Genomic DNA, 72089 nt, shown 5'->3' on the forward strand with positions numbered 1-72089 from the left:
TGGTTAAACAGATTCAACAGGGTTCTAGATCAAGGTAGGCAGTGTGACCAGATTTCAAGAGCAAGGGGGGCAGTGAGTGAAGAATTTGATCAGATATTAAAAACGTGGAGTACTCTTTGAACTGACTTAGCAAGATTCTTGCTACAAATGGGTCATGCAGGCCTGACATGAATGGACACCAAGGTCAAGGCCTAGAGGGTATAGGGGAGCCTGACTGAAGTTTGATCAAGGGGAGAGTCTTTTATTTTTTTATTTTTATTTATTTTTTATTTTTTTAATTTACATTCAAGTTAGCATATAATGCAACAATTATTTCAGGGGTAGATTCCTTAATGTCCCTTACCCATTTAGCCCATCGCCCCTCCCACAACCCCTCCGGTAACCCTCTGTTTGTTCTCCATATTTAAGTGTCTCTTATGTTTTGTCCCCTTCCTTGTTTTTATATTATTTTTTTTTAATTTTTTTTTACATTTATTTATTTTTGAGAAACAGAGTGAGACAAAGCGTGAGTGGGGAAGGGGCAGAGAGAGAAAGAGACACAGAATCTGAAGCAGGCTCCAGGCTCTGAGCATGCGGTCAGCATAGAGCCTGATGCGGGGCTCAAACCCACGAACTGTGAGATCATGACCTGAGCCGAAGTCGGACGTTCAACTGACTGAGCCACCTAGGCGCTCCTATATTATTTTTGCTTCCCTTCCCTTATGTTCATCTGTTCTGTGTCTTAAAGTCCTTACATGAGTGAAGTCATAAGATATTTGTCTTTCTCTGACTGACTAATTTCACTTAGCCTAATATCCTCCAGTTCCATCCACGTAGTTGCAAATGTCAAGATTTCATTCTTTTTGATTGCCGAGTAATACTGCATTGTATATGTATACCACATCTTCTTTATCCATTCATCCATCAATGGACACTTCGGCTCTTTCCATACTTTGGCTATTGTTGACAGTGCTGCTACAAACATGGGGGTGCATGTGTTCCTTCGAAAGAGCACATCCGTATCCTGTGGATAAATGCCTAGTAGTGCAATTGCTGGGTCATAGTGTAGTTCCATTTTTAATTTTTTGAGGAACCTCCATACTGTTGTCTAGAGTGGCTGCACCAGGTTGCATTCCCACCAGCAGTGCAAAAGAGATCCTCTTTCTTCAAGGGGGGAGTCTTATCACTACCGTCTTCCCTTCTGGCTCCCCTTGCCTCCGTTCTCAGCCAGGACTCCCCAGGGATTTATTCATTGTTTCTTCTCAATTGTTTCTGGAGAAATATCTAGACATAAGTTCCCTGGTTATCCCCTCCCTGCTTCCTCAAGGTTTTTCAAGAGAGTCTGTACTTTTTGTCATCCATTTTCCTGTCACCTCCTCTCTTTTTGAATCACATATGCCTATTTGACTCAACTGAACCTGTGTTCCCAGGGACCCACATGCAGCTCTTTGTCACAAAATCTGATCATCACTTATCTTCCATTGCATTTGTGGTTGCAGACACCCCTTCCTGTCTCCAGGCTGCAGGTACTCTACTAACCTTGGTCGTGTTATTTTCCACACTACAGGATACGTGAGTAGAAATGGAATGTTTCAAAAATGAAACGATTCAGAGAGGTAGGCCAGACCATATGGGATCAGGTTCTCAGAATGAGTAAGCTTGGTGCTTTATCATTTGTTATGTTGACAAAGGAGAGGAAAGGAAACACCAGAATCTTCAGTCCATACTGCTAATTAATAGACAGTTTTCTCTCCTTTTTAACCTGTTAAAAGATTTTAGTCAATGTGTGATGCTGTCTTGAGAGCAGCCTTACACTAAGAGTGTCTGTCTTTTTGAAGATGGTTTCCAATTTTGTGTGGTTATTAAGAGTAAAAATTGGCCAACATTTCTTAAAAGGATTGTCTGAGTATTCTGGATGCCTGCATGGTGAAAGACATCATACCTTGAGCTATTTGAAGTTTATTTAATATAAAAGTGTTTTCAATTGTATCCTTTCTATTTGGATATAATCAGAAGTGTCAACTTTAGAAATATGTTGAAAGACAAATACTTTATTATTAACATTGTTTTATTTGAAAATCAAATTGTAAAAGAGAAGAGAAGAGAATACAAAAAGAAGACCCATATTAACTGAAAGATATCAGATGAATTTTGGTATTATGCCAAGTACTGGAGTCTATGAAGCTACGAAACAGACAGCAACAAGCCACACTAACATCGACTTCATTTCATTATTATTATAGCTCCTAGGTCCATCATAATCATGTTCTTCCTTCACAGCAGAGTCTTTGATGCACTCATTTTTTGGTGAAGGCTATTATTTTCATAATGGTGCAGTCCACATCAAATGATTTACTGCCACTTCTGAAGCTCATCCACAAACCATTGGTCTCTTGGAAGGGGCATGTAATTAACATGGGAAATATTAAAGATATTTGGTAACTGAATAGCTATAATGATGTCTTAAATTAAAACTTACTTTTTACAATTTGCTTTATTATAAATGGTTTTTACATAACTCTCAAGGAATTTAACATCCACCATAGCACAAGGTGAGAAATATCTACACACAGAAAGCTCTGAGCATTGACAAAAGATGTGGTTGATAATCTATTATACATTCTACTATTAAAGAGAAATGGTTCCCTAAGGTCACTTGAACTTTGTTAGGTTCTTATTTTATCTTTCAGCAAATGAAGATGCTACTTATCTTTTATCTGACCTTTTATAGCATGACCTTGGCTCTTCAAAGTCAGATGGAATCTGGAAATTTTAACTTGAGTTTCATTGCAACTTTTTTTCCCTTGGCCATTTCCCCCATGATAGGTGTCTAAATTTGGACTGTACACCTGCCTGCTTAATTCTTTCTCCAGATCAATACTTAGAAATAACATTCCCTCCTCCCCTGCAGCAAAACTGTGCATAGGAAAGCAAAGTATTCAGCTAGCTAGCTAGCTTTCAGGGTTATTCATGAGTGAGACAGGGATAGCCACGTTGTGGCAGGGAGATAAATAGAACAGAGTGAATCCCAATTTGCTCACAAAGGAAAGAACATTGGATGAGAGGGAGCTTTGATACAGAGTCAAAGGCATTCCGGGAGTTTGCTTTGTGGTAGAGGCTCAAAATAGATACTATAATGATTAAGCAATTTTAAGTTCTATAAATGCTATAACAATGTCAGGGTGCATTTTAAGTTGAAGATGTGTGTGGCGATGTTTATAACTGTTAAACACTCATACTGCTGAAGCATAGTAAGAACCATTTAGAATAAGAGAGCCCTTTTGTGCAGTAAAATAGTTCTGGGGAGCAGAATTAGATCAAGAAAAGGTTGTGTGGTGGGCATTTAGTCGTGAAAATACAAATCATTGCTGTGAATGATTGCTGTGAATCAGCTTTGAAACCTATTAGATGTGTCGTTTAACCAGGCAACATATGCCTATTATTTTTTTTAGCATGAAAAGCAATTGCCATATGTTCAATAGTTATTGAATTGTGACTAGCAGGTGTGTGGCACAATAATAATAATGATGACAATAATATCTTCAGCTTTGACCCTCTCTCTATAAGTTAGGGCAAAGAGGAAAAAAAAAAAACACCAACAAACCACCAATGATTATTCCCTGTATTTGAGTAAAGCAAAAGCCTGGGCTAGTAAAAGAGATCATTTTCAATAGCCAGAGTTATCATTTTTTTCCCTTCATTCACATAATTGTCTCAGAGTTCCATTTTGCTCCACCTACATTAACCAAATGAGATTTCAGTTCACTTTAATGGATCTGTTCCTACATATTGGTGACTGGTCCTGAAAAAGTTTCAAAATGCTTTCACATGTTATATTGCTTGACCCCCATAACAGCTGTTTTGAGTAGGTAGGATAGAAACAATGTTTCCTGTTTTCTGTTTAAAACACAGATCTCCTGGCACCGAGTTAAATCGGCTCAGTCCGTTAAGCAGCAGACTTTGGCTCAGGTCATGATCTCGCGGTCCGTGAGTTCAAGCCCCACGTCTGGCTCTGTGCTGACAGCTCAGAGCCTGGAGCCTGTTTCAGATTCTGTGTCTCCCTCTCTCTGACCCTCCCCCGTTCATGCTGTCTCTCTCTGTTTCAAAAATAAATAAACGTTAAAAAAAATTTAAAACACTGAGATCTCTTTAAACCACTGAGTGACTTTGCACTCCATCAAAAGACAGAATCTCTTGACTTTTTCTCTGATAAGGCTGGAACCTTAGTGATATTAAAATGAACATTCTTTTTTTTTCTGTAAAAATATTTTTTAATGTTTATTTATTTTGAGAGACCGAGTGAGAGAGAGTGAGCATGAGCAGAGGAGGGGTAGAGAGAGAAGAAGGCAGAGAATCCCAAGGACACTCCTTGCTGTCAGCACAGAGCCTGACTCAGGACTTGAACTTGTAAATCTTGAGATTGTGACCTGAGCTGAAACCAAGAGTCAGACACTCAGCCAACTGAGCCACCTAGGTACCTTGACCATTCTAATGTAGTGTTACATATGTGTCATTGTCAATTATTATTATGTCAGAAAACATAGTGTGACTGGAGGACAAGGGCAGGAAGAGAAAGACGCAGATTAACAAGGATTGTGCTACCAAAAGAACACACAAATCATGGCCATTAGAGTCTAGAACATTCCTGTCCTCCTTAGCTGGGTACCTCAATGCTGTGTGGATTACAGTGCTCGTTTGGAAGGAAGACTAGTGCTGTCCTATTCAGATAAAAGTCTTGTTGGTATGACACAGATGAGTTTGCATAATTAATATCATGTCCTCTTTCTGCTAACAAGGGAATGCATATACTTTCCCAGTGGAGGCAGCCATCAAAATTGATAACCAGATTTTTAATGATACAAAAAAGTTTCCCCTAGTTAGAACCTAACTGTAAATGGTTTAAAACACACACACACACACACACACACACACACACACACACACACACCCAGTTAAAGTAGAAGAGCAAAAATCCAAATAATGAAATTACAAAATTCTGTTCTGGTTCTCTCAGAAATTGTTGCTTCCCACATAGCAACCTTTGCAACTGTGCAACCACTGCAATGCAGTCAGCTAGACTTGGAGTTTTCCATGAATCTGAAGGTATATGATGGAAGACAGGAGACATAGGCAAAGCCTGGGTTAAGAGAAACCTGAAATGAGAAATTTGAGACCCAAAGCCCTCTTTCCTTCCTCTTTCCTTCCTCTTTCCTTCCTCTTTCCTTCCTCTTTCCTTGATGGACAAAAGCTTTTTCCAAATCATCTTTGTAAAAAAGTCCTAAACCCAGTATGAGTCTATTGGGAAGACATCACCTCATCTGGTACTTCTTCTTCTTCTGCTATTAATAGGGTCTTCATTTCAGGTGATAGATTTTACCTTCCAGACTTCTTGGAGAAGAGTCTGACAGTTCTTCCTGTCATTTGACCAAGGAAAACCTGGTACCTCTTGTTTTGTGAGGATGTGAGAGCCAGGATGACAGCAGTCTGTTATCAGGCTTGGCATTTCCAAAGCTGAGTACAGTCCACGTGATCACCATAATGTCATTCTGCAATTGTGTTTCAGTTCGTGATTAGGTTTAGAATGTAAACAACCTTAATATTGTGCTTTGGAGAGATAGAAGTCTTTGCAAAAGTTTAGTTTTTAAAATAGAGATTTAATGTTTATTTTTTTTTTAATTTTTTTTAACGTTTATTTACTTTTGAGACAGAGAGAGACAGAGCATGAACGGGGGAGGGTCAGAGAGAGGGAGACACAGAATCTGAAACAGGTTCCAGGCTCTGAGCTGTCAGCACAGAGCCCGACGCGGGGCTCAAACCCACGAGCTGTGAGATCATGACCTGAGCCGAAGTTGGATGCTCAACCAACTGAGCCACCCAGGCGCCCCAATGTTTATTTTTAAAAAAATATTTTTAATGTTTATTTTTGAGAGAGAGACAGACAGACTGTGAACAGGGTAGCAGCAGAGAGAGAGGGAGATACAGAATCCAAAGCAGGCTCCAGACTCTGAGCTATTAGCACAGAGCCTGATGCGGGTCTTGAACTGATGAACTGTGATCATGACTTGAGCCGAAGTCAGACACCTAACCCACTGAGCCTCCCAGGTGCCCTTAAATATAGATTTAAAAAGGCAAACATATGATCTAATTTACAACAGGTAGAAGGTACCTCTTTATTCTCATGGGAGACTTTTGGAACATTAACCATAAGCTGTCACCTGTATGTGTAGAGAGAAAATTTGTGGGAGGAGTAAGGAAATGTTTTTAATTTAATTGTATATACATTTATTTTTAAGCCGGGTAAAATCTACCAAGATTTCTTTCAAACTGAAAAATACTTGTAAAACTTTGGTTTGATAATTATTGCAAAGAAAGGGAAGATATGAAAATATGCATTCTAATAGTGTCGTGGGTGACATTCTGTGCAGCCTGATACTAGATTGTGGGAGAATAACATTCAGCCTTAGGTTTTGATATTTGTACTTTTTCTTGTAAACTGTTTGTTCAGAGGCAAGAAGTCATTGGTTTTGAACTTAACTTGATTTGGGCAACTAAATGATATACCTAAACACATGGGTTAGACCTCCCATGACTCTTTAATGACTTTTCCATTTAATTTTGTTTTGGAAATTGATTTGCCCTTTAAGAATAATATCAGCATTTAAAGTAATTTTACTTGCTTTTTGTCTGCACAGTAACTGATTTTTCTTCCCGTGAGAATGACTTCAAACATGCAACCTTTAAAAAATGTGGAAACTGCTGTATGTCAGCTAGAAATGGCAACTCTGATAACAAGAATGAGTGAATGTGGTCCTGAGCTGAGATAGGAAGAGTCCATCGAAAGTCAACTTTGTCATCTACTTTTGCAGGCACTGTTGGGGAATAGGGAACCATCTGTCGCCTTGCACATTCTGCTGAGCTCTATTGGCCGTAAAGTTGTCTATTATATCTGCAGGGCTGCTCCTTGGCTCCTTCCTTTGTACTACCTGCCTTCGTATCTCCTCCCACGTGGTCAGTATGAGCTCTGGCCATGGGACTTTGGGTGGAAGTGGGGTTGAAGGGTTTAAAAGTAGGACTCCAGAGTTCATTGGTCCCTCTCATCTTTTCATTGGTTCTTACCCTATTAATCTGCTCATAAGCACATTCATCCTACTCATTGTCCTTGGTCTGTCCAACCACAGTGATGGTACTGAAATACGTGCTCAGATTGATAACTTGAAGCATATAAGTGAGAGTTATGATTTCTTAGGAACTAAAAGTGGTGAACATTCTCATAGCTATAGCATTAATTATTTGGTAGATATTGGCAGCTGTCTGTCCCTGCCTCCAATTGTTCATCTGTAAAATAGAACCACAGTTCTTCAAAGTTTCTCTGAAAGTAGCAGTTAAGTTTTACTGGGAGAAGGAGAATTATTACAATCATCTAAAAATTGTTGTTTTTATCATTTAAAAACATTTTTTCAATGTTTATTTTTGAGACAGAGAGCATGAGCAGGGGAAGGGCAGAGAGAGAGGGAGGCACAGAATCTGAAGCAGGCTCCAGGCTCTGAGCTGTGAGCACAGTGCAACTACTGACACAACTCCGAGATGAAGAAGTCCTCCTTTACCTCCTTGCTCATGCATCAGGTCTCAGAAAGCCCTCTGTCTCCTTTCTGAAGGCGGCTGCAGCCTTCTCCAGAGTTCCTGAAAGTAGATGAGAGGAGTTTGAGGGGAGATGTTGCCCATCTGTAGGGATTGTGCAGACTCAGTCAAAAACAAAGGAAATTATTTATTAAAGGTTAGGCAGCAAAAGAGTGCCAAAGCCAGAGCCAGAAAACAAGTCTTTATTGATGTTTTTACTATTCATAGCTATTTGAGGAGGAAGGGTAGGGATGCAATTTGTTGGCTTCCATTGGTCCATTTGAGCAAAGAAAAGAGAAGCAGAGAATAAGGACTGATTAGGAGCCCAAATGCTACTTATGTCCCCATGTTAGAATGGAAGTTGAAAATGCTCCCATAATATGCTATAAATGCAGGTTTATTGGACAATTTATTTTGTATATTTTATGGATATAGTGTAATTTCTTGTGTGATGGTAATACAATTCTTGGTTCTTATTCTCTGTGAGAGCTAAAACGATCTGATGTTGATATTATCGAGATGGGTGCAAACTTCATAAAATATAGCAGTATCTATGCGTGCATAGGAGGGTAGCTTTTAAAATGTTAGTCCATTCCATTTTTCAGTTGTAAAGTGAAGTGATTTTTTAAAGTATAGTATAAGTGAATTTTTATGTTTCATTTATAGTTATTGAATTGTGTAGGTAATGCATTTTCTGTGGGTACACTTCCTAAACTTAGAAAAGCAGTTCTTCAATCACACACTAGTTTTTACCATCTTTTTTTATTATATAAAAATTTTAGGATGTCTACTTTTAGCTTGTTTGGTTGAGCTGTCGTTTAAATTCAGTCCCATCCCAGTGTTATGTGAATGGACCTAGCCTTTTAACACTTCTTTTCTTCTTCCTCATTGGAAACCAGCACAGAGAACACAGTCACTTAACAAGAAAGATGTTTCCTACTTAGTTTCCTTTTATCCAACTCAGAACTGCCTGGGGGAAAATATTCTTTCTTTTTGAATGTGGTAAGCCAAAAAATGGAAAATGTACACATGAACATTTGTGCCTCTGTCCTATTAACCTTGAGAAGAGGGGACAAGAATGTGTGAATAATATTGCTAGATATTTAAATATTAAGTTTGTTTAAGGTTTTCACCTAACAGGTAACTTAATTTATATATTTCAAAACTGTTTAAATTTTTTTTCTCCAAAATGTATTTGTCCTCCTGAAATCCTTTGTGAGATATACATTATTCTAGTTTCAGTTTTGGTTATTTCTATGTCTCTCATGAGTGGTTTAATTTATGATATACTTATATCACATAAAACCACATGATACAAGATAGGCCCTATTGTATAATTACTTGGTACTCTTTTGGAAAATTGAACCAAAAGCAGTAATTTACATCCTGAATTAGGAATGTTCAGATATCGCCAAATACTGGATTGTCAGAAAAATATTCATTGGAATATTTTAAAAAATTTTATATATTTTATAGGATATTTCATATTTTACAGAAATATATTCCATGTTTTATAAAAATATAAATTAGAAGCTGAAAAAGGCAAATTTTTCTGGCTTCAGATCACTTAGGAGAATGACTATTGTTTTTAATTCCTGGTTTAAGAAGTATATTTGACTTCCATAGGAGGATAAATACCAAATTTTCACTTTTAAACTAAGGCTTTAGGGAAGTTAGGGAATCAGGGTTTGTATTTGATAGGCAGCTATCAAAATACATATGTCACTGAGTGTGTATTGTAAAAAATAATTTGACCAATTGTATTGGACCAAGTGCTCTTGACTTTCTAAATGCTTTGGTTGAAGATATTGCCTGCAGTGGTTGTTTGCTTGTGGTCTCATTCTTTCAGGGTCAAGATGACAGTGTGCTAGGAATGGTTATCTGCTGTGTCAGGCAGCCAGCTCTACATGGCTCTGAGCAGTTATAAACCACCATCCCAGAAACACATGCACAGAGTTTTCAGATGGGCCTTAGAAATTGATGAGAGGAGATCTGGGATTAGAATCCAGGAGCTCCTGGGGCACCTGGTTTTATATCAGAGGTCAGTAAATAGGCATGAAGTCATCAGCTCAGGGAAATTCCCCAGGGAAATGACTAATGGAAATGGCAGTGCAACCATCTCAAATATATATTTTTACCAAAACGGATCAATCGTTAATTTGACCAGATAAGGCAAGCAAACCCAGTTGTGATTGGGTGTTCATTCATTCATTCTTCTCCTTTCAGTGGATCTCTGCCAAAACATAAGACCTGCATTCGCCCGTGAATCGACTATCTGACTGCCCCACACAAATGTATAATCAGGCCAGTCTGTGTAAATTCCTTGTGACCTTGTCATTATGCTTTTGTCTTCTTTCTCTTTTAAATTTATTCCTCTTTCCTTATTATCATGAAGCTATAGCTCTTTTAGTAACCTCACCTTCCACTAACACCTGCTAATCTTAAATGATCTCTTTCCATGCACTGTCCTTTATGTTACTGAATCCTCACACCAATTCTATGACATTTTATCATTGACATTTTATATATAAGGGAACCAAGGTTTAGAGGGATTATGTTAGTTGCTCAAGGTCACCCTGCTAATTACTAGTAAAGACAGGAATCAACTCAGCTCTGGGTGATCCTGTGGTCTCTGCACTTAGCTGTGATGTATGCGTCACACCTCTAAAATAGGTATTAGTTAATAGGTATTTGTGAGTCTTTAAAGAGGGCAAGGGAAACTCCTGTGAAGTGCGCTAAAAACTTGAGTTTTTAGTGTTATGTGGTGATTGTGGTGAAGCAGTTATCAACTCCTGTTACAGGAGCTTAAAGTGATGGGAGCAAATATGTATCTTTGATGATAAGGCTGTGATGGAGGTCTCATTAATGTTGGGTCAGTCTTAGATGTTTAACCTTATCCCACAGGCTTAAGCTGTTTGTGAAGTCTGCATCTGACACTCTAATCTCTTCCCAGCAGATACAGGTGTCCTTCTCTGCCCAACATCAAAGCAGGGCGAGGCTGATAGTCACTGGAGAACATTGTGCCTGTGTAGACTCACTGACTTCGCAGATATTAGCCTGTTCCCCTGTCAATGGTGCCCATACATGAGCTGCTGCCTTGGTACAACCACACAGGTACCCATTTCTAGATTTGGAGCTGCCCCAAACAGACTTGAAGTTCTCTGCCAGCATGATGTCCTGTGAACTGGGGGGTAAGAGTGGAGTGTACATTGACATAGATTCTGTTGAACCTACTTCATATTAGGACCTCATTCTTTAAACAATCCTTGGTTAAAGAAAGGCTTTGTTATCTGCTCCACACTCTCTATGGAAAGAAGAGTCTTGTCTATATTAATCTCCTGTTTCTGTCTTTCTGGGATTATTTCTGCTCTGCATTAGATTTGAACTTCAGGTGCATGGGAAGAATTTGCCTGAACATCTATGATTTTCAGCCAGTTTGAAACATAAATCTAAAAGCTAAAGGGTCATTAAAGGACAGACATCTTAAATTGTCATAGGGTGATACCCAAATACCATCAAGGTAGCGCTGAAATCTAAATACCTTTAAGGATGCATGGAACTTGTGAGTCTACTGGAAAACATATGATTCAAAGTGCAAGGAGTGACCTTACTGGACCTTATTCATAGTACCTTTTGGAATCTTCAAATTAGGGTAAGTGTCCAGGTATCACTAATTAGCAGTAATATGATCAAGAAAAATAACTGGACAGTTTCAGTACTTTGTCGCTACAAATTAGTAAGAAAACAGTGAGTGGCAAAGTAATTTAAGATCCCAGGAATTCTGTTGTTTTGAGCTGAGGAGGAGACAAAATTTTTTTTAAGTTGTAGAAAAAAGCAGGGTATTATGTTGTGGTTGCTGGTCTTTCCTTAGTTTGTAAGAACAAAAGAGGATGTTTTAGAAAGAAAACTGAAGCCTGCTTGCAGAGGCAAGATAAGAAGACAAAAGGGTTGGGAAGATCATGGTGAAGGAAAATATTAGAATTTAGTCGGTTGGTAAATTGAGTCTAATTATATTCAGGGACAGGGTAAAGTAATCAGGAGGTAAGGAGCCCAATTAAGAGATAGTCTTGATAACATAGATGGCTCAATAAAATACAACAATAGAAAGATAAAAATAGAATACTTTTATATAAATTCTGGAGGAGTTTAAAAATGAGTGTTTAAGATAAAAACTTAGAAGGAAAGGTACTAAAATTTGATGAGGTATGTTGGTTTTGAAGGAAAATGAAAAGCTCATTTTGTGCATGGAGTGGAGAAATATGAGCTCTTTCTCTGATTTAACACTATTTTATAAGCGCTGCTGGATTATAGAATCCTGACTGTTGAGGAAAGGTTTTGGGAAAAAGCAAAAATATTATAAAACCAATCCTATAGCTGTGGTTGGATTGTTCCTTTTATTTTACTTTGTTTCCTAAGGGCCATTTTTTGGAGTCATTGTAAAGAAAAGCTTGAGAAGTTAAAATGTTTTTCTGGTTAAAGTTCGTGATTTGTTTATTGGAAACCTTTGTTATGGATTGTCAGGTCTTTTCCTAAGAATTTTAGATGCACCTGCTGTGCAAGGGACTGCTTGAGTCTGTTCCTACAGAAACAGTGTTCGGCTCAGTGGTTAAATTCTACATCTCCTGTGCAATGCCCAATACTGACAGGAAGTTAAAATTAAAGTCAGGTCTCTGTGGTGGAATGATCCTTTGGGAATTAAGACTCAAAAAAGGAGTGCCTGTTTGACTTCCTTGTGTTTGTGCCTCCAGGCTCACATTTTTCTTAAAGAATGCCAAATACACATGCATTTTTTGGGGAAGTTCAATGGCATGGTAGATAGAGAGGGGCATGGACTCAATCCCAGCCCTGGTGCTTCGTTCCATGGAGGTTGAAAGAAAGCATTTCACAAAATGGGGTGCCCTGCCATTGTCCAGTATTCCCAGGAAATAACTCCCAGCAAGGGGCATATTGCTTTGAACTTGCCTCAGCGCTCCCTGATTTCAGGGCTTCTCCTTTCCTGTGAGCATGCTGCTCCACTGTATGACATTCTCCTAGGAGGGTAAGAATGGTGTCAAGAGTCAGCGCTGTACTGTCAGCGTTTTCTTTCTTCTTGAAACTTCCACTAAGAAGTTGTAATTCTCACTTAAAAACAAAACAGAACAAAACAAATGAAAAACTTACAATAAAAACAAAACTACCAAACAAAAACTCTTTTTAACTGTTAAGAACTTTCCCCTTTTCTACGCACATCCAATTCCTTAAAACAAAAACATAAATCAAAAACAAGGAATTAATTTGATTGTGCTCCTATTGGCTCTGGACCCATAATTAATTCTTTTTCCCCTGTGAAAAATGAGTTACTTTTCCCATGGGCAACTTTGGCAGAAAAGAGTCCATTCAAGAGGAGATGAAAGTGAATTCAATAGGATAATGCTATTTTCTTTTACCTGGTCCTGTTTTATGCATTGTTAACTGAGGACAGCATTGCCCGGTCAGTGCTACTCATTGATGACTAAGGCCAGCATTAAAGACTCATTGAGCATCAAGCAGATGTCCTTGCTTTCCCTGGACAGCAGATCAAGATTGAAGCATGTTTAAGAATGGCCCTGTGTACAGGACATAATGTGCAACATTGTGGGTGCTCATTCAGTAGCTCTGAGCGCTTATACTTGCAGAAATTCTTGAATGCAGTGGGAATGGGGAATGAACTTTTTAATTACATGCCTGTTGTTTTCTATCACCAAGAACTAAATTAATGGAAAATTAATTCACAAGGTTACTTACGCATTTCCCTATTTACGAGAGGACTCTTTCCCATAACCCTTTCATTTATGTCCTTTCAGCATTTTTTCCCCTCAGTACTAAAATACCCTCTTTCTCGTTTAAATGACATTGGCAACATTCAGTAGACTTCGCGCCCTGTGGAAGTCTGACAATTACTTCCTTATGGCTGCTTTGTTTCAAAACTAGGTCCAGAATAAATAAGAGTTTTTCATGTCTCAGTCATTTTTCCCGGTGACATCTGTTAGTTTTCAACATTGCCCAAAGCAATATTATTACTATCTTATATTACTGTGGCATATAGGAAAACACCAACTATTGTATGTTTTTGGGGGGAGACATGAAGTAAATGGCTGTGAGTATTCTCTTAATAAGCTATGTTCTATCTGCATCTGAAAAAATCAGCTATTAAGAAAGAAGATGGCAGAGGTGGGGAATGCATAGTGGATCAGCTCACTTTATTCTGTCTTCTACCCTTGTTCACTATAAGGGTAACAATGCAGAGACTGGAATACCATGTTAATCTTACAAAAAACAAGTTAATATGAAAGCATTTTGAAAACAATGCTGTAGAAACACTGGATGATAATAATAAAGTTAATACTTCTCATTGGTTGTGCATTTTCAAATGTGTGAGCGTGTTGAAGCAAGGCCATTCATTGCTCTGTAAACCAAAACCAGATCTTTGAGTTCTCTTACTTTCCTATACTCAGGTAAACGCATGTTTAGTTTTATGTAAACATCTCATACATAATTGTGAATTTTCAGAACTGATCAAGAAATAATAGGTTTTCAAATTATTATTTTGTTTTTTACTTTTCAGGACCAGAGCTTCAGGATTAAGATCTTACATCAGGCTTAGCAAAGAGGACAGCTGCAGTTAACCTCAATTACACACTGTAAATATTTAGATTAGAGGCAGAAAAGAAATTTTGGGAGCTTCAAGAATGCTATAGAAAGGCTTCTTTTAGGATAGACATTGAGGTGGGGTTTATGGATTTGCATTTCACTAATAGAGGGAAAAGATAAAATCAGGATTAGAAAAAGGAGAGAAACCAGAGGGGATTTCCATAGAAAGAGAAGCTGAGAAGAACCTCAAGAATGCTTACATTTCCTTGTGACATGGGTATGTGACCGTCCAGAGAAGACCAGCATAAAAACATATATACATACTGTCACCACTTGGCAGCAAAAGCATGTGGACAGGATGGTGTTAAATTTGTGAAGGTGTTGATCAGAAAAGTAATCTGGTGTGCCCAGGAGTTTTTGTGTTTTAAAATATGCCCAAAGTAGCACAGTGTTACTGAAGTAGTGTTTGTTTCTTTTTTTCTTTTCTTCCTTCCTTTCTTTTTTTCATTCTTTCTTTTGCTCTTTCGTTCTTTCTTTTAAATTTATTTATTTTTGAGGGAGGGAGGGAGAGAAAGCATGGGAAGGAGCAGAGAGAGAGGGAGACAGAGAATCCCAAGCAGGCTTCATGCTGTTAGTGCTGAGCCTGACGGGGGCTTCCTCTCATGAACCCTGAGATCTTGACCTGTATGGAAATCTAGAGTACACTGAGCCACCCAGGTGCCCCTATTGAAGCAGCTTTCAAGCAGGTTTAAAACAACAGGATGGTCTGCATATGTTAAGATGATCATTTCCATTTAAAATTGCATTCTTTAAGAGTTTTGTTCTTTTGCTAAGGCACAGGGATTTGCTTTGCATTGTACTGCCATTTAAAGGTGCTCTTTGATTTAACCATTAAAGTGTGATTTCCTTTTGAAGTTTCTGATAAATATACAAAGATTTTTCATTGCATTAGAAGGCTGAAAGGGACGTTGGATGGTCATATTGTATAATTAAATCATGCCTGTGTTTTTGGCATATTTATCATTTTATGAAAGAAACATACCATTTCTCATGATGTTTTGCAGTTCTATAAATCCAGGTGAGCAAATGAATCCTTAGAGTCTAGTTGGGGGATTTAACTGGCTTGATATTTGTCCAGCAAAGACATGTGACAAATAAGAGACCTAATCAATTGGCATGTTCTTTCTTTATGTTAATGCTGGAAGTTTAAAGTGATGGATGAAGTAGATTTTATCTACATGCCTTGACTTTTGAGAAGTCAGGAGATTAGAGACACAGTGTTTCATAGCAGAAATGTCTTGCTATTGATTTTTGTAAAGTGTCTCCCACATGTTAGCACAAAAGTGACCCACTGGGGGAACAAAGAGGGAAATCCATTGTGATGAATCAGATGTCACTCTGAGTCAGGGTTCCTTAAACTTTTGTATCTCCTTACATTGTTGCCCTTCTAAATCAATACCATGCAAACAATAACCAAAAACCAACACACATAAAAGTGACAGGAGATCCCAGAGTTATAGTTGTCATTTTCATGGTTGCCAGCACCTTTTTCCAGGACAACAAAGAGCTTAGCCGCTTGGGGGGTGAAATGGAATTGGAAACCCTGCTCTCCCCCACCCCTTATCTGGAGAGCCTAGTGCTTGGGGAGATCTCCTGTCTCTGGGAATCGAGTGTTGGAAGCACCCCTACACCCCTTCCCTGCTGTTTCTTGAGGTGATGAAATGTACAAAACCAACACTGTTGACAAAAGACATGTTTGAGTCTCTTTGCCTCAGCCTGGGCATCTGTGTTCTCATAATTGAGTCCATGCACATTTTCTTCTTAGAAGAAATATTACCTTTACCTAGATTGGGGAGACAGGCTTGCAGGAGAGGTAATACTCTTAAGAAAGAAATAATAGGTCCTCCTCTAATAGGGGCTACTTCATAATGCATTTCTTTTTTTTTAATTTTTATATTACTATTTTTTAATATGAAATTTATTATCAAATTGGTTTCCATACAACACTCAGTGCTCATCCCAACAGGTGCTTTCCTCAATGATAATGCATTTCTTTTTTGCTATCATGGACATTTTTAAGATCTAGACTGCCAACATGTACTTTCAAGCTTAAGAGCTGAGAAAACTTCCTGATGAATTACTGAGGCTGAAACACAGCAAAAGACAGGGCATCCTTGGTGTTGAGACCACAAAGCGAGGCGATGTCAGAATGTCAGTTGTGGGTTTTCCTCCTTTCCCCTCTTACCATGATCTTGTTGCTGGTGTATGGGCCCTTGCAGGAGTTTTAGACAAGAACCAGAGGTTGATATCCACTGATTTCTGAATTGTGTTAGCACAACTTCTAATCTTCCCTGAGACTTTGGGATGATGATTCCTGCTGCTGCTGTGTTACTGCTATCCTTTTTTTCTGTAGGTTTTAATCTGAGGGCAAGTAATTCGTGTCTCTACAATGAAATTCCCTTGAGGAATTAGGGATAAGCATGTATTTCTCAATAAGACTATCCCAGAAGAAGTTTCTGAGCTTCCAGGGGAAGCAGATGGCTGTTCAGCTATTGTTAGAGACCTAAATTTGTGTTCTAGGCATCTGTAATTCATGATAGTAGGGGGACACATTCAGATCTGCCATAGGTAGGAGGCTGACTTTCTGAGAACTCTGTCCTAAACAAAGCCATGCCAAAAACAAATCTTGGGAAAAAATGAATTGATCACAGAAACATCTAGAACCAGGCCTAATTAAAAACTAGTTTGTTCATACAACCTATTTTAAGATTTCTCAACAATCGGGACCTATTGCTTAAGACCACCATGTTTGTAGTTAAACAATCATGTAGTGAAACTGTCAGTTTGAGCGTCTGACTTCGGCTCAGGTCATGATCTCACAGCATGTGAGTTCGAGCCCCACATCGGGCTCTGTGCTGACAGCTCAGAGCCTGGAGCCTGCTTCGGATTCTGTGTCTCCCTCCCTCTCTGCCCCTCCCCTGCTCATGCTCTGTCTCTCTCTCCTTCAAAAATAAACAAACATTAAAAAAATTAAAAAAAATACTAGCTAGAGGCACCTGGGTAGCTTAGTTGGTTAAGCATCAGACTCTTGATCTCAGCTTGGGTCACGATCTCACAGTTATTGAGTTTGAGCCCCACGTTAGGCTATGCGTTGATGGCAAGCAGCCTGCTTGGGATTCTGTTTCTCCTTCTCTCTCTGCCTCTCCTCACTCGCTTTCACATGCTCCCCCCCCCCAAATAAATGAATAAGCTTAAAAAAAGAATAGTTACTATTTAGGCTTGTGAAAGTTACTTGAAATTGCTGAACCTTCATTTCTCCAACTAAAAATTGGAGGAAACAATGTCAGTTATCCAGTTGGTTGTAATAAGCATTCATTAAGTTAACCAATTTCTATTTGGAAGAGGGAACTGTTTCCAAAACTTTCTGTTCATCTGAGGAATAAGCAAAACATTCTGATTTAATGCTTTGATGTGTTTGAGCCTCTTTGATTTAGAATATTCAATATTTAATCTATAATAAATAGTGAATAAAAATTTGCCAGTTGAAAGGGTGAATGAATGGATGAATAGGAGGGTAGGTAATGATGTCAACAACCCTCTTAGTTATGGGTTGGATATATATTAGGACAGTGGGTCTGAGAAAATGGAAAAAGAATTCAAGAGGGAAGAGTTTTTTTACATTACAGATATTGCTTGTCAGGCTGATGATGATAAAGACAGATGTTTTACATTCAGTATTCTCGACCCCCATAATTCACTTCTCTCTGCATGCTCCCATTCTTTAAAGAAAGGCACTGCGTTAATGACGCTGGACAGTTCACATAGAAGCAGCTAGGGCTGGACAAGAGTGTAGTACTGACACTTGATTAAAAAATATATACACAAACTCATCAGTCAAACTGCATTACCATCTCTAATAAAAATAAAAGTGCATGCATGCTTCCTTAACCACAGGCTGAGACAACATATTTTACATTTCTGTTCCATACATTGACATTCTTGTAATTTTTAATGGTTTGGGGGATGGCAAGAGCAAAGGAAAGAACAGCCTAATACTATTCAAGAGACTCGATCAAATTCCATAAAGAAATGAAGACTTTGGTTTTGTGTTGATTGTGAGAAGAAGAATATCAAATAGAGTAACTCTAGAGAGCACACTGTATCTTTAATTATCTGCTTAGAAAAAAAAGGCAGAGGTAAAAGTTGATGATGGCCTTGTTATAGATGTAAGCAAACTAAATCTTCAAAAAAAAAAATAAGTTTGTGTACTTATTTTGAGAGCAAGAAGGAGAGAGAATCTTAAGCAGGCTCCATACTGTCAGCACAGAGCCCAATGCGGGGCTTGAACTCACTAACTGTGACATCATGCCCTGAGCTGAAACCAAGAGTCAGATGCTTAACAAAGTGAGCTACCCAGGTGGCTCACAAATTAAATATTTTTTAGAAAGCCATGTTAAACCTTAAAGATACCAGCAAAATATTTATTGATGAATTGTTTAGTATTATAAAAAGCAACTTATTTTTTGGCCATATTTATAATCTGTTATTGACTGGCTGGTATATATATCTCCTATCTACCTATCTATCAATCAACCTGTCTATCATCTATCTTTATCTTAGGGGTGGAATGGACCTTAAAAGCTATCTACAGACTATTTGAAATGTGTTTATTGTTCTCTATATTTTTTGTGTGAAATAGAACACCAGGCTTCTTTTGGTTATTCTTTCTCTCTTTCTACGTGTGTGTGTGTGTGTGTGTGTGTGTGTGTGTGTGTGTGTGTGTGTGTGTGATTTCATTTGACTTGTCATGAAACTTTACTACTATGGAGTATTCTAGAGGTTTAAATTTGTAGCTTGTTTTGTGATATGGTCAATCATATGTTTTTTACCAAATCTTGGTGAGGAGCATCCTTACAATTCGAGTGCTATTCCTTAACAGGGCAGTGCTCCATCCTGGGCGTTTTATACTTGTTTCAAGATTTTATTTTATTCTTACAGTGATTGGCAAAGGCAGGGATGCTAGATTCTCTGCAGTGTACTGGATGATCTTGTCTGGGAAAGAATCATCTTGCTTCTCATAAAATATACAGTGTGTGTGTGTGTGTGTGTGTGTGTGTGTGTGTGTGTGTGTGTGTGTGTATTTCAGCCTAGAAATAATTTCATCTTACTTTTAAGCACAAGGCACTATTCCCACAATTTTAACGTACTCTGAGTTTCCCAGGAAGACATTTGAGGTAAACTGACAATATTTTACTTCATTTACTTACAGCTTTTATAAGAGACGCTCAACATTTAATAAAATGACATGTTCCAGAACAATGCCTGTGGTATGTGAGTTGAGACTGTAAACCAGACTAAAAACCTTCATGCAAGCTATAGCAGTTGTGTTACCATGATCTTAAATAGGTACAAGAATCCAGGTACTTTAAGAGATATTGTGTGGTGTGGGTGTGTGCGTACGTGTGCATGACAGAAGGTTTGTCGTACTCTCTTAGCAAATTCCAATTATACAATGCAGTATTATTAGCTGTTATTGTCACTATTAGATCCTCAGACCTTACTCATCTTATAATTGGGAGTTTGTTTTTTCTACCAACCTCTCCCTATTTCTCCTGCCCTCCAGACTCTGGCAATCACTTTTCCACTTTTTGTCTCTATGAGTTCAACTGTTTTTACATTCCACATATAAGTGATGTCATACAATATTTGTCTTTGTCTGGCTTATTTCATTTAGTATAATGCTCTCCAGGTTCATTTGAATTGTTTCAAATGACATAATTTCCTTCCTTTAAAAGCCTGAATAATATTCCTGTGTGTGTGTGTGTGTGTGTGTGTGTGTGTGTGTGTGTACGTATTATATATATGTATATATAGCACATGTAATAAACATCCAAACAAGTGTGAGGTGATGTCTCATTGTGTTTTTTGATTTGCATTTCTCTGATGATCAGTGATGTTGAGAACCTTTCATGTACTTGTTGGCCATTTGTATGTCTTTGGGAAAAATGTCATTCAGGTACTTTGCCCATTTAAATATATATATGTAAACATTTTTGCTATTAAGTTGTATAATTACCTTGTATATTTTGGATATTTGATGTGTGGTTTGCAAATATTTTCTCCCATTCCATAGGTTGCCTTTTCATTTTGTTGATGGTTTCATTTTTAGTTTGATGTAGTACCACTTGTTTATTTATTTATTTTGTTCCCCCTTGCTTTTGGCAGATTAAAAAAAAAAAAAAGAACCTCATTGCTAAGACTGATGTCAAGGAGCTTTTCCCTGTGTTTTCTTCTAGAGGTTTATGGTTTCAGATCTTGTGTTCAAGTCTTTAATTTCTTTTGAGTTGATTTTTGTGTACTGTGTACGACAGGGGTCCAGTTTCATTCTTTTTCATTTGGCTCTATAGTTTTTCCAGCATTGTTTATGAAAGACACTATCCTTTGCCCAGTGTATGCTCTTGACTCATTTGTAGTAAATTAATTGATCTTATATGAGTAAGTTTCTTTCTGGACTCTCGTTCTGTTTCACTTATCTGTGTGTTTGTTTTTATGCCAATACCATACTGTTTTGATTACTATAGCTTTGTAATGCAGTTTGAAATCAGGAAGTATGATGTCTCAAGCTGAGTTCTTTTTCTCAAGGTCGTTTTCACTAAGGGGGATCTTTTGTGACTTCATACAAATTTTAATTTTTTTCTGTTTCTGTGGAAAACACCATTTGGATTTTGATAGGGAGTATATAGAATCTGTAGATCACACCAGTTAGTATGGACTTTTAAACCTATTTATCTTTTCAATCCATGGGTATGGAATATATTTCTATTTGCATGTTCTTCATTTTTTTCATCAGTATCTTACAGTGTTCAGTGTATAGGTCTTTTATCTCCTTGGTAAATTCATTTCTAAGTATTTTATTGATGCTATCATAAATTATGATTGCTTTCTTAATTTCATTTTTTGATGGTGTATGGAAAAGCAACTAACTTTTTAAATTTTCTTTTTAACACTTATTTATTGCTGAGAGAGCATGAGCAGGAGAGGGGCAGAGAGAGAGGGAGACACAGAATCTGAAGCAGGCTTCAGGCTCTGAGCTGTCAGCACAGAGCCTGACACGGGGCTCAAACCCACGAACTGTGAGATCATGACCTGAGCCGAAGTCAGACTCCTAATCGACTGGGCCACCCAGGTGCCCCAAGCAACTGATTTTTGTATCTTGATTTTGTATCCTATAATTTACCGAAATTGTTTATTAATTCTAACAGTTTTTGGTGAAATCTTTAGGGTTTTATGTATATAATATCTTGTCATCTGTAAAAAGAGGCAGTTTTATTTTTCCTTTCCAATTTAGGTCCTCTTTTTCTTTTTCTTGCCTAATTGTTCTGGCTGGGACTTCCAGTACTCTGTTAATAAAAGTGGTGAGAGTGGTTATTCTTGTTTGATTCCTGATCTTAGAGGAAAAGCTTTCAGCTTTTTCATTTTTGAGTATGATGTTAGCTGTGGACTTGTCATACGTGGCCTTTATTATGTTGAGGTATGTTCCCTCTATACTCTGTTTGTGAGAGTTTTTCTCATGAAAGGATGCTGAATTTTGTTGAATGCTTTTTCTGCATTTATTGATATGATTATATGATTTTTATTCTTTATTTTCTTTATGGCAGTATATTATATTGACTGATTTGCCGATGTTGAACATGCTTGCATCTCTGGAAGAAAATCCCACTTGATAATGGGGTATGATTATATGGTTATTGAAATCAGTTTGCTAATATTTTATTGGCGGTTTTGCCTCTGTGTTCTTTAGGAATGTTGGCCTATAATTTTATTTTTTTGTAATGTCTTTGTTTGACTTTGGTGTTAAGGTAATGCTAACCTTGTGAAATAAATTTTGAAGTGTTTGCTCTTCTTTTTTTTTTTTTTTTTTAAAGAGCTTGAGAACAACTGGTTCTTTGAACGTTTAGTACAATTATCACTGGAGCTGTTTGGTCTTAGATGTTTCTTTGTTGGGAGTTTTTGATTACTGATTCAGCCTCCTTATTGGTCTGTTAAGATTTTGTATTTCTGGGGTATCTGGGTGGCTCAGTTGGTTGAGTGTCCAACTCTTGATTGTGGCTCAGGTCATGATCTCATGGTTCCTGGGACCGAGCTGTGCATCGGGCTCTGCACTGACTGCGTGGGGCCTGCTTGGGATTCTCTCTCTCTTCTCTCTCTCTCTCTCTCTCTCTCTCTCTCTGCCCCTTCCTGCTTGTGTGCTCTCTCTCTCTCTGAATAAACATTAAAAAAATGTATATTTTTTCATGACATACTCTTGGTAGGTTGTAGGTTTCTAGGAATTTCTTCTAGGTTGTCTAATTTGCGTATAATTGTTTGGAGTAGTTTTTTATGATCCTTTGTATTTTGTGGTGTCAATTGTAATATGTCTTCTTTCATTTATTTGAGTCCTTTCTCTCTTTTTTTGGCAAGTCTAGCTAATAATTTGTCAATTTTGTTTCTTTTCGAAAAACAACTCTTAGTTTTACTAACTTTTTTCTATTTTTAAATTTCTGTTTCTACTCTGATCTTTGTTATTCCTTCTTTCTGTTAACTTTGTGCTTAATTTGTTCTTCTTTTTCTAGTTCTCTTTTTTTCTAATTTTTTAAAATGTTTATTTATTTAGAGAGAGAGAGACACACAGAGTGCAAGCAGGGGAAAAGCAGAGAGAGACACACACAGAATCTGCAGCAGGATCCAGGCTCCGAGCTATCAGCAAAGAGCCTGACATGGGGTTCAAACTCACAAACTGTAAGATCAAGACCTGAGCTGAAGTTGGAAGCTCAGTCAACTGAGCCACCCAGGTGCCCCTCTAGTTCTTTGAGGTGTAAAGTTAGTTTGAAATCTTTCGTGTTTCTTAATACGTGTACTTATCACTGTCAACTTTTGTCTAATTGCTTTTGCAGCAACCTCTAAATTTTGGTATGTTTATTTCCATTTTCATTTGTCTTGTGTTATTTTTTTGTTTCTATTTTGATTTCTTCCTTGACCCTTGGGTGGTTGAGGAGCATGTTGTTTAATCTCCATATATTTGTGAGTTTTCCAGTTTTGTTCTTGTAATTGATTTCTAGTTTCATACCATTATGGTCAGAAAAGATATTTGATTTCATTCTTTTAAAATTTGTTAAGACTTATTTGAGACCTAGCATATGATCTATCCTAGTGAATATTCCATTACCACTTGAGAAGAATGTGTGTTCTGCTGTTGTTGGATGAAATGTTCTGTATATTTCTGGTAGGTCCATTTGATGTAAAATGTAGTTGAAGTTCAGTGTTTCCTTATTGGTTTTCTGTCTGGATGATCTATCTATTGTTGAAGTCCCCTCCTATTATTGTATTGCTCTCTCTCCATCCCTGTTTGTTAATATCTGCTTTAAATATTTAGGTGCTTCTATATTGGATGCATAAATACTTATAATTGTTATACTCTCTTGATGAATTTTGCTTTCTAATATAGTTTTATGTGTTTTTATATTAAAATGCATGTAATTTTATTTTGAATTAACATCCCCTCATATCCCTATATTATATCTAGGGCATTATATTGATCTTTAAATTATTTATATAAGCAGGTGATATTATATATAAACTTTAATTCATAGACTATGTAACCTATTTTAACTTAGGATAGTGAGAAGAGTGTTAAAAGTCTGTATTTGGGTGCCTGGGTGGCTCAGTTGGCTAAGTGTCTGACTTCCCCTCAGGTCATGATCTCACTGTTTATGAGTTTGAGCCCTGCATCGGGCTCTGTGCTAACAGCTGGGAGCCTGGAGCCTGCTTCAGATTCTGTGTCTCACTCTCTCTCTGCTTCTCCCCCACTCACACTCAGTCTCTCTCTCTCTCTTTAAAAAAAATAGTAAAAAGAATCTGTATTAATGAAATAGAGTTGGGTCTTATAAGACTAAGAAGCTCTAAAGTAGAGGTCAGTCTACCTGTGGGAACTCACCGTACTTTCTCACACAGTTAGATTTACGGAGTAGTGTAGTTATCTATTGTTGTATCTGTTAGTTATCTGTTGTCGTATAACAATATCATCACAAACTTAGTGGATGAAAACTGCACACATTTATCAACTTGTAGTTTTGGTAGGTCAGGGGTTTGGGCATGGCTTAATGGGGTTTTTGGAAGGATATGGTCAAGGTGTTGGCTGGGGCTTCAGTTCAATCTTACCAATTGTTTGAAGAAGGTTCTGCTTCCTGCCTCATGTGATCATCTTCAGAATTCATTTTCTTAATGTCTGTTGGAATAAGGACCTCAGTTTGTTGATGGTTATTGGCTCAAGGCCACCTTCACTTTCTTACTATGTGGGCCTCTTCAATATGATGATTTGCTTTCTTGAAGCCACCAGGGGAGACAGTCTGTAAGCAAGATAGACAATGCAGTCTTACGTAATGATGAGAGTGATATTGCGTCAATTTTCCTGTTTTCTATTGGTAAGAAGCAAGTTACAGATCCTACCCATACTCAAGGGGAAGGTATTACACAAGAGCATGACTAACAGGACACAGGGTTAATTAGGGAATGTTTTAGGATCTTTTTGTTACAGCCAACTTCCCGTGGCAGCATTGGGGGAGAGGAGGAATTCTTGGGATCAAAGTGGTGGCCATTGTATTTTATAGTATTTGTTTTAATGAAAAGTTATTTTATCCATCAATTTGAAGCCCATTGTTCTCAGAGAAGAGGAAACACTAGATTACTTAGAACAGGGTCTATTTAAATTTTCTTATACTAGAAAGCCCTAGTTAATTAGATGTGTATTTATCTGATGGGAAATAGCTAATTTCTATCGAGGTAAAATGCAGTGATATGGCAGTAAATTAGCCACATTTTATGCAACTTAGGTTTTTCATCCAGGTGACCCAATTAGTTCTCAGGTCATTCATAGTGTGTACCAGGCTTAGATCTAGAAGAGGGAGAAAGCATTTAAAGAGCCAAATCTATTCATTATAGAAATGTTCATTAAGTAGCTATTATTCTCATCATTGTTTTAGAGGGAATGAGACAGAGAATCTGCCCTTGTGAAGCTTATAGTAGATGCTAACCACGTTTTAATAATGGGACGAGGGTTGTCTTCCTTTAAGAATGGTTGAGTTGTCTATGTGGCAAGAACATGGGTCTTGGAAGCACAGAATGATAGATTAAAATGATAATTCTGCTTCCTAGCTTTGTGATCTGAGCTTACAAATGATACCCTCTCATCCTTTGTGTCTTCTAGTGAAGAAATGGGTGTGAAAATACCTATCTGATAGGATTTTTGTGAAGATTTTGTGAGATTGCATATATAAAGCATCCAGCGTATAGGGGGTTCTCAATGCTAAATCTCTTCCCCGTTTCTCACCCTTCAGTAAAACAGACTGTTACAAATTACCTCTAAAGAAAGACTTTGAGGGGTGTCTTGATGGCTCAGTTGCTTGAGTGTCTGACTTTGGCTCAGGTCGTGATGTCGCAGTTCGTGAGTTCGAGCCCTGTGTCAGGTTGTGTGCTGACAACTCAGAGCCTGGAGCCTGCTTCGGATTCTGTCTCCCTCTCTCTACCCCTTCCCCACTCATGCTGTGTCTCTCTCTGTCTCTCAAAAATGAATAAATGTTTAAAAAAAAAAGACTTTGATACTGAGCCTCCTTCACGACATTATACAAAAGTCATAAATAACAAATATTTAAACAATCACTCAGAACAAAGTCTCTTTGTTTACATATGGTTTTCTTTTTTTTTTTTAAATAAGATTTCACAATAATTCTCAGAGTTGTTTGTTTGTTATTTTACTATGGCTAGCACATCCTAATTGCCTAATTACACAAAAGACATGAATGGCTCAAAGGAGTATTTCTGCTTGATTACATAAATAACATCTCTTTGAAAATGCATGAATATAGATATAAATTGATAGTCTGGAACATATGCATTTATATATTTTGAAATAATCCAGTTTATCAACTCAGAATTTACTTGGTGGGAATTGGGGATGAAGAGTGGAGTCCCACAGCCATGTATCAACATGACATTCATTTATATTTTCAATATTCATTTCATTCATTCATTCATTCAACAAACCTTAAGTTTTTATTTCACTTCTCAGTATTGAAAAATAGCTAGCTATGGGGTACCTTGGTTAAGCAAATGTCCGACGTCGGCTCAGGTCATGATCTCACAGTTTGTGGGTTTGAGCCATACGTCAGGCTCTGCGCTGACAGCTCAGAGCCTGGAGCCTTCTTCAGGTTCTGTGTCTCCCTTGCTCTCTGCCCCTCCCCCACTCACATTCTGTCTCTCTCTCAAAAATAAAAATAAACATAAAAAATACTCTATGAAAAGAAAAAATAGCTATCTATTTGGTGTGTCATGAATGATAAAGCCATAAAATAAATTTCTTTTGGAGAAGTTGAGCTGTGTCAGAAATCTTTTTATTGAACTATAAGCAGAGTACCCTAATTAAGTAATTTTATTCATTTAGAACTGAATAATTGACAAATTTTCTGTTCAGTAGGTAACGAAGTGGGCTAATCTGAAGTGAAATGTTGTTAGATCCTGCTGTTCATTTGTTTGGAGTTACTTAACATCTCTGTTGTTTTGAAATTCCCATTTTCTGTGACATAAATTCTATGAAATAACAGAATCATAGTCATCATGGGGAAAGGTTTATTTATCTTTATTTGCATGCTTTAAAATTTATTTTTGGCAGGATGGAACTCAAGTAGAATTTTGGTAGTTTTGGCGATTCTATAATTTCTTTGGTTGTCACTTAAAATATTTTCTCATAGGTCTAACTAATTTTTGTGTATACTATGTCTCCCTCATTAGTTTATAGCCCCCTAAGAACAAGAGATCTGTTTCTGCACATTGCAATTGATCAGCAGATGTTTTAATAGTTATTATTTAGATAGTGAAAATAAATAGGCTCCTATCCATTTTCTCCTGGTGATGAAATAATTTTTCTATTCAAAAAGTAATGGCATATTATCTTGGTTTTAGTTTTTTTGAAATATTGGAAATGCTTTCCTGTAAATATCTAGGGCATCATATTTGGCACTAATATTTATGTATTTGAAGGCCCTGTGTAAAATAAGCTTCAGTATTTTGTTATACTTTGGGCTCTTGAGGGAGTAATACATAATGAAAACCTGAACTCAAAGAAATCATGAAAAGCCTCTTTAGGAATAAATGTGGTAGTTATAGTTACTGAAGTGTTCTAATTGAAGAGTCAACAGCCAGCCATAATCTCTGATAGCCATAGCAGGCCCCAGAGGGGTGGCATACATGTGACAGTTTAGCCTGTTCTCAACAGCAGCCCCTCCTCTGAAGCATCTGTAAGAAACCTGGATAGATTTGCAGTCATTGTGACCCCCTCCCTTCTCTCTGCCTTCACTTTCTGTCTTTATCAGCGAGTTAACGTGTGAAATACATAGGAAAGTAGAAAGAGCCGAAAGCTCATCCGAAACACCCAGCATCTGGAGGCAGTCACGTTTCCTTCATTATTTTCCAGTGTGTAGTCATTTACTTTCTCATGGAATTCGTAGATCGAACATTAAATTTACTCTCTGGTATATGCATTTGGAGTAATGCAGTCAACACTTTTTCTTGGAATTCCTAGGAAAGTTGATGAGGACCCTGAAGAGACCCAGGAAGAGAAATGGGAACTAAAATCGTAGCATAAATGGCTAAAAGAGGGAATACAGCAGAGCGGAGTAAAGGGAATTTTATGAAGTAATTTTAGAATACCTCTGGCTCTGTGAAGATGCATATCAGTTTATCAGTTTTATAACCCAATGCTTGGAGGATATGGAGTTTTTCAGTGATCTAATCTCAAGTAAATAAGGAACAAATAAAAAGAAATTATGTGTTTCTCTCTAGAATGTGGAGTCAGCTCCTGAATTTAATGCTACTGATAGATGCAGACTCATGCAGCGCAGTTTGATTTTGATAAAGTCTGAATAATCATCAAATCAGAGTTGATATCTCCTGCTATAAACTTATGCATTTTAAGGAAGTGATTTTAAGATAATTGGCTCTTAAAGTATTTTTGGATGTCTCAGAGGGGATGGTTGCAGCAGTAACACTGCAGTAAATGAATACTGACCAGGGAACATGGTAGTAGAAAAAAATCCAAAGTATAAGGAGATGATGTCCCATTGTTTGTAAAATATGTTTAAATACAAAGGACGTCGTTGTGTGGAAAGCCTTTCGAACCACTGTTGAGACAAAAGATGCCTACCGCCCAATTTCAAGTAGGATTGATTTTTTTTTATATAAACAGAGTTGACTGATAAATTCCTGCTAAGAATTGTCAATGCAAATAAAATGCCCATGAGAGAAGATGAGGCCCAGAGATTCTACTCCCCACAAATGTACTTGCCTAACAAATATATATTTTTAAATAGGTAAGGATAGAGGTGCTAAGAACAAGCAAGAGACACTTTTTGCCGTCAACATCCATAGTCACGTCACTCAGCAGGTATATCCGGTGTACTCAGTATATCTTGGACCTTTGCCAGATCATGAGAATAATGAAGAGTTGTACTTATGCAGTTGTTTTTCACAACTTAAATGTATTGGAGTAAATATAGGAAACCTATTTTAAATATGCTACTGTAATAATACTCAGTGTTCTTGAATTTTTTGGGGTGCAAAAATTGATTAAAATTAGGGAGAGAGTCATTCCCACCATATTATGATGTTGAGTTGAAGATGAGCATTCACCATTGGAAGTGTACATGTGTACTGAGAAATTTTACCAGTTGTTGGAAACACAAGAAACATAAAAAACAGTTGTTTTGGCTAATAAATATGATTCTTATGTAGGCCATGAATCAGAATTAGTGAGGGAGTAATGCATGACAAAGAGGGCAAATATTAAAGTATATTCCTCAGTAAGACAGAACATTAAACATTTATTGCTCTATCAGTTCTCCATGTCCAGAGTTAATTGAACAGCTGTGCTAACCTTAATTTGGCATCACTTGGCGACTACTAAAAATAACAGTGTAGAAGGATGTTTTAAAGTTTTGTTTTCTAGTAGAAGAAATACGTTCTCATTATTAACAGCATGGAAATAGAAATATAGAAGGAAGAAAGTAATCACTCATAATCCTATCATCAGAGGTAATCCTACGTGTTAACGTTTTAGTACATTTTTAGTTTTATTGCTTTGCTTAATTTTATAAACTTACCGGTTTCTTTAATATATACAAAATGATATATATAATTAGTTTACATCTTTGATAACGAAATGAATATGTGTTCAGTTTTTGAGAAAGTGAAGTAATTATGAGAGAAACGTAACAAAGAGTGGATTTGATTTTTAGAAAACAGCGAAAGTAATTTGGAGCTACTTTTGATCAAGAGTAGGCAATCAAGCTTGGCAAAATGAGTTGGAAAATCAGCTGCAACTATAAATGAATTAGGCTCTTTTGAATGCGTATGTTTGTGTGTATTCCACACCTGACTCGGAAGTAATTTTTTAAAGAGATATGTATTCTGAATGGGAGCAGCATTAGCAGAATATGGTTATTTTGAAACAGGCATATCAGTGATATGAATGATACTCTGGACCACAGGTCCCTAAGCTTTGGAGAAAAAACACATTGAGAAACCTATCACCAAGTTGTTAGCTGTTTCTTTCTGGAAGAGGACTGTTAACAATAAGCAGTAAACTCAGGCTGCAGTTGATTTTCTTTCCATCAAAGATTCCATGGAGATATTATCTTGGTCCAATGAATTACAAACCCGCCTCCTGGCTTTAGCATTCTCTCCACAGCTTTTCTGGACATGATTTCCTCCTTTTCCTATCATGTTAATTACTCAGGAGACATAGCAATAGGTTTTCTTGTGGTTTGATCAGTTTAGGAAAGGAAAGCAAATCATTGAACAGATTTCTTCGGTATTTTCTCTGTAATATTGGGATTCCTGTTTGTTGGTCTTGTCCTCTTTCCTGTTGGAGCAAAGCCTGAAAATCAGCACACAGATAAATGAAATAGTGGACATTTCCCCCGTGATATAGCCCAACAATTTGTGAGACAAAATTGATAATAACTGTACATAAGGGAAAAGGCACCTGATGCGATGCATCAAGACCATTGTAGATTTTCAGTTTTCGCTATTTGGATTTTATTCCCCAAATCTGTGATGCAGATTTAGGAGCAGCGTGAATATTCTTCTAATGAAGTTTGTTGAAGTCTTCGATTCAAGCTACTCAGTCTTGGGTTGGCCCCATAATGCCACTTGTAGGGAAGATCAGTCCCCTACGTGCTAGTGAGAAGGAGACAGAGATGCTTGAGAGGAAACAGAGAACTGCACAGAACTTGGCGCAGTCCCAAGATGGAACTTCAGAATGATTCAAGTCTTAGGAAATATGATCTCTAGGAAGGAGTTAGGGCTTTAGGGTCATTTTGCCTGAGGAAAGATGGCTGTCGGGGTCTTTAATGATGAGAGTCAAATACATGAGAGACTATTTGGATGGAGGATGCTGACCAGCTGTTCTGCAACCCTACTGGGAATAGAATTAGATTTAAATTACAATGTATGGGATTCAGATTAGATGAAGGAAATCTGTTCTGATGGTAAGAATTATGAAATGTTAGAGTATGCTTCCTAAGTAGGTTAGGAAATAATTTTGCTGAAATTATTTTAGTTATTTGTGTTTGCATAATGAAGAACTTAAAAAGTTTAAAATGTTAACATATATGCTATATATTATATGTGTGTGCATATATATTGTGTGTATGTGTATGCGTGCTGTTTACCTCAACAGCCGTACTTACTTTATAATTCTATTTGGGGACTCACAGTGCCCTTCAGATACTGTTCTAGAAGGCCCACATCTGTGGATAATATCCCAAACTGAATGATGTTAGCAATGAATTTCACTCTATCAATACAGGAAGCTGTTACAGTTTCACGAAAGGAAAAGTAAGCCTTTTTTTTTTTTCGTTTTCTGCATTAGGGCAGTGAGGAAGTTTAACACTGCCAATTCTTTTTCTTTTGTTGACCGCACAGAAAGTCAAGGCAGCAGTGTGTTTCTGGGAGAGCAGTGATGCATTACACAACTCTGACAACTGTCGGTTCAGAGTTTTGAGGCTTCCAGGATTCTGAATTGCTTTTTTTTGAATAGGTCAGTGTAGGATTGTTTCCTTCAGTTTTCCTCCTCAAGCAACAAAACAGACCATCTACCCTTCAAATATTTACAACTTACAAGTGGATAAACCTCCCAAATCTATTTTTTTGCCATGAAAAGAAAAACAACCAGCAGTAGTCTCTATTCAGATACTTTTGATACAAAGTTATTAGATACCCTAAGATCTTTTTGGGGCAGATTTTATGTATCATCATTAATAAATCTTTTATCAGCAGATATGTTTCTCTCTCCCTCTGTTGATAATTATTTTTAGACTAACATTCATAGTTACTTCTGATGAGAAACATTAAAATCTGGAAAGAGTTTATGAGGTAACCGTAAAGCTCTGTATTTACACAAGGGAGACTCATACTAGTTTATCAGAGTGAAGCATTTTATACTGCTCCCTTTTGTATCATAGGGAAAGCCTAGTGCTCTGCTAAATTGTTTTCATTAAAAGATGGTATAATTAAATATTAGTGGGAAAAATCTAAATACTGGTCTTCATTTTATCCTAGAAATAGAACTGGAAAAGGTCTGTATGCTATTGGGTCACCTCCTCAATTAAAACACGAAGCCTAGGTCTAGAAAAAGGGACATCATTTTCCAAATGTTACAAATCCTTTGTTGTTTCTCAACGTCATCATAAATTGTTTAGGCATTTCCGTCCCTCCCCACCCCCGGCACTTTTCTAAAATTATTTTGGAGGTGTATCCTTTTGTAAGAGAACCTCATAAACAAACATATTTGATTGGAAAGCAAATGGGAAGAGCCGCTGGGTTTTCATTTGCGGACTAGCTAAACACGTGTCTCATCTCCCTTCCCAAGTCCAGTTTGAATTGGCAGCAAAGACAGATAAAAGAAAATGTGTTTCTGACCAGGATGAGGAGTCTGCTCCTGAGAGTGGGAAGAGGAAGCTTTGCTGAAGCTGGGTGACCTTTCAGGGAGGAGCACAACTGGGCTCTGGGTTCAGTGCCCCAGGTACAGAGAGCAGCGTAGGTACAAAGCAGAGCAACAGAAATCGAGGTCATTGGTCACAAGTCTGAGGAATGAGGTTTGCACTTTCTGTTCCCGTGTGTGTAACTGGTTACAGTATTTACAAGCGGTAGAACTCCTCAGAGGAATTCAGTCCCCGTGTGAGAGCTCGGGTCCCGTAGTGTGTGGACTGGTGACCAAGAGCAGCACAACATTCTACTTCTGGCACCTGGAGAGACCCTAGCTGGTCTGTATGTTCCATGTGCAAGACCAAAAGCAAAGCCCCTAGTAATCAGTCTAATAATTTGTAAAAAGAAATAGATAATAGAAACCAGTGGTGTGAAACAAAGTAAAAAAAAAAATGGGGGAAATCGCTCTAGGACAGAATTTCTCAACTTCTGCACTATTGATATTTTAGGCTGAATATTTTTTTGTTACGGAGAGGGTCCTGTACGTTGTATGACATTTAGCAGCATTCCTGGCTGCTATAGTAGTGGCAGATTATATATAATCTATAGATTATAGTAACAGCAACTCTTTCTCTCTACCCATTGTGAACAACATTGTCTCAGTACCTGGACAAATATATTGTAAGATCCACTGGAGGACAAAGTCAGTCCTGGTTGAGAACCACTACCCCAGAGGAAATAAATGATTTAGAGAAAAGATAGTTTAAAGATACCTAGTTAATATCCTCACAGGTACAGAAAAAATATAATCTCTAAAATAAGAATCTTATAATATGAAACATGGAGAAACAAAAGCACAGAAATAATCCATAAAATTTTACTATATAATTACTAACATTAAAAGGGAGATTATTGGGGCACCTGGGTGGTCCAGTTGGTTAAGCGTCCGACTTTGGCTCAGGTCATGATCTCATGGTTTGTGGGTTTGAGCTCCGCATCAAGCTCTGGACTGACGGATCAGAGCCTGGAGTCTGCTTCCGATTCTGTGTCTCCTCTCTCTGCCTCTCTCCCACTTATACTCTGTCTCTGTCTCTCTGTCAAAAATAAACAAACATTAATTATTTTTTAAATAAAACAAGAGGTTATAAACAATTTCAAGAAAATCTTCCCAGAGGAAAGACAAAAAAAGATGTAAAATATGAGAAAAGTAAAGGGACAGAATCAATTTACAAAGCTCAATGTTTGTCCAGTAAGAGTTCAGAAACCAGAGAAAAAGAACAACAAATGAGATAAAATAATCCTGACATTTTCTAGAGTTGAGGAAAGACATGTGTCTTCAGAATGTAAGGGCCAAACTAATCCTGAGGACAATGAATTTTAACAGACCTACACCAGACATATGCTAATGAAATTTTAGAGCTCCAAGACTAAAGATTCTAACAGTTTTAAAAAAGAAAAACATAAACAAATGTTCTGTTGTAGGCATAAACATCCTACTAAAGTTTTTAATCAGCATCTCAACTTGCCAAAAGCTAGTGGGACCACCGTTCAGACAGAAAACAAACCTAAGCCTAGATTTATATGCCCAGGAAAATTAAATCAAGTATGAGACCAAATAGAGGAATTATTATGATATGGAGAGATTCAGAAAGTTTACAGCCCAAGCTGTCTTTGTGAAAAAAATAAAAAATAAAATTAGTTTGTATTCCAGCAAGACAAATTGCAAATCCATGGACTCTAATTAAAATAGACATTCCCTGAATGACAGGTAGTGGTAAGCACAGATCAGTCCTTACACTTTAGGATGGTTAAATGGCCTCATAAAGAAACTGGGTCATACTTGCATCACGGTGCAAGCTGATGGTGACTGGGAGGAAGTGAGGTTGAAGAAAAGTGTAGTTTGTTCAGCTTAATGGAGAGGTGAAGCTTAATGGACTGTGAACAGAGATGTGAGTTTATTTTCCAAAGTTAAAGCAACAAAATTTGGGAGGAGAAGGAAGAAAATAGAAACTGCTAATAAGAATGCTAAATGTCTTATCTCTACTAAAAAAAGAAAAAAGAAAGTCAATGCTGCTTAAAGTTTAAAAAAAAACAACATTGAGACATAGTGCTATGCACATACAGTGTAGGTTTATGGGGGTTTACCTCCAGAACCAGAAATAGGTGATCTCAAGTGTCTGTATGGGGATATAGTATTGGGAGGGCAGATGAGGAGGAGACTTGGTTTGGTCCTTTTGTATGATTTGTATTTATTTTATGTGTTAAAGAGAGGGTGGGGTAAGAACAAAGTATGGAAAAGCACAGGACATGGGCACACAGAGTAACACTTGCTTTTTTTATCCTAGAAAAATATTTGCCACAGGATCCCTTTCTTTGTGACACATACTCTTTAGATACAGTTTAAGATTTTACATAAAATTTTATTCACATGCAAAATTCACCCTCCCCATTTGTTGATAGGTAAAATATTGCATTTATTTGGAGTTTTGTTTTTATTACTGTAGTAACCTTAAACTGTCTTTCCCTTAAAGAGGAAAAAAAAAAGGACCAATAGACAAGAACACACTTGCTAATAAAACATAGAATGAGGCATTCAAACCTGATCCAAAGTATATTTCCTGTTTTTGTCATCAATCTGAAAAACAAAAAAGAAAACATGCTGTTTTTATTCCCTTTTCTAGTATTCTGCAATTTGCCACCTAATGTTTAGTATAATAGTTATAAAGCCTCCATTCTTAACATTGATACCACTTGGTTTATGTATAGCGTTTTTGAGTGCATATTTTTGATATCATTTTTAGTGGTTGCTCTAGGAATTACGTTAAATATACATAACTTATAAAATTCTACCAACAAGTGTAACCATTCCACCAATTAAAGTCAAGAGTAGAATTCTTTTATTTTATTCCTTTACCTTCCCCATTTATAACTATCTTAAATATTTCCTCTATATCAGAACATCAGACAGTGTTAATAATTTTTACTTACACCATCACACTTAATTTATACAACTCAAGAGAAGGAAAATATGTTGCATTGATGGATTTTTCCACTTACCATTTTTATTCCTTCTCAATATTAACATTCCTTCCTTCATTGTTAACTTTCTGTTCAGAGAACTGCCTTCAGCCATTATTTTAGATAGGTCTACTGGTGATAAATTATCTTCATATTCCTTCATGTGAACGTATCTTGTTTTACCTTGATTCCTGAAGGGTATTTGCATTGGGGATAGGATTCTGGGTTGACAGTTATTTTCTTTCATTGCTTGAACAATGTTAATGCCACTTCATTCTGGCCTCTCTCGGTTTTGATGAGAAATCCACCATCACTTGCTTTGTTTCTCTTAATGGGAAGGTATCATTCCTCTTTGAGGATTTTTTTGTCTTCAGAAGTTTCACTTTGATGTGTTGGAGTGAATTTCTTTAGGTATCTCCTGTTTAGAATTTATTCAGCTGCTTGCATCTGTAGCTTTATGTCATTTGCCAATCTGAGAAGCTAGCAGCCATTATTTCTTTGAATACTTTCTCACCTGTGCACTGTTTCTTTTTTTTCAATTTTTTATGTTTGTTTATTTTGTGGGGGGAGAGAGAGAAAGAGAGAGAAAGAGAACGAGCTAGAGAGGGGCAGAGAGAGAGAGGGAGACAGAATCCAAAGCAGGCTCCAGGCTCTGAGCTGTCCCTGATGAGGGGTTCAAACTCACGCACCATGAAGTCATGACCTGAGCTGAAGTCAGACGCTCACCCAACTGAGCCACCAAGGCAACCCATCAGCTCTGCTCTTTTTTGATTCTTCTTTCAGGATTCTGATGACACAGATATTAGGTGTTTTATTATAGTTGCACAGGTTCCTGAGACTTGGTTATTATTTTTTCAATATATGTTCTCTCTCTTGTTGAGAGTGGTTAATTTCTATTGCCTTATCTTCCAGTTCACTGATTCTTCTGGCCCCTTCATTCTTCATGAGATTTTATTTTTCCTGTTATTTTTCACTTCTAAAATGTAAATTTGATTTTTATTTATATCTTCTTTTGAATTCCACCCCCCAAGACTTTGTATTTCTTCATTTGTTTCAAGCATATTCCTGGTAGCACGTTGAAGCATTTTCTGGTTGCTTTCAAAATCTTTGTCAGATAATTCTAACAGTGTTTTTGGTTCTTGTGGTCAAGTAATATATCACAACCTAGAAATTTTGGTATTAAGTTAGAGACTCTGGATCTTATTTAAACCTTCTTTGCAGTTCCAGCAGAAGTAGTTTGGGAAGGTTGGCACCCTCTTATTCCCGCATGGGGGTAGGAGTCCAGGTTTCTCATTCTGCCTCATTGATTCCCAGGCTCGGGAAGCAGTGAGATTCCTCATTATGACTGGAATAGGAGTCTCAGCTCTCCACTAGGATCTACTGATACATCTCTGGCTGGATGGGAGTGCTTTATTACTGCTTCCTACTTGGCCCTCAATGACAGGATGAGGAGGAGAGTGGCCTTGTTACTACTGTATGGTGGAGAAAGTCTTCATTCCCCACTAGGCTTCTTTTTCTACCATATTAGCTCTAGGGGAGGAGTGTTTCCTTACTGCTGGGTGGACGGCTGATGGCTGAGGGTAAAGGGGATCTCTAGAGGGTCTCCATGATACTGTGGGAAGGGCATGCTATTCCCTCCCAGGGATAAAATTCTAGTCTCCTTACTCAGCCTTCTCTGGAATTATAGCATTGATGGGATTGGGTGTCCTGTCTCCTTACGGCACAGAAGTGCTAGCAGATGTGATAAATGGAGGGGCTGGGGGGAGCACTTTTTTTTTTTTTTTTTGCTTTGTTATTTGTAGAATCGTTACTGTGCAATACTTTATCTTGCCAGGCAGCCTCTTTCCTGGTCCTTTGGGTGGAGCAGTAGGGCTTTGGCTGGAACTGTGTCAAAGCTATCTATCTGTCTATCTAATCTACCTACCTACCTCTTTATCTGTCATCTAATCAGTATTTGTTGGGGTTTTGGTTTGTTGGGTTTTTCAGCCTTGAATGTGGAATATATGAGGTAAGAAGAAAGCCCAGGGAACTTAGCCCCGTGTTGTTATTTGGGTTCCAAGATTCCCACCAGGTCTGGTCACCTTTCAGAATCTTCTTATGTTTGTTTCATATGTAAGGTCCAGGAAGTTTAGTTATACTTGGTGGACAAAATAGGGAAAAAGTACATCTACTCCATTTTTTTGAAGAGAAGAAGAATGTTCAAGTAACCCATAGGAAGAAAGGAAAAAGAAAAAAAAATGAAACAACAGAAAACCAAAAAACAAAAAATAAGGTAGTAGACATCAGCCTTAATGAATTAATTACTTTAAAGGTAAGTGATCTAAATACACCAATTACTGACAAAGATAGTTTGAGTGGTTTATAAAAAACATGGCCCAACGACATTCTGTTAATAAAAAAACCCAGTTCAAATGTAATTGTATAAGCAGGTTGGTGGTAGAAGGATGGTTCAACAGGTATATATATCATACAAGCATTAGTCAAAAGAAGGCAGGAGTCTTCAGAGCAAAGAAAATTACCAGAGATAGGTAGGGACATTATATAATAATAAAAGGGTCATTTTCCCAAGAAGACACAACCTCCTAAATATACATGCACCAAATGATAGAGCAAACATAGGGAGCAAAAACTGGTAGAAATGAAAGGAGAATGAGCAAAAACCACATTTAAAGTTGGAGACATCACTATCATTCTCTCAAAAACTGGCGAATGACTACATAGAATCAGCAAGCATATGGAAGGCCTCAGCTCAGCTACTCCATCTACCAATAGGATGTAATTGATATTTATAGAAGATCCAGCAACAGCAGAATATATATTCTTTTCTGGTTCCTATGGAACATAAACTGAGACAGATTATCTTCTGGCCCACAAAAGAAATCTGAACAATTTTAAAAAGATAGATATCATATTGAGTACATTCATCACCCACAATAGAATCAAAAAAGAAATAACAGAGATACTACAGAAAATCTCTAAACACTTGAAAACTAAAGAACACACTTATAAATAACCTATGGGTCAAAGAGGAAGTCTCAAGGGAAATAAAAATGCATTGAATTGAATGAAAATGAAAATACTACATATCAAAATTTGAGGGACACAGCTAAAGCCATGGTGAGAGTGGAAGTTTATAGCACTAGCTACATGCATCGAAAAGGATAAAAAGTTTCAATAATCTAAGTTCCCACTTCAAGAATCTGGAAAAAGAAGAGAGAAGCAAACCCAAAAGGAGAAGAAGGAAGAGCAGAAATCAATGAAATTGAAAGAAAAACTGTAGAGAAAATTATAGCTGGATCTTTGAAAAGATTAATAAAATTTACAAACCTCTGGCAAGATTGACTAAAAAAAGACAAACTTCTAAATATCAGGAATTAAGTAGGGGATATCACTGCAGACATGACTAAAATGCCAAGGGAATATTACAAACAACTCTGTACACAAAAATTTGACAACTTGGAAGAAATGAAGTAATTCCTTGAAAAATGTAAAATACTACAATTCATCCCATGTGAACTAGATCAGTTGAAAACTTTGTCATTGAGGAAATTGAATTCATAATTGGGAAACTCCCCAAAAAGAAATCCCTAGTCTTAGATGGCTTCAATGAAGAATTCTAAGAAACCTTTCAATAAGAAAGAACACCAGTTCTAGCCAATCTCTTCCAGAAAATCGAGTAGGGAACATTTTTCAATTTATTTTATGAAGCTAATATTATCCTAATATTACTGAATTAAGTAATATAGAAAAAGAATTTTATACTGTGATCAAGTGCAGTGTATTCCAGGGATACAAGTCTGTTTCAGTATTAGAAATCAGTTAATGTAATCTAGTACCTTAACAGGCTGTAAAAAATTTCATTTGATGCAGAAAAAGTGTTTAAAAAATTCACTATCCTTTCATGATAGAAACTCTTCGTATAATAGATAGAGTAGGGAACTTCCTCAACATGACAAAGAACATCTACCAAAAAAACTACAACCCCTTCGAACTTCTACCTAGTAGTGAAATTCTGAAAGCTTCTCCCTAAGATTAGGAATAAGACAAGGATATAAACTCAGTCCTCTTCTTTAATATCCTACTGGAAGATCTAGACACTCGAGAAAGATAAGAAAAAGAAATAAAAGATACACAAATCAGAAAGGAAGAAATAAAAATGTCCTTTTGTGGGCATCAAAGTTGTCCATATAGAAAATTCCAAGAAATCTACAAAGAAACCCAAGAAACCAAAACCCTAACTTTTAGAACTAACATGTAAGTTAAGCTAGGTCAAAGGATACAAGATAAACTTAAAAAATATATATATCTTTTGTATTTCTATGTACTAGTGAAAGATATGTGGACACCAAAATTAAAAATATAATAGCATTTACAGTTACCAAAAAAAGACATTGGTGTAAATTTAACAAAATATATATGACTTGTAAATAAAACTAGATCTAAATAAAGGAAGTGATGTACAGTATTTATGGATTAGAAGAGTCAACATAATAAAGTTACTGATTTTCCCCAGTTGACATACATTTTATTACAATTTCTATCAAAGTATCAGCAGAAGTTTTGTATTTAAGATTATAATAAAATTTATATAGCAACTCTGAGGAATTAGAACAGCTGATAACCATATAGAGGGAGGAATCAGTCTATATGATGGTCTTATATAGCTATAGTAATCATAAGACATTACCAGTAGAAGAGTGGATGCAATAAAATAGAGAGGTCAGAAATAGAACCATATAAATATGCTCAAATGATTTTTGACAAAGGTACAAAAGCCATTCAGTGGAGGAATGGTGGCCTTTCAATAAATGATGTTGGACATCCAAAGGCAAAAAATGAGCATCCACCTGTCTCACTTTGCACAGAGTAAAGTCCAGATGGATCACAGATTTAATTATAAACATGAGGGGCACCTAAGTGGCTCATTTGGTTAAGCATCCAAGTCTTGGTTTCAGCTGAGGTCATGGTCTCACAGTTCTGTTACTGAGCATGGAGCTTGCATGGGATTTTCTCTCTCCCTCTCTCTCTGCCACTCCCTCACTCAAGGTCTCTCTCTCAAAGAATTAAATAAATAAATAAACATTTAAAACAAAAAATAAACTTGAAACTAAAAACCTTTAGAAAAAAGCAGGAGATAACCTTCCAGATCTAGGATTAAGCAGAGTTCTTAGAACTGACAGTGATTGCATGATCTAGAAATGGAAACAGCTGATATATTGGATTTTCTAAAACTAAAAAATTTTGGCCTACGCAGGACTTTTTTTTTTTTTTTTTTTTGGTTTAATGTGTTAATTTTTGAGAGTGAGAGAAACAGCACGCGAGTATAGGAGGGGCAGAGAGAGAGGCAGATACAGAATTTGAAGCAGGCTCCAGGCTTCACACTGTCAGCATAGAGCCCCACATGGGGCTTGAACCCATGAGCTGTGAGATCATGACCTGAGCTGAAGTCAGACACTTAACCAACTGAGCCACCCATGTGCCCCCACAGGACCTTTTTAAAAGGATCAACAGACAAGCTACAGATTGGGAGAAAATGCTTGCAAACCATATAGTTGGCTGAGGACTAGGAAATCTCAAAACAAAGCAGTGAAAAAAGTCTTTTTTTTTTTAATTTTTTTTTTAACGTTTATTTACTTTTGAGACAGAGAGAGACAGAGCATGAACGGGGGAGGGTCAGAGAGAGAGGGAGACACAGAATCTGAAACAGGCTCCAGGCTCTGAGCTGTCAGCACAGAGCCCGACGCAGGGCTCGAACTCACGAACCGTGAGATCATGACCTGAGCCGAAGTCGGACGCTTAGCTGACTGAGCCACCCATGCGCCCCAAAACAGTCTTTTTAAAAATGGGTAAAGAAATGAAACAGTTCACTGAAGAGGATATACAGATGGCAAAAAGCACATGAAAAGGTGTTCAAAATCATTAGCCATTAGGGAAATGTTAAATAAAGCAACAATCACTACATAGTATTTAGATATCACTACATAGACATCACTACATATCATCACTACACAGTAATCACTACATAGTAATTAGTATGGCTGAAATAAAAAATTGTGATCCCACCAAATGCTGGTAATGACATGGGTGGGAATACATGGTTAATGGGAATGTAAAATGGTATAGCTACTCCAGAACACAGTTTGGTAATTTCAGGAAAAATTACATCTGGAACTACCATGTGATCCAGCAATTACATTGCTGTGTATTTATCCAAAAGAAGTGAAAACTTGTTTTCACACAAAAACCCATATACAAATGTTCATATAAGCTTTATTTGCTGTAGCCCCAACCTGGAAACAAATCAGCCCTTCAAGGGGTGAATGGTTACACACATCATGATGCACCCATGCCATGCAAGACAGCTCAGCAATAGAAAGGAACAGATCCATGCAACAACCTGGATGGACTTCCATCTGAGAAAGGCCAATCTCAAATAGCAACATAATATCATTCCATTTTTAAAATAATGAAATTGAAGAAATTGAGAACAGATGAGTGGTTGCCTGGGACTAAGTAAGGGATGGCAGTGGAGGGGAAGGGATTGTAGCTCTAAAAGTACAACAGGAGAGATGCTTGTGATGATGGAATTATCTGTTTCTTGACTATATCAATGTCTATATTCTGATGTGATTGTGTACTGTAGTTTTGTTAGATGTTTCCATTAGGGCAACTAGGTAAAGGGACAGTGGCATCTGTGTTATTTCTTACCACTCCCTGTGAATCCATAATTATCCCAAAATGAAAAGTTTAATTTAAAAATCCGAGACTGCTTGATTTCATCATTTGATCAAGCTTCTCTTAGCTTAAATAATTGCAGAACAAGCTATATAATGAATCGACCAACCACCGAAAACTCTCAATTGTCTATCTTGTCTTCCCTTTCAGTTTTGTTTGGGTTCTATTTTAGTGGTCTCTTAGTGAAAAACGTAATACTCAAGTAGGTCTAGATTGCTTTTAACAACTTAGGGTAACTTCAGAATGTCTGCAGATGCTTTAATAGCTACATACATACAAAGTAGTGTGAAAATTTTGCATCTGGGTAGTTTACAGGGACAGTAGTTAATAAAAGTAAAGCAGTCCCTGATCAAATTACTTGTTGAACTGAGATTAAGAACAGATTAAAATTTATATTTGTGTTAAAATTTTTAAATGCTCTTTATGTTTCTCTCTGGTTGTTAGATAATCCCCCTTTATTGTTCTCTTATTTTGCTTTATTCCAGCAATCAAAGACTCTTCAGCAGGGTGGTTGTAGAAAGTGTTAAAAGGTAAACTTCTAACAAATTGTACAGTGTATCATTTTGGTACATAAAAGAAAGGAGTTTCCCTTAAATGATTGTGTTTTTCCAATGTGTTTATGATTTCAACCAAACTCCTGGAAGGAATATTTTGCTACGGATTTTTGTTTTGAAATTTGAAATATATATACATAAAATTCATCTCAAGTAAATGCATGAAGATAAGCTAATTTTCTGGTAAAATAGAATAATATGTGGGATTATCCATACTTGTTTTGAAAATGTAGTCCAAAGTTCAATATTAGTGGTAGTAGTATGGTGAGAAAAGAATACTCTTCCATGTATGAGAGTCTGTGTTTAAGATGCTATACTAACTTATATGTTATTTTATATAACATATTTTGATACATAATATAACACAGACTATATTGCATGCTACTGTATATTACAGGAAAGAAAGAATCATTAAGTAAAAGACATTAGAGCAATAACGATAAACTTGGGCCTTTTTGTGGCACCATATACCAAAAGAGAGTTAGTCTAGAATTAAAAGTTAAATAAAAAAAATAAATAAAAGCTAAAAACCAAAGACATGTCTGGAAGTAAATGTAAATATTTTCCACATAATAAAGGGAAAATGTAAAGAGAAATATTAATAGATTTTACTATATAAATGGTAAACTTTTTGGATGTTAAACATCACTAATATATCAAATATTTCTATTAGTAATATGTCATATATAATAGGTAATTAACATAATGATGTATAACATGCTCTTATAAATAAAAAAGTGAACATCTGAAGAGAAGAAAAACAGACTTTACATAGAAAATTCATTAAATAATTACAAACAATAAAAAATTTTGAAATAAAAAAATTTGGGACAGCATTTTTAGAAAAAAGTATTTTGCACTCTTAACATCGATTCTCTTTATTCACGTCAGAAATGGCATATAAAAATATGAATCCTAGACAGTCTATTACAGTATTACTATTTTTTAATGTGTCTTTAGTTTTTGAGCAAGAGCGCGCTCACTCGCGCGCGTCGGGGAGGGGCATCCGAATCTGAAACAGGCTCCACGCTCTGTGCTGTCAACACAGAGCCTGACGCACGACTCAAACTCACCAACCCCAGGATCATGACCTGAGCCGAAGTCTGATGCTCAGCGGACTGAGCCACCCAGGTGCCCCTATTTCGGCATTCTCTATATTGGTGCCAAGTTCCAACTAACCCACTTAACCAATAGCAAAAATATTGTTATATACATAATTTTTATGCCTAAGGTGCAGTGCAGTGCCATTCAATCATTCAAAATTGTGTTTCTTCAACCTAAATGTCCTCAGCGGATATATTTACACATACATAATGGAGTATTATTCAATCTAGGAAAGAAGGAAATCCTGTCACTTCCAACAACATAGAAGGACCTAGAGAGCATTATGCTAAATGAAAGAAGCCAAAGAGAAAGACAAATACCGCATGACATCACTTAAATGTGGAACATAAAAGAAAAGTTGAACCCATAGCAACAGAGAGTAGAAAAGTGGTTGCCAAGGGTGGTGGGTGGGGAAGTAGGGAGGGGTTGGTAAGAAGTACAGATTTTTAGTTACAAAATGAATGTGTGAGGATCTAATGTAGTTGATATCACAACATTGTATGATTGAGATTTGCTAAGAGTGAACCTTAATGTTTTCATAAAAAGTGTTTCCAAAAATATTCAATGTTTAGGAAAAGTGCTAAAATTACACTAAATGAAAGATTGAGGTGAAATTAATATATTTAATTTTGACTGAATTTAACAGATTATGATATAGAGAAATAGAAAAAAATAAACATAATATGATAATATAATTTATCCTTATAAGAAAACGTTTGAAGGCAATGAAGATTATATTAAAGGCTTTGTTGTAGTTGTAATACTGCACCAACTGTGTAGATGTACTTTCTGAATGCAAACTATTGTTTATGCACAAAGAAATTAATCACAACATTCTTAATAGTGAAAATTAAATGTTGATCAGTAGGGAAATGTTAAATTACATCATCACATACTCATGATAGAATTCCATGCAGTCATTGTAATCACATCTGTGAAGGGTATTTGTTTTAATAATGTGGAAAAGTACTTATGGTGTAATGCTAAGTGATTAAACAATATGAATACATGTTAAGCTGTAGGGAAATATGGTAAATTATTAGCAGCCATTACCACTGAGTGGTAGAATCCTAATTGTAATTTTCTCATTACTTTTCTGAATATTCCAAACTTTCATCTGTAAGCCTCCAACCTTTGTAATGAGAAAACAAATATTTTTGAAGTCTCTGAGGAATTATATATGCAGCGCCAGAAGCATGTGTAAACTTATTTCGCTAAAGTGCTTAATAAAACAACCATAGTCTTTAAACAGCATCTCTACTTTGTCCTGATCTGCAGTACTTTGGCACTGCATGGATTTGCCATCATTAACTACTACAAGTAAAATAACAGTAAAGTGCATTTATACAAAAGAAGAAAGGAAAGATTAAGGTCCCCTGTTAGCACTAGGGAATCTGACAGATTCTGATATGTTTTGTGCACTGTATCTGTATTTTCATTTGCATTGGTTTTTCCAAGGCTTTTACTGATAAAGCTAGGTCCCCAAAGAAGACGGGTTTTTTTGTATGTGTGTTACCCACAACTTGGCGGGATGCAGAATGTCTGCAATTATTCCTTTTGCTTTTAACTGACTTTGAATCCTGTCCTTTTGGCTTGTGAACCTGGCTTTCACCCAGGAGAAGGCAAAAAAAAAAAAAAACCAAAACCACCAAAAAACTATCTGTTGGTTTTCAAATGTCATTTCCCCTTTGGCTTTGTTGATGGTAAAATTCTGTTTTTGCATCTGAAATTGGAAACTGTTCTAATCTTGGAGTCTGCATGTAATTCATTGGAAGGCTTTCTCTTATCTAAATCTAGGATTGGGATTTAGTCTGATGTTCATTTATATCCAGGTGCAAAACATGAGTACTTTTACCTTTAGCTCAGCGGCCCAAATTTCATCCCTTCTTGTACTATCATTAGCTGTTGGTTCTTAATTATATCCACATAAGAATTCTGGCTAGAGACAACAGGATCTGGATTTTCTCTCCACTTCTGAGTGTCTGACCCTTGGACATTTCTTCCTTCTGTTCATTTTGGTAGATTCTGAATTTGGATTTGCAGCCTTGTCCCATCAGGACATTGTTTAGCATAGAAAGAAAGTAACTATTTCTGATGTGCCCTGCACCAGCAGTTGGAATACCCCTTTTATAGATTTATTTGTTCTTACTCCACAGGAAGAATTCAAAGAAGAGTTAAGTGACATTATTAATAAGAGTATCTTGCAGCGCACGTGCCTTAAAATTCTCAGTGACTTTGACACTCCTCTCCCATTTAATTCTCAGAACTCTTCATGGAACAGCTTTTGCCCATTTTCCATACAAGAAAACTGAAGTTCAGTAAAAGTCAATGGTTCTTCCCCAGACAGCCTAGCTAGAAATCACGGTCTCTTCTTTCTCCATGCCCAGGATTCACCTACTAGACCAGAGCTGTCTTTGAATGACATTAGCGTATGGAGAACATTGTTGATGTTGTGCTCAAACTTTTCTAATAGGACCTTTTCATGTTTATTCATAGTATATATGTGTGCCACCCATTTTCTGTGCAGATGTTTGAAGGGAGAAGAAATTAGGCTGTCTGTAATACTTGTAACTCCCCATTGCTTAGAAGATGAAGTCCAAACTCTTTAACATGGCGTATAAACTTTCATCCTGGCCTGAGGCTACTGAACCATTTTTCTCCGTTGTCACCTCCATGCACAACGCAAACGGAATTTTGCTTTGTTGTCTGAACATGTTGTTTCTTGCTGCAATCCTTACTTCCTTGGTGAACTCCTACTTCATGGTTCTCATATTTTACATCACAATCACCTGGAAGGTTTAATCCTACATTGCTGGACTTCACCTCCAGGGTTTCTGATGCAATAGGTTTGAGACCCCCAAAACTTAGATTTTCAACCAGCTTCCAAATAGTCCTGAGGCTGCTGGTCTTGTACCACGCTTTAATAAGTATTGTATCTATGTATTGTAGAAGACCCAAACCAAATTGATTGGCAAAATTTTTCTGACCACACACATACTTAATTGCTTGCCTCTATATTCTTATACTTTGTTACACAACATTTTATTTTGATAACTGTTTGTCCTCTTTGCTTAACTGCCTTCCTCTTTTAAAAGGGACAGACTTATTTTACTTGTTTAGATCTTCATGGTCTAACACAATTCTTGGCACTTGTGGGGACCTCAAGAATTTGAGTCACTTTATGATATACCTGGAAACACTTGATTTATTTAAAATTGCTTGTGGAAGATGAATTCTTCACTTCACTGGTTTTCCTTTTTATTGTGTCTTTGTTCCCAAATCAAACTTTTCTGTTTTTAGAACTAGAAAACTATTACTAGTTTTTAAATAACTACTATATACCAGGTACTGTGCTTTACATATATTATTTTAAGTCCCCTACGGGTAACTCCTATGGCATAACAATATTATTCCCATTTTAAAGATAAACTGAGAAAAGAATATAAGAAAAGGGGGGGCTCCTGGGTGGCTTAGTCAGTTAAGCGTCCGACTGTGTCTCAGGGCATGATCTCACGGTTTGTGCTCAAGCACGGTTCGGGCCTGAAAGCTCAGAGCCTGGAGGCTGCTTTGGGTCTGTGTCTCCCTCTCCCTCTGCCGCTCCCCTGCTCGCTCTCTCTCTCTCTCTCTCTCTCTCTCTCAAAAATAAACATCAAAAAAATTTAAAGATAAACTTGAGGCTCACAACGATTAAAAAATTTTGTAACTATCATGTGGCAGGAAAATGGTATCAAATAAGATTTGAATTTACCATCTTTTTATTTCAGAGCTCATTTCACTCTGCTGTCTTCAGAAGTGATTTTCATTTGTCTCATGGCATATTAAGATGATGGGACTTTTTTTTTTAATCTCCAAATAAAATAAGAGATGACCTCTATGTTAGCATTATTGGTCTTGGTTCTGATTCCTCTTTCCCTTTGGCCTTTGAGTCCACATTCAATTCCTAAATTACTTTCTGTCTCCCAATGATTTCTACCATGTCTCTCCTCCCTTCTCTGTAGATTTTGAAGAAGTAACTCCAAATGGCTTCACTTCCAGGGTTTTACTGCACCTTACTTTGGCTGCGTTTGTATATCACATACAGTTTGTTTTCCTCCTTAATCAAATAGAGAATTAAGCAAAGAGACATTTAAAAGGTGTTAAACCTGAACACTAATTTGTAATTTCTAGTTTTTGTTGTGTGCAGCTGAAGAAAAAACGGAATTCATTTTAAGAAAAGTTTATTTTTTGAATCTTTTAAAATGTATATCATAGTATTTTAATTCTTACTTTACAAGCATTCTTTTCTTCCTTCCCAAGAAAAGTAAAATCTCTTAGGGAATAATAAGATTTTTTTTCTTTCCTTAAGTTGTAAACATAGATATATTCTGGAAGGTCAAGTGTCTGTTCTTTCTTCTACTTGTTATTGAAATTATTCTCTCCTTAGGAATGACAATAGATGACCATTTGTAAGTAAGGAACAAATTTGAAACTGTGGCAACCAATTCATTTAGTTAATAATTCATAGTGCATATCATACAGTGATGTAAAGCTGAAAACTGTGGTCTTCTATCAAAGGTTGCCACAAACTTTTAACCTAATAGCCTGTATATATCCTTTTGTTTAAACTATTTGATAAAGAAAACATATAATTTGTCATTTAAAAGGCAAAAAGTTGCATTTTTTTCTTTCATAATGTATTGTTGGGTGTTTTCATCCATCACTGAAGAATGGATTATTTGTAGAGGGAAATAGATACGGGACTTTCTTTAAATCAAGATTGATATAATTCCCCTTTATTTACTGGGCAAGGTGGTAGTCTGCATTCGTGAGTTCTGTTAGGCCATCTAATAGGCATGGCTGCAGTTAGGAAAAAAAATAGTGAAGAGTGGGACTCTTTCTTCATATTGTTCATTGGCCAGCCTCCTGGCTGAATTGGAATACCAGAAATTGATTATTTATTAGATTTACTCTATACTTCCATTGTGCAAACCTGTAGCTACACCTGGCAATATTCATTTGTAAAATTTTCCAAGCTTAAGTTTGAGTTGCAGAAGAAAAATATAAACCAAGTCCATCATAAGTAACTCATTTTTGGGGGGCCACTCAACAAAGCTTCAGCTTCATTTTCTGAAAACAAATGTAGTGGTTTTAAAGTTAATACCCCAGGGCCAATGGTGAATTGATCCACAGTGATGAAAATAAAATTAAGAGGGCCATGAGGTGAATTGGGGATCATATTCTTTTTGCTGACTGATCCTTGGGTTAGTTTTTCCAAATCTTGTATCTGCACTGAATCTTTGAGGTCAAACATATGTTAGTCGTTTGATAAATATTTGTTGTTTATACATGTTTAAGTGTTTCATTGTTTTTCTGTGTGTATCAGATCCATGAAGCTTAGAAAATTTGGAGCAGCAAATGTAAATGTAGGTATAGTGAGAAGGCAATTAAGAATGCTGCTTGATGAAGAAGAAGAAAATAAAATTGGAAGGGGGAAGCCAGTTTACTAATATTGGCTTTACATATAGTCCATTATGTGAGCGTAGTTATGTCAATTAACACTAACATTGACATTCTCATCCATTGGCAGCAATAGGATACTGGCTACACCACACAAAAATAAGGTAAATGTCTATGTCTAAAATCTGAACACAATCCAAGGTAACAAAACAAACAAAAACAAAACCATAAAATACAATGGAATCAGCCATAAGGTCACTCCTGAGAGCCCAAGAATTAAAATCACTTTATTACAAGCTGAAATGTTTACCAAACATTTTTATTGTAATCCCCCTGTATAGGCTTCTAAGATAGCATTATACTAAGACAGCAGAGAAACATAAAAATGAGCAAAGCTACAGAAATCACATCATCCTTGTAGTTGTCATGAACTCTAGGATAGAGTTTTTATCAGCTATGATCAAATAAGTTGGACAGGTCATATAACAAGTTAGAACTTGCCAAATTTTTTTTTTTATAGAAGAAACAGATGTCATCTTCTGTTGTAAACTATATCCTGAGCATATCCCACCCTGACTACTTTATAGCATATATGAACTCCCACTCCACCCCCTTTTTCCCTTCTCAACTAAGCCAACCTACCAGGCTGTGTATTTTTAATGGCTTTCTGTAGCAATCAAGAATTTGCCATCAGAGAAACTGTTTCACTGCTTCTTATCTTTGGATGCCTGTTCTTGCTAAACAGATTTTAGATAAGAGCAACTAGCAGTAAGTGCCCTTTCTGAAAATAGAGGTCAAAACCCTTGATATCTAAGCCCAAGTACATTGTTGTGGAAGGTATTTCAAATCTTAGTCATATTCAGATTCCAAATACAATTTTTCCTTTTTCTTTTTTTTTCTGGAAGTTTTAAAGTTTTTAGAAGTAGTTTCTAATTGAAAAACTATTTCAATCCTATATAAATCTAGAAACCAATGACTAAATGGTAACTCTTTTTTTTTTTATGTTAGTAATGGGAAACAGCATCTTTCTCTGAAAAGGATAAAAAGGAAGAGACCTTTGGGTTTTGGGGCTTGTTTGTTAAAGGACTATGAAAGGAAAAGGTTACGGCTCGCTTTCTGGTAACATTTGCAAAAGCAGATGATGATCTATCTATATGACCTGTCAGAATGGCTTCAGGTCGGTTCTTCCTGATTGTAAATGGAAGTCTGCCTTAGATGCTGCTGGGAAAAACCGTTTGTCAAGGCATTTTTAACTGATGACTTTGTTTCAGTATTACACCAAACTGTATTTGAAAGTATGACCTAGAATATGTAAAGGAAACATTGGAAGGTGGCATGACAAAAGCATTGGGTCTGTCTGTGTCAGTCCCCGAGTATGAGGTAGAAAAAGGGCTACTGACTGGGTTAACAAGACTCTGTCCTTTGTTAAACTGCATAGTGTCACATCAAAGGCCACAGATCCATTTGAACAGGTGCTTTTAACAATTGTATTGAATAACCTCTGTGCCTCTTTAGGTTTTGAATGGTCTACATGACTGCACAAAATGAATGAATGTAAGAAAAATGAACTGACAGGTGAAGCCTGTCTGGTGAGGAATCCATGATCCTGCAGTGGTTGTGGCTTTTCAAAAGATTTAGTGGCTGCTTTCCATTAAACGTTTTATGTCGCTGAATGAAGTTCCATGAAGATACGGTCTGTCTACTTTCTTCTTAATATCAATTCCTGCTTGTTGTGATAACTCTTTCATCAGATGTTTTTTCAGAATTTTTTTTCTTTCTCAAGTGAATTTTTAATTTCTGTATTTACCAGTGACAATTTCATAAGCATGAAGCATTATCTGTTCTCTTCTTGTCTTTCCTACTCCATGAACTAGATTTTTTTCCTTCCAATTGTGTATGACACAGCTACAATTAGGGAAGATGTCAGTATTTATTTACTGATATTTGTCTTATATTCAGAGCCCTTTAGTTAAAGTGTGTGATTAAAAAAAAAAAAAGATATGGGGGGATATGATGCTTCCTGCCCCTGACCAGGATGCTAAGAATTTAGTTAAGGAACAAAACACAGAAAATAAGGAAACAGGTAGGAGGTAAAAAAGCTCTGTGACGTTGAAGTAAAAGAAAATAAAATGTGTAGAGAAGGGCTGAGTTCTCCAGTCTAGTGAAGGATGCCTTCAGCATGAAGTAGGACTTAAAAACGGCCAGGATTTGGGAATAAGGAAGGTCTTTCCAGGAATGAGAATGAATAGACCCTGGGATAACCTAACAAGACTAGGTTAGTTCATTACATGAGATCCTTTTTGATTCTTGGGTTGTCTCATACATACCAACTTTGATTGCAAAGTAATGAATAATGAGTAAGTGCAGCCATATGTGCTACAGGACCACCATTCCATATGTAAAAATGTTTTGGTGAAAATTTTGGCTTAGTTTCAAAAGTTAACTACCTACCAGGCTATCATTGCCAGAGAAAATGCAGAAGATGAGATGTTACCATGAAATGAATGAGTACAAAAAGTCATTTGAAGGTGAGAATTAAAAAGGACTAATTAAAATATATTTCTTTTATAGTTTAGTCTACAAAGGTTATAATTATTTGACCAGAATCCCGAAAGATATGTTTCTGTGTGGATTTTAACAGACTTACTTTTTAGTGATGCACCAGTAATTGCCATCCCTGTGGCCTTCTTACAATATGATGTTGACATTCCTCAGTTGAGAGCTGGTTCTTTCTTCCTTTCCCTAGGTTATGGGCCAGCCTTAGTGAGTTGCTTCAGTGCAACAGAATGCAACATAAGTAACCTAGAAGTCTAGGTCGTAAGAGGTGATAGAACTTTTTCTCTTAGGACATCTGATCTTGGAACTCAGCCACCATGCTGTGAGACAGTGCAAAGTAGCCTATGTAGAGAAATCACATGGAGAAGCTCACACAGAGAGGAACTGGAGATCTAGCTGACATTTAGCATCAATCACCAAATGGGGAACTGAAGGAGTCTCCAAATGTAGAGACTGAAGGAGTCTCTAGCCCAGAGCCTGTAGCTTGAGTCTTTGCCTGAGGCCCCAGATGTCATGGAGAGGAGACTAGCCATTCCCTCTGTGCTTTGTCTGAATTCCTGACCCACAGAATCCAACAGCATAACCCCCCTAATTTATTAATTTGTCACATGGCCATAGTAACCAGAAAATATGTCAATCAAGTTTTAGTATCTTAATTTATAGTGACTCTAGCTATTCACTTAAGCATTTCTCTTTAATATATGAATAACCTCACTTTCAAAAATTTCTGTCTACACTTCTGAAAACTCAGTTTCAAAATGGTGGGCTAATCACTTTGTCAGATTTTAGAAAAATTTTTAAAACTCACCTGTGTCCCCAGTATGTGACATAATTTCTTTGATTTTGTTAAGTACTTAATGAAAAAAAAATGAATGAATGAATCATTCAGTCTTCTCAGAGTCTGCTGACTGGAGACCTTATTCTCCATGGCTATCAGCAAAGTTTCCTTAAGTATTAGCAGGAATGGAGGTACTACTTAAAATTAAAAAACAATTATTTTGTAAGGGAGAGTCTCTAAGTACATTTCCCCAGTGACTGCGCTATAATATAAATAAAGATGTTATGTATTTAGCGCTGACGATTACATATATTAAATGTGTGTGTATAATATATACATACAAAACTTTTTTTTTAATGTAGATAGTTACATTTTATATCACTGAATCTTTCCACGGTGTGTTTTACGGATATTGAAGTCTGGATGGGAACATATATCATGATAGAATCTCTGAAAAAACATTTAAAATGTTTTCCTATTGTAATTTATAAATTTGAAAATTAATAAACATTAATTTAGCTGTGGAATGCTATCGAAGAAACTTAAATGTTCACAACAGCCCAGTGGGAAAAAATGTATTTCTATCTCCATATGGAAATCAGACCAAGTAAGAGTATCCTAGACCTTTCCTACTCCATTTGAACAATGTTCACTACTATTCTAAATACCCAATTTTACTTTTATTTAAAAAAAATATTGTAGAAGACTTGCTGTCCTCAGCCTAGCTATAAAATGATAGAAATGCTCTGTTGGGCTGCACGGAAGAATGACCTATGTTGTAACATACATGTTAAGACAAGAGATCAATCATCTGTAACTGTGTGTGACTTTTAGGTTCCTGATGTCACCAAGTTATTTACTATATTGTTTCCATGATTCCTTGGAACGACCAGAGCAAACCATCATTGTATTCATTCCTCCAATTTTTTCCCCTCTTTTCTCCATCTTTCTCATGATTAACCCAGACAGAAATTTGTCAAGAATATGTTCATTGCAAGATAATCAAATGCATTACTGAGAAATGTTAATGCTTGTTCGGGCAACATTTATTCATTCCATCAAAGATCTGTGCTCTCTTAAAGAGGAATAAAAGATAGTTTTTACTTTGAGAAGTATATAGTGTAGGGGAAGAGAAAGACATGAACTGAGTTTAGAACCAAGAGCCCCAGGAGTCAATATAAGAAAATTATATTCAACGGAGATCACAGAGAAAGTTAATTTGTGAATTAAGTCTTGAAGGAAGATTAGGAGTTTGTGAAATGAAATGGAGGCAGGAAGGTTATTTGTATTAAAATGCCATTCATTGCTTCCACACTGTATTGCCTTATAAGAATGCTGTGCCCATTCATAGACACTGCTAAAGATCCTGTTAGTGCCTTGTGATTCTGGAACCTTGACCATAGCTGGCTCAAGCACAGTAAATAGTTTACAGAGACTCAGTCTGGTTTCAGCCACTCATCAGAATTTCTTTCCTAAGATTTTGAAGTAGGAGACACAGCTGTTAAGATCATGTAGACTTGGGTTGGTATCCATTCTGGACTTCATACAAGAAGGAGAAGTGGGTCTACAGAGAAGAATAATGGGACAGTGCTATTATTTTGTAATGTTTATTTTTGAGAGAGAGGGAGTGGGGTGTGGGGGGTCGGTGAAGAGAGAATCCCAAGGAGGCTCTGTGCTGTCAGCGTGGAGCCTGACTTGGGGTTTGATCCTATGAACCATGAGATCATGACCTGAGCCAAAATCAAGAGTCAGCCACTTAACTTACTGAGCCACCCAGGCACCCTTGGACAGTAGCTTTTTAAGAGAACACATGGCCCCAGGGAGAGACAGCCAAGTTCCCACAGTCTTGGCTATCTTTCTTGCTTTTTAATTATGGGGAATTCCCTCTCAATCCTTCCAGTAAGCTTTCTTTTACAGAGAACTAGTTTGACTGGCTTCTCAATCTTAAAACCAAAAAATTTCTAAGCCTGCAGTAAGGGAAAGTGTATGGAATGGATTAGTGACCTGAGAAGTTGGTAAGTCTGGGGAACTGTTCATTTACTTACGAGAAAGTATTGGTTCCTACCATGGGCTACACAGTGTGCGAGATGCTAGAGCTACCATAATGAATGTCAGAACCTTTGACTTTGAAGAGTCCGCATTGGCTGGTAGACAAGTATAGTCAGTGTTATGGTGGGATGAAATGACATAGAGACATAAGTTTGGTTTAATCATTTGTGCTAATGAGTTTAGACTTAATTCTGTAGTCTGTGCATTTTCACTGGGGGCTTATCACTGCCAAGGGGCAGAAAATGGAATTTTAATGGAGGAAAGGCTCAAAAGTCTTAGATGTTACAGTGGTTAATCTACATGTCTACCATCAACCCTGCTGACCTTTTTTTTTTTTTTTTTCTTAATTCTGATTTTCCTCCTCTACATAGTTTCCTGTATCAGGAAGACTCATTTTAGTAGAGTTAATTTTGGGAGCCGTGGCTATGGTTATAGCAGAACTGATAGCCTGTCCTCGTAGCTGCTCTCATGTATAAGCAAATCAGTGTATCAGGTTAAGGCCTTCAGTATGTGCCAGAAAAGGAGGATTTCATCTTAGTAGAAATGATTGTGCCTTTTTAGAGATACTTAAACTTTGTTGGTTGTAGACCTCATCTATGAAATGTCTATATAGCTTCCTCTTTTCTTAGGGTATGATGACCTCTTTAAGACTGTTTCCCCACACCAGAAATGTCATGGTGAAAGAATGTATTTCCCCAAGATTTTTTCTTTTTGTCTAGAATAACTGGTAGATTAGGTTGTTAGTGAAACACTTTGAAATAACTGATTGTTTATCACCTAAAAACATACATATTCCAAAGAGAGAAATATGAGACATTAAGCTTAACTTTGATTTGATCTTTCCATTTGTATGACAGCAGCCTGAAAATCTTGTTTTCAGGATCAAAGATCCTATGTTTCTAGAGACACAACTTCCCCCTTTGAGGAAATCAAGCTGTCATATTTGCTTTTGTCACTTAGTTAAGGCATGCTTATGCATCATTTTTTAAAATTTGTGGCAGTTATATTTGCCAGGGGTAGTAGATCAGCCATTGCTATTAGAGAGCAGGTATTTTATCAATAGGCACTTCAGTTCTGCTTTTAAACTTTCTTCCTGATGTTTTAGAAAAACTATCCATTGTTTTTGTCAACAAAATGACTGTGTCAGTAGACTGCACCATAAACTCAGTTGGAGTATATTGGATTGTTTATTGAGCTGGGACCTCCTCTGTCTCGGATAAATGAGAACTCTTTTTATTTTTATTTTTTACAGATATTTGGTAAGCATTATGTAAGTATAAAATATTTGACATTAGGGACACCTGGGTGGCTCACTTGGTTGAGCGTCTGACTTTGGCTCGGGTTGTTATCTCACAGTTCATGGGTTCGAGCCCCGCATTGGGCTCTGTGCTGACAGCTCAGAGCCTGGAGCCTGCTTCAGATTCTGTCTCCCTGTCTCTCTGACCCTCCCCACTCATACTCTCTCTCTCTCTGTCTCTCAAAAATAAAAATAAATATATAAAAAAAATGTTTGACATTAAAGTATCAACATTTTTAGACCAAAAAAAAAAAAAAGTGTATAATAGCCATTCAGAATTTCAGCTCCTGGTTCAACTAAGCAAAATATCTTTACCCTTCAACAAATTAAAAAAATTTGGTGGTTATTAGTAGCATATATATTCTAAAATTTGCAGAGAAAATAGAATTCATTTCTAGTTCCGCATATTTTTAAATGGTTTAAATGATGAATATTATGGATAAAGAATTATCATTCTGTATCCTTGAAGCAAAGATTCCTTGGCAACTTCTCTTAAACTTTGGTCCACGGTACCTCACTGTTTTGAGGAAACTGGAAAAAAAGAATATCGTATTCTTGGAAACCAAAATGTTAACATTGTTTTCCCATTTCCATGTTGAGACTTCACAGAAAAATATCCTGGGTTTTGTGTGAAGCATTTTATACAGAAGCAGACCAAAGGTTAAATTGCAATGGTAACCATACTCACAGATGCTCCAGAGCAGCACAAGGCAATGAACCCAACTCAGGTCTTCCGTAAATGTTCACATAAGTTACCTTTTCCCTCCTTTGTGACATCAGTTTGTGCATGAGTGAGACAGTACTTATGGGGAGTTCTTTGTGAGGAAATTGTGAAGGTATAGGTGAAAATCTGTTAGGCCCTACTGGGTCTAGGCTTTGTAGAAGAGAAGATGCCAATGAGGGTAATTCTTCTTGCACAATGATTGTGTCTTCTGATTAACTCCACACCTGACTTTGGCTTCTTGACCAAGCTTCAGTCACTATTACCCACTGGTCTTGTCTGTATTGGCACTTCTGACACCAATTCAGCCAATCCCATATGCAGTGTGTTAGTGGGGTCCTTTAGAGAGTTGAAGTGGGACCTGACTTTGGATATTACCTCCACCATTTACTAACTGTGTGACTTACTTGATTTTTCCCAGCCTTAGTTTTCTCATCATTCTCATCCCAAATGTTCATATGAAAATTAATGGATCGTATGCCTAGCACACATCCTGGTACATAGTAAGAATTAAATAGGCATTAGCTGTAATTACTATGATTATTGTGACCATATTATTTACTATCATCATCATCATCCTCACTAAGTAGAACACTTGTGCATCTTACCCTTTAGTCCCATACCAGTTAGGGATCTGATTAAGCTTCCTTCTGTGCCTATGTCCCTACATGTTACCATACCCATTAACTGATGGGCTACTGTATTAACTATTGATTGCCTTTTATGAAGCCTCTAACCCCTCACACTTTTTAGCTTTAAATAACAAACACTGTCTTGAGTTTCCGAGGGTCAGGATCCAACAGCTTCACTGGTCATTCCAGTTTTAGGTCTCCCATGAGGCTGTAGTCATGCTGTTGGACCAGGCTAGTCTTTGAAGGCTTGACTGAGACAATATGATGCACTTTGAAGCTTACTCTTGTGACTGCTGATTGGAGCCTTCACTTCCTTCCCACAAAGGACTGTCTATAGGACTGCTCATGATCTGGCTTTCCTCAGAGCAAATGGTATGAGAGAGAGACCTAATTGTACAGTCTAATCTCAGAAGCGGCAAACCATCACTTTCACCCTATCAACCCTGGGACATAAGAGGGAACAATACAAGGTGTGGAAGCCAGAAGATGGAGGTCATTGGGAGCCCTCTTGGAGGTTGCTACCATAGCTACATTTCTTGCTAGAGTTTCTATTTTTACTGCCTGCCATTGCCTCACCTATGATTGGACAGAATCATTGCCTAGATTTAAAATATCCCAGTATATTATTTTTCATGTGCACTTATGTTTACACCTCTATTTTCATACTGAACAGTTCTTTTAAGAAAAAATTACCTTCCCTTTTAATGTGAGGAAAAGGTCCCCAGTGTATTAAAAAAATAATCATTCACCATCTCTTTCTAGTGTGTGCCATGCAGTGCCATTTAACTTTGTTGCTCTGTTAGAATATTCTGTTCTCCGTGGAGGGCCGTTTTTGTTTGTTTTTGTTTTTTTGCATCAGTATTTCAGCTCCTACCACAAAAATAAAAACCTGTCTCTGTGAAGTTTTTCAAGTGAAATGGACACAAAAATGGCACAAAGACTAGAGGGAAAGGAAAAACAAAACAAACCACTACAATCTCAGTCTGTGAAAAAGAGATAAGTTAGAGTAAAACCATAGTAAAAATGTCCAGAAAAATGTATGTTCGTTTTTAGGAGGGAGATGAGAAAAAAAAGTCAGAGGATAAAATACAAAGCAAAAACGTTAAGGATCCCAATAGGGAAACAAGACACCAACCTCACAGCATTTGTATGCAGAATATTTTCAGTGTTTTGGGGCCAACTGCAAGGAAAACCAGGTCTACTCAAAGCTTTAGGGCACTGTGGAGACAAAGTTTTCTAAATGTGCTCTCAAGAGTCTCATAAACAGAAACATTCTCCGACTTAAGTGACAATGAGAGAATATGAACTCCTGATGGGAAATGCCACAGGAAAGATCAAGCCTTATTTTTTTTTTTTCTCAGCCATTTCCTCAAGGAAAAAAACAAAAACAAAAACAAAAAAACAAAAAAAACCCCTGGGAATTGATAATACTAAATTGACAAGTCCAAATAAGCCTTTAGGCAAAGCAGATGGTATATGTATTTTTTTCCTCTACATATACACAAGCTAATCTCAGATTTCAACTGGAAAGCATGTGTGTTACTTTGCAGGTTTTTATAAATCCTAAACAAAATTATGTAGTTTTTGAGTTCTACAAAACCAGTTTTGAATCTTTTTTTAAAAAATTTTTTAAATGTTTTTATTTGATTTTGAGAGCCGGAGAGCATGAGCAGGGTAGGGACAGAGAGAGAGGGAGACAGAATCCAAAGGAGGCTCCAGGCCCTGAGCTGTCAGCACAGAGCCCAACAAGGGGCTCAAACCCACGAACCGTGAGATCATGACCTGAGCCAAAGTCAGATGCTTAACTGACTGAGCCACCCAGGCACCACACCAGTTTTGAATATTGGCTCTGATACGTAATGTGACATTTTAGGAGGCCTGCTTGGCCTCTCAAAGCCTCAGTTTCTCATGTGAAATGCAAAGAAAACCTGGTACATACTAGGTGCCTTGTAAATTGTTGCTGTTGTTAATAGCAAACATATTTTTTTCAATTGACTTTGTTGCCCTTATTTTCAGGAATTTAAAATTCTGAGTGAATTGGAGAGCTCTACGATAAACTTATACATTGTTAGGGTGGAATGAAAAATAATTAAACTCCATCCTCTTTACCTGTAATGCTATAGTCAAAGCCCAATAAATTCCTCTGTACTGATCAATTTCTCTTATGCATGCTATCCTAATTATGCGTATACCCATGGACTTGTGATGAAAGCATCCATTCACATTGTAAAGTACTTGAAGACTGGAACTGTCTAATGTTCACTATGTTATCCCTAGTTCTTTTTAGCACAGTACTTTGCTTTTAGAAAATGCTCAACAAATGTCTCTTAATTTACTTTGAAGGATCTGTAGAGAGTTACTACAATATAATTCTAGAATTCACATTCCATTTTCCTTCCTCTTGTTTCATACCACCCCCATTTTAGCCATTCATATGCATATTTGGAGGCTGTATCATCCAAAAATGTTACAAAGACCTAATTAAGCAATTAATGGATTAATTTTCCAAACTTGATAACTGTCTAGACTCTGTGATCTTTCTCTGCTCATTAGTGTCTCTCCCTGAAAGGGGAGAGGAAGAGTGTTGAAATGGGAATCTGTGAATTCATAAGTCAATACAAATTCTTCAGCCCATGGAAAAGCATGAAATTATAAGTTGCGTGAAATTTGATCAAAAGAGCTGGTTTTCCTTATCTGCATCACCTGTTTCCAAGAATATTTTATAACCATGACTCGACACTACATCTATTCTTTGGGGAAGTATTGTTAGAGCTCCTGTTGTACATACAGGAGGCAACACTGTGACAGATGTGGCGGGGAGGGGCTTTCAGCTGTGGTTAGGGGCTTTCTCACTGTGAGTGGACTCCAACAATAAACATAGTTTTTAAAGATGCCAAATCAGTTTTCCAGAAAAGATGACAAATGAGGTCACATAGTGAGTCTTCATTCATTTGAATAATTTAGAATTTATAATTGAGTAAAATGATGTGCTGGTATCTTTTCAAACCCTGTAGATTATATAAAAATGAAGACAATGCTTGTTCTCATTCCAGAGAATTTCCCAGCCAGGGGGAAGCAATAAAATACGCAGTTGATTGTAACCCAGACTTCAGCTGTAGGTTATCTCACCTGACTTAGTATGAGTTTGTTGTTCTAGATAGGTAAAAAGTTGTCCTTCATGGCATCCCATTATAGCAAATACCAGTGTTATTTGCTTTCAGCATCTAAAATAGGGATATGTCGATACTTAAATCTATTTTTGGGTAGCAAATAATCATATGACCTTATAAAATGTATCTCTACATTCAGCTAATCAAGAAAATACGCTCAATTTTCATTAGTAAGTATTTGGGAGAAATAAAACAATTAATATTACCTTACCATTGTAGGGCATGTTACAGTTTTCAGGGGCATTCAACTACATTGTTTGTTTGTTTGTTTTTTGGTTTTCTTTTTCTTTCTTTTTTTTTTTTACTTGAACTTTCTAGCAACTGTGTACATGAGTCAGGGACATTTTACAGATGAAGACAGTGAGGCCCAGAGTTGTTCATTGACTACCAGCAGGCAAGTAACAGAGGCCTTGACCAGACTCTCTAATTTGACATTCAAAGCTCTTCTACACTAATAAACTAGAGTTGCCCGAGCAAAGAGTCTGTATATACAACAGCTTTGAAAATGAGTTGACTCTAATGGTGCCTTGGTGGCTCAGTCGGTCAAGTGTCAGACTTCAGCCAAGGTTATGTTCTCATGGTTTGTGAGTTCAAGTCCCACCTCAGGCTCTCTGCTGTCAGTACAGAGCCTGGTTCGGATTCTCTGTCTCCTTCTCTCTCTCTCTCTCTCTGTGCCTAACCACCACCCCCCTTTCTCAAAAATAAACATTAAAAAAAAAAGTTGACTCTAGTACTTTCTGTCAAGTTTGGTCAACATTTATGTAGATAGGTAATTAGAAATTCCTCACTTCAATTCAATATTATGTCTCTGCATGGGAATTAGTTTACTGTCTGTGATATTTTTGGCTGAATGTTTTTTCATTGTTCCATATCCCTCCTCTTTACATATATACAGGCAATGACTGTGGCAGAGTGTGACCATTACTATAAACATTGAAAATAGACCTGCAGCCCACCCCGCTGTTGTGAGTGGCAGTAGATTTTAGATTTTAGAAGCCTTGATGAAACTTTTCATGACACTGTTTTTTGTTGAACAGTGAGTACATTGTACACATAAAAAGGAAGTTCCTTGTCAGCGTGTTGCTCTTCTTGGAACTACCTTAGCAGTTATTCTCAACAATGTTTTTTGATGCTTCTCTCATTTATATGTTAAATGAGCCTAATTCACTTGAGGCAGTGTTCTTGGTGTTGAGAATAAGACCCTGAACAAGGTCTCTGCTCTCATAGAGATGACATTTTGGTGCAAAAAAAGGCCATTAAAATGCACACCAAATATGGATTGTCCAATAAATTGCAGATTCTGGTCATTGTTAAGAAAGAAACAGAGTGCCATAATAAAAATAGAAAAGGCTGGCTTATTTTGATAGGGTGGCTAGGAAGAACCTCTCCAAGGAGGAGATAATATTTAAACTCAGAGCATAAGGATGACAGTGACTCAACTTGATGGAATGCTCCAGGACCAACTAGAACAAATCTCATTTGTTCTCTAGGCAGGGTCCAGATTATGCCAGACTTCGAGGCCTCTCTAATGTGTCTGGCTTATCTTCTAAGTGCAAGGAGAACCTATTTGAAGGGTTGTAAGCAGGGTCATGAATTAATCTGACCTCTTCATATTTGATATGGGTGGAAGAGAGGAAAGAGACCACTGTGACAGTTCAGCAGAGAGATAATCATCACATGGACTCAGGGGTAGGACTGGGGATGGAGAGAAGAGAATGAAAACAAAACATGGTTTTGAAATAGAAGGGACAAAACTTGCTAATGGAGTAGTTGTGAGGAGTGAAGGTTGAAAGGGAGAAAGGAGAAACGTATGACTCCCAAATTTCTGGCTTTAATAATTGAAGGGAAAGTGACACCATTTACTACTATAGAAAAGACAGGGGAAGAAGCAAATTGCTCTTGGTGGTGGGATCTATTAAGAGTTCCATTTTGGGGGGCGCCTGGCCAGCTCAGTCGGTTAAATGACCAGCTCTTGGTTTCAGCCAAGGTCATGATCTCATGGTGGTTTGTGAGATCGAGCCCCACGTTGGGCTCCATGCTGACAGTATGGAGCCTGCTTGGGATTCTTTCTCTCCCTCTCTCTCTACCCCTCCCATGCACATGTGCTTTTTCTCTCTTTCTCTTTCTCTTTCTCTTTCTCTTTCTCTTTCTCTTTCTCTTTCTCTTTCTCTTTCTCTTTCTCTTTCTCTTTCTCTTTCTTTCTCTTTCTCTTTCTCTTTCTCTTTCTCTTTCTCTTTCTCTTTCTCTTCCTCTTCCTCTTCCTCTTCCTCTTCCTCTTCCTCTTCCTCTTCCTCTTCCTCTTCCTCTTCCTCTTCCTCTTCCTCTTCCTCTTTCTCTTTCTCTTTCTCTCTCTCAAATAAATAGACAGTTAAAAAAAACCCCAAAAATAGTTCCACTTAGGCAGTGTTATGTTTGAGATGCCCAAGAGACATGTATGTGAAAGATTTCAAGTATCCGTTGTATATCAAAGTCTGGAGCTCAGATGGGAGGCCTAGGAAACATGTAGATACTTTGAAGTTTTGAGCATATATGTGATCCACAAATTTCTGGGGGTATACATTAAGATGAGCCAGGATCAAACCCTGAGGAACTCCACTTTTAAAGATAAGGTATCGTACAAGAGGACACAAAGTGAAGCTGTGAAAGTCAGTGATGTGGAGGTGAATCAAGAGAACGTGTAGTTGTCTCAGAGAAGAGGATTTAGTAAGCAGGAGGAAGTGGGTGGTTGGCTTGAGTGCTGCTGGCTGAGAAGTCAGTAGTGAAGGCGGGTTTACTGACAGGGCTCACATCACAATGATTACGTCATTCGAGGATCCTGAAATACTTTCCTCACTGACTTTGGACAGTTTTTGTCTTCTTTCATTCCATTGATGAGCAATCTGTGTTTGTTGTGTGTGCTGTGATAATGAGACAGAATGATGTTCAAAGAGTAACTGAAGTTTTATATTTAAACATGGGGTAGGACTTCTAGTTAAACAACAAGCTGTAGAGTCTCTTGATTTCTGCAGATGTATGATAGATTTCAGTCATTGATTTGTGACTTCCTAGTTTCTAGTGAAGGAGGAGAAATATTGAACTAAGAACCGGAGACCTGGTTTGAAAAACCAGCTCCAGTGGTTGCTGGTTGCTTGAACCTGGGCACATCACTCAACCACCTTGAGCCCCAATTTCCTTATCTGCAAAGGTAAAAATCTGATCCACCTGACAGACTTGTTGTAAAGGTTAAACTGACATGCCTTAAGCGATATGAGAGGCACTCAGTGAATGACATTTTATTTTTATTATCAGTAGCGTATTGGGTGTAAGCACGGGGCCAAATGCACTCATGTACAGAAAAGTCCTTCTTTAATCGTAAACACTATAAATAAAATGTGCTAATGTGTTTATGATTGATAACTCTTTTTCGTCAGCTTTTTAATTTTAGATGCGCCACCCTCCTTTTGGGTACAGATCTATTTACTATCTAGGAGTTGTGGGTGAGTTGGTGGGTAGCCAGGAAAGGTGACAGCTAGCAGAGCTTAGGCACAGGAACAGATGGAAGTGCAGGCGGCTGTTGGTGTGGAAGCCGAGGCGGAGGCAGCTGCGTGGGGGATGAAATCCAGGAGAGGACCAGGCGGGCTGAGGGAGCACCCCCTGGCAAAGGGGGGGTGACCTGTCTCAGAGAAGCTGGACATTCATTGCAGCAGGATGACTCAGAAAAGCCTGCAGAGCTTTAGACGATGTTCATCTCCTGGTTTAGAACGTGGTAAAAAACTGGAATGAGGTTTGCCTGTTATTGGGGAGATGTTCTTTGTGAGAGAAGAAAGGGAAAAAAACCAAGATTCCAAATATTTCAGTAGGCATTGGATAGTTCTCTCTCCTCCTTCCTCCTCTATATTCTGCCTCCATGAAAAAAAAAACAAACAAATATCCACGAAACCGAAAAGCCTGAGTTTTTGTCATGCCTGCAAGAGGGATGCCACCAATGAAGCCTGTTTTCCATTATTTTAATTACGCTTTTTAATCCTCACATGTGCTGATATTTATTTTTCTTTTAAAATTATTTCTGGTTTATGTCTCCATATGAAACTTACTTTTTTGCTATTATAGTATTTTGATGCTAGGTGGTGAGCTAGATTTAGCCACCATTTATTGGGCACTTAAAATTAATCTCAGTAATAGGTCTATTCAGGCATTTTTTTATTTAATTTCATACAGAATCTTTTGAAAGTGGTATTATTCCCCTTTTGCTAGTTGGAACACTGAGATTTTAAGGTGGCTAATTTACTTTCCCAGTTTCCTACAGTTAGAATGGGATAAAGCCAGGATTTCAACCTAAGTATGTCTACTTTACAAGTCTTTGCTTGAGCCACTGTGGTATAAAACAATCTCCATTCCTTAGGAAGATCAGTGCTTCCATCTTCTATGTTCTATTTATAACTGAACAGGTGCTCACTGCTCTCTTTATTGAGGTATTTTTCCAGAGTAGGAGGAAGAGAGGGAAGTACATTTACTGGCCACATACCATCTGCCATATTACTTTGTACAAAGATCTTTTCTCATGATCTTCAGAAAAATCCTGGGGATTTTTGGGAGCAGGGGGATGATTACTTTCTTGAGGAAATTTCTTGAGGAAATTCCTTAGAGAAGAATAGCTTGCCCTAGTTCATCATGTTAATTTGCTTTTCATCCAACATTTATACATAGCTAGCAATTTCCAGAAGCCAGGCCATCCGGGGTTACAAAGAAAAATAAGATATGGTCTCTGTTCTTAAGGGCCTTAAAGCTTACTGAAGAAGATGAACATATAAACAGGTAATTATAATAAATTACCATTAGAAAGGTAGGAGTATGTTGAACACTGTATGTTGATCACAGAAGGGACCAGAAGCCAACCTGAAAAGACTCAAAGAAGGCAGGCTTCCTTCCCACTTGGGATTTTCTCTTTTTGAAACTTAATTTTCTCCCCTCTTTCTACCATGATGCCTTCCAGACTTAGTGAAGTCTCCATACTGAAAGAATCTGAGGGATTGTCAGAAACGCAGTTTGCACAGGAAATTTCAGTTTTTAATCATCCCTTAACTGTTAGGAACACCATTTTAACTGGGTTTCCATTTTCCTTGAGTTCCAAAGCTACACTGGGTTGGAAGATAATGGGGTTGCTTCAGCAAAGGTTGAAGACCAAAGACCAAACAGGGAAACAAGTCAAGATCCACTAGTAGGTGGAAACAACTTACTAATGTGACTTCTGACTATAAGATCTCTTTCCATTTTTAAGCACTAATTTGTTTGGCCAAAGTGGGTTTGACCTCAAGCACCTTGACTTTGCTCCCCAAATGGGAATCTTATTTAAAGTGGACATCCTTCTTGGAGGACAATTTCTTTCTCTTTTCAGATGTTTAGATGTTGGTACTTATAGATACAGAACTGTATTAGGACTTTCTAGCCACTGTTTCTCAGATATAATTAAATTCCTCTTAATATGCAAAACTCTAGTAAATACTCTTAGCATTATTATATGTCACTTTTTCTCTCTGTTTTATTTTTATTGTTTAAAAAAAAAGTTTATTCGTTTTTGAGACAGGGGGGGAGGAAGAGCGGGGGGGCGGGGGGTGGAATCCCAAGCAGGCTCCACGTGGTGAGCATGGTGAGCATAGTGAGCATAGAGCCTGTCACAAGACTTAATCCCATGAACTGTGGGAACATGACCTGAGCTGAAATCGAGAGTTGGATGCTTAACTGACTGAGTCACCCAGGCACCCCTCTCTCTCAGTTTTACGCAAGTTTTACTCTTTCAAATCCTCTGCAGTTTTTGTATTCATACTAAAAAACATTAAATTTCCAAATAGAGAAATTTTCTGACCAATATTTTAAAGATGGCTGCTTCTTAGGTTTTCCACATTTGAGAGAATATATATGTAATTTTTGAAGGTTACTAGATGTAGCAATGTATGTCATGCCAGAATTGAGATATCTTGTCTCTGTGACATTTTGACTTTGAGTCAACTGTGGATCATCTGATGTTATGTGGTGTATGTGGAGTGGTAAATTCTAAAGGTTTGGGGAGAACTAAGAGCGAGATTTTAAGGGATTCAGACGTAGTGTTGAATTCATTTTCATGAAAATATTAACAGCTAATAAAATAAATTAATTGAAATAAGACCAATTTATTCCAATCTGGGTATTTACCATTTTATCAAAGTTTTTTTTCAGGAGTTTTGGGTATATATCATGTTTTGGAAAAGGACTAGTGTCTCAGAGCTTTATTTTCTATTGCAGTTCAATTATTTGACTAAAACCTATTCAGAATTTCAGCATAATGAAATATATTTAATTGCTTGGCTGATGATGGTTTCTTTTTAGCATTATTTGCTGTTTTCAATGGTCATTATATAGTATCAACTAAAACTTGCACAATTTTCAGTGATGTATATTTTAATAATATGAAAATACTTAATTATTTTTCATAATTTGTTGAATTTTCAAAGCAATTAATTTTATTCAGATTGTTCCTGTTATGAAGTAGCTAACAGTCACTTAGAAATCGAGAGCATTAGATATTTTAAATTATTACTAGAGAGTTGTACTATCTGTCATTCATCTGGAAGCTAATGATTCAAAACCTCTGCTTTTAGTTAATTTTAATTAAAAACACTTCCATTCAAAATACTGCTCAATACCCAAATAATTGCTTACATAGCATGTAGTTTTTTTTGTTTTATTTTTTTAATTTTTTTTATTTTTTTTGCTAAGGGCAAACAGCTAGGACTGTAAATTATGATGGCAGGCACATGGTGAGCTGACAGAACTCTATAAAATATTGTTTTCATCTTCATGTCATCTCTGGTACATTCATCTCTACATTAATTCCTTGGGGGATCTTGTATAAGTTATAGTTCTGAAAAACATCCCCCTCGCACTGAGCTCTGTCAGCTTACCTTTTCATTACTGACCATATTATTCCTCTGAAAGAACAGATAGAAACAGAGTTATGTCTTAGCAGCACTTGGGTAAGCTGTGCCAAAATAGTTACAGAGAATCTAAATATTAATAGCCTTGAACCATCTTAGTTTAAATTGGATATTTCACAATCTTACACCTGCAGTATTGCAAGGTAGTTATAAAAAGTACACAGAATCCATCTCTATAAATATATGCTCATTTTATATCTTTTCCAAGCTGTTTCATAGATTTCTGATCCAAAAAGGCCATTAGTACCAATGACATGATTGATAGAATAGGTTATAATGTTTAGCAGTTCACTGGAGCTGACATATTTTTGCCAGTTTAATTTATATTTTCCAAATATTTATATTATGCACATATTTCTAAGATTATGGGTTTTGATCTCACCTTGATACCCCTTTCTTTTGTAAAATACAATTTCTTTTTAGGAAACACATGAAATAGTAAAGATGTTTTAAATAAGGATTTTTAAAACGAATGGTCCTCACTACCAAACATACTCTGAAATTGGAGCTTTATTTGTGCTTCCTTCCAGCCCATTTCATGGGAAATGGAAGTGGCCAAGAAAACAGGAGGGCATTAATTGATTTTCTTCTACCAGTTTTGATATATCCCAAATGGCAAATAGTCCAGGAAATAGAATATACTAGATGGATTTGGCTATATTATCTAAAAGCATACACTCATGGAAAATTGCATAATAGGCCCAGTGCATTTTAGTCCATTTTTTTCATTTTTCCTAAATATTTGTTATATTATTTGAAGAAGTGCATAGGATCCACTCGTGGTTTCTTTGATTCATTTTACTTAGACTCTCCAACCAAATAAATGAAGAAACAAGGGAAGGGGTTGTCATCTTGTTTGTATTTTTTTATTTTTCTACAATTTTGTATCGAAAGAATAGATCCAAGAAAATTCAGCAGTCTTTAGTATGAGATTCTAGATTTTGAAAATGTGCATGCGTGTGTATTTTATAGCAATGACAATTTATTATGTACAAATGGTGCTCCCAACAGATTTTAAGGAGGCAGCTCTTAACATTTGACACACTGTAGAAACTTACCCATTTAGTAATATCAAAATATTTGAGAAGACACATGGATGGCTTAGTGTTAATCTGATTTTTCATGAACTTCATTTCACAGTGCTTTCTGGACAACATTGAGCACTTCTTGGTATAGGGCACAGTGCTACTTACCTCAGGGGCAAGGGGGATGAGTTGGACAGTTCTTGCTCTCAATGAGCTTATAATTCAGTAGAAGAAACAAGACAAATATATGAGCCCATGAAATATAAGGTGGGATAGGACAATGTCTTATGATCAGCACTAAGTACCACGGGGTAGAGAAAAACATATTAAATGTGATTTGAAATTGATAATTTTTTGTGTTGCTCTGCATTTTATATAAAATAGGTATAAAAAAAACCTAAATGCAGAGGCCTACACATTCTTTGTCTCATTGCCACTGCTAGACTGGGGAAAACTATTTGGGTCATTGAATACAGGCGCTTAGTTGTTTTTGAGTTAAATAGGATTTTTTTTTTCTTTTAACACTAACTCAAAAAAATATTTCAATAATCAAATATATGGGAAATATCGTGGAGATATTGCAATAAAAAAGGAATTTGATGTGATATTTTGTTTTTACTTTGCTTAGTGAAAATCGCAAGAATTGTGATGTGCTGTTAGCACTCTTTCAAAGTATGTCAGTATTTTGAATTACTGTCCCTGATTGGAGCTACCTTTGTGCTTTAAATTTTTCAAAAATGATGTGTATGTGTATTCTACATAAGTTAAAAAAACTATTTTTGAATGCTTTAATTCTGAAAGAATATGTCGGTAGACATTTTATAGAAATGATCATTATTAATGAGTGCATCATATGTGTCATTCAGTAGTGCCCAAATCCAAAACACATGGAGTTGTCTGGCATTGCTCTGTTGCCAAAAATTGTGATGTGACTCTGATGTAACCTGGTTTGTTCTGAATGACTCCAGATAGTTCTGCAGACTTGCTTAGAGCCCATCTGGCTCCTGAGATGCCTTCTGTCACCATGGCTATGATCCCAGGCCCTGGTGACAGACTGCCTGGGTTCAAATCCAGGCTCCTCTACTCATGTCTTTAATGACCTTGGGCAAGTTGCTTTGCCTGTTTCTCATTTGTAAAACACTGAATGCCATATTGCATATCTTATAGGATTATTGTGACGATATCCTAGATAATACAGGTACAAATGAGCTGTTACAGTTTTTGGTAAGCAGCAAGGACTCAATTTTTGACTATTTAAAAATAAACTATATATAGATAGGCATAAAAATAACGGGCCTGAAAGCTTTCTCCCTACAGTGTTGCAAAAGCTTTTCTCAGGTTTTTGTACATTGTAAAAGTATATGACATCTTGGTCCTGCTAAGCCTGCAGGATGATTTTTAAATAATTGTTGGGAAATCAAACTATGTGGGATTTTCTGGTATGAAATTGTATAATACCTCCCCACTAAGGAATATGGCAATGATTCCTAATGATTCATTACTAAGTATTGTCTTCCTATTATATGTAACATACATCAATTCTAAAAATTTGGAGGCATAACTAATTTAAGCACAAACCACACCATTTCTTGAAAGTCACCACAATAAAATGTTTAACAAACCAGATTTGCTGAGCTTATGATGTCTGTCAGCCAAAATGATGTGGATGGTCAGCTGTGTTCTCCGCTGTTTGCCTCAGTGAGTGGTGCCAGTTTATTGAAGTGCTCCAGCTTAAGCCCATCCTTGTAGGATCCCAAGGAGGTTCCTTTCCATGATCACACACAGGGACTGTGACAAAAACACTCAGGCAATAGAAATTGCTTGCCTATATCTATTTTCATACCCACAAAAAAAGATCTTAGTTATTTTAATTTGGGCAACTGGAAGAGCGTGCTAGGTAGACCGTTGACATCATAAACAGTCCTTCCTTCTGACCTCTGCATGGATCAGCAGACTGTGATCTCTGCAGAATTTAGGATTAATTGCACCAAGAAAGAACATCTCTGAAATCTAAAATGTAGGCTTGGTCATTAGTTCATTTCGCATGCTGTGAAAACTATATTTGGCATCATTAACAGCTGCTTGCATGAAGTGTTCAGCACTAAAATATGATTGGTGAACACTCAGAATTTTATTTCGTGGTATTGCCTGCAATTATGGAGATGTTGATAGATCAATTTCCATCTCATCTAAATCCTAAACTAAGAAATAAAGTGGTCTATAATATGCATGTCCCTTCTATTTGAGACTTTGCCAATTTTCTTGGTTTTTAATTTTTTGTTAATCTATCAGGGCAGAGAAATCTTAGAACTGATGTTTCCCTGAATACACTTCATGATCACTTACCATCTCCTAAGTGATTCAAGCAGCAATCTTGTTTTTAGAATATTTCCACTAAAATGCAGGCCCCAGAATTTCAGTGCTGATTAGAAAAAGGCATTCTAATGACGTCTTGACAGTATTTAAAAATCAGGGGCAGGTGAACCTGACAGTGTGGGAATAGGAAGCTTGTCTCCAAAATGTTAACTTATGATCATTTTCTTATTTCCTTTGCTGTTTTCATGGTGGTCATTGTGGTCAATAAACATAGGCAATGGAATGAGCTATGATAGCCATCAGAAAGTCAGTGGATCCTGTATGCTATACGACTAAACTTACAGCCATTGGTGCTAAATGATTTATAACCAGCCCAAAGGAAGGAAGTGAAGGAAGGAGGGAAGAAATTCTGACTTGGAGGGTTTGCCATGGTATAAATACTTTCACCATGATTGTTTTCATGCTACCAACATGATGTTACTGAGTTTGCAGTTGGAAAAAAATGCACACATAGAACAGTACTATTGTATTTTCTGCTCACTGTGCTATATGGTTAAATAGTTTTTACTTACCTCTCTCTCACCATACAATAGGTTGTATGATATGATATGTACCATAAAGTCATTGACAGGTCAGTACTCTTGTTAGAATAAAAGCTAATCCCTCTAGACTTTATCATTGGTTCTTTTGACTAATATGTGGAAATAATGAGCCAGAACAACAGAGAGGACACAGGTAGTGGGTTTGTGCTGTTAGCTAGGTGGCTAACTGGAGTAGACAGGAATAAAGAGATGACGTTCTAGTCCAGATTGCCAGTAATTATCTAGAAGATTTTTAACAGTTCACTAAATATTTCAACATTCATCAAACTATTTTTGAATGCCTGCTTTGAATGCCAGGTTTTGGAAGATAAGAAGGTAATGAGCACTGGGTGATGTATGGAAGTGTTGAATCACTCTGTTGTGCACCTGCAACTACCATAACATTCTATGTTAACTAACTGGAATTAAAATTAAAACTTAAACAAGTAGATACTCTGTCTTAAAAGAACTTGTAGCTTAGTGAGAAGGAGGAAAACTGGTAATAAGACAGAGTGAGATAAAGGCTTACATAGAGCTGAGGAGACATGGAGGAGGGAAATGGAACATGATCTTGTAGGGTCCTAGAAGGTTTCTGAGAAGATGTGATTGCATACTGAATCTGGGAGACTATGTAGAAAGTAGACAAGCAAAGATGGGGGAGATGAAAACTATCATTGTTTAATTGCGTATCTCGGGTATATTTTACCATTAAGCATGATGTTTGTCATAGGCTTTCTCTTCTTTTTTTGGAAACTCTTTGCCATATTAGAAACAATGTAACCCATTCCAAATCTGCAAAGTTTTATCATAAATGAGTGCTGAATTATGTCAGTTTTTTCGTGCATCTATTGAAATAAGTGTATGTTTTTTTCTTTTATATTTTAATAAGGTGAATTAGAATGATGTATTTTCAAATGATAGACCAGCATTACATTTCTGGAAAAAAT

This window comes from Acinonyx jubatus, chromosome B1 (genome assembly GCF_027475565.1).
Source record: "Acinonyx jubatus isolate Ajub_Pintada_27869175 chromosome B1, VMU_Ajub_asm_v1.0, whole genome shotgun sequence".
In the NCBI taxonomy this organism is placed as follows: Eukaryota; Metazoa; Chordata; class Mammalia; order Carnivora; family Felidae; genus Acinonyx; species Acinonyx jubatus.